This window comes from Nicotiana tabacum, chromosome 8 (assembly GCF_000715075.1).
Source record: "Nicotiana tabacum cultivar K326 chromosome 8, ASM71507v2, whole genome shotgun sequence".
NCBI classification, from domain to species: Eukaryota; Viridiplantae; Streptophyta; class Magnoliopsida; order Solanales; family Solanaceae; genus Nicotiana; species Nicotiana tabacum.
The window spans coordinates 10945146-11017234 of record NC_134087.1 but is presented as its reverse complement, the minus strand read 5'-3'; the positions used below and the strand labels follow the sequence as shown (position 1 = coordinate 11017234).

Genomic DNA, 72089 nt, shown 5'->3' with positions numbered 1-72089 from the left:
GTGGTTAATATGTTGTTTTTAGCTCTAATGGGATCCCCTGAAACAAGGATAAAGTTATATAAGGATAAAGTTGTATTTTGTGACGGATCGTGCCTTAGAAACGATTATTAATGCTTGTATTAGATTGTTTACTTTATACCCGCGGGGAAATGCAAAATATTTTACGTGGGGAAATGCAAAATATTTTGTGTACCAAACTTACTTTTGTAAAGCAAAAGAAGGCTTGGATTCTTGATAGTGTGGTTGTAAATTTTTATAGTGCTTCTAATCTATCCCTAATACTAATAAATAAAGTGGACCATTATTAAAAGCAGAGATTCAATGGATATAAAAATTTTATTCCGTAAACAAATACTTTAAGTAGGTATCAATCACTTCATCTTTGGATAATCTAATCTTGTAGGGAACCGTGAATATTTTTTAGGCAAAAAGTCCTTTTCACCTTTTGTTGAAAGTTGAGAAATACCAATTACATAATAATAATAATAAATTAATAATAATAATGTCACTATCCGTTTCAATTATTTATCATACGTACTAGAACTTGTCTGCGTAGGTCCCTTTTTAAACAATTTAAGAATTATTTTAACTTCTCCATTATTCAGAGTCTCCTTAATAGTACTAGTATTATTTTTCTAATGGGTAGGTTTTTTGGTGCAGGTTGTGATGAGTAACTTGAGAGGTGAAACGAAGAGGGCAGAGATGGAGATATACGAGGAATATGATGATGGTGATTCCATGAGAGGAGTGAACGATCCAGATTGGGACATGTGGGAAGAGTGGATGGGATGGGAAGGAGCTGGCATTCGTGACTATTCTTCTCACATCAACCCTTATATTTAATATAATCTTTAATCTCGACTATACTTACCTCGACGGGATCAATGGACGATCAAAAAGGTCCATGGCCTAGGCTGGAACCTAAAATTATCGTAAGTGATCGAGCTTACATCATAATTTATGGTTTAAAAAAGAATTTGGACTATAGTATTTCTGTTCAAAAAGCCCATCCATCTCTTTCAACTGAAGATGGTTCGTGGTTTCTGTATATTTTCAATGTAAAAAGTGTAATTATTTTGTACATAAATGGGAGTTTCTCCTATGTGATTATTAATTGTTAAGATGTGATGGACCGATGGTGATATCAATATGAACTTATATTACTGGCTGATTTTGTATCAATGGGGAAATAATTATGAAGATTATGGCTTTGAGATTTTTTTTAATTGGCAAAAAAGGTTTCAATTGAAGATAATCTACACTTAATATCACTCTTTCACGTCATCAAGAGACACTTATGTGTCAAACTTTTATGTGGTTATGACTATTCAATCGAACGATTTCATGGAACCAGGAATAACAAATTAGCCGAACTGAAACACCACAAAAAGTCTTTTTCGGCTTCGAAACGACAATAATAGTAGTAGTTCATCAGACTTTATAATATAGATGTCGTTTTCGACCAATAAACAAAATGCATTGCAACGAGCAATTATTGATTCACTTTGTAACACATTGACAACATCATTTATGACTTTTGGGGTTTATGATATATAGACTCTTTCGCCAAGTTGGAAAAATCAGCTTACTTTGAGATTATGTTTTTTTTTTAAAAATCGTTTTTTTAAAAGTACTTTTGGTAGAAAATAATTTGTGTTTGGCTAATTAATTTGAAAAGCATTTCTAAGCAGCAATTTGTGTTTGACCAAGCTTTTAAAAAGTGCTTCAAAGTGTATTTTCTTAAAAGTGTTTCTCAAAAAAGTATTTTTTGGAAGAAGCTATTTTTTCAGCTTCTCCAAAACTGTTTCTGCTTCTACTCAAAACCACTTTTTTTTCTTCTAAAAACTTAGCCAAACACTTCAACTTTGAAAAAAAATATTTTTTTGAAGGGAAAAAAAAGTGCTTCTCAACTAATGCTGCTCGGTGGGCCGGGCCTGAACCGGACCGGACCGGGCCCGCGGTCCTAACGGGCCTGGTGGGCCTGGTGGGCCGGTCCTGGGTGGGCCGGTCTTGGTGGGCCTCTGAGCCCGTCACGGGCTGGTCTCCATGGTTGAGCCCACGAGCCCGGGACCGTTTGGCCCGGGACCGGCAGGCGGGCCTGGGCCGGTCCTGGCGGGCCCAACGGCTATTTTTCAAAAAAAAAAAAAAAAAAAAAATCAAACGGCCATATTTAAAATCTAGCCGTTTGGGCTGAAAATATGACCGTTTTTTAAGTTAAAAAAATGGCCATTTGGCCCCCAAACTTTATTTTAACCCCAAACTTTATATAATTACACTTTTCCCCATTTCTCAACTATAAATACCCCCTCATTCTTTCATTTTTATTCACCAATTCATCAATATCTCTCAATATCTCTCAATCTCTCTCAATCTCTCTACTACAATTACTTAATTTATTGTTGAAATTTCGTGAAAAATTGTGAAGTTGTTGAATTGAAGTTTTCAAGTGTTCAACGATTTTCAATTTTCAAGAAGTTGTTCGGCAATCCGGTAAACTCGTTTCAACTCTTACGTTTTTATAATATATTTTTGTGTGGTTTAGTTTGCATAATTATAATTAATATGGCATTTACTTTGAAAAAAATGTTTGGTAAAGGAAAAGATAAAACCGGTGAAAGTAGTGGCCAACCAACTACCCTTCCCCCGGCTCCCCGACCTAGAAAAGATAAGCAAGTTGAAAGTAGTCGCCAACCTAGACGTCCTCCTCCTTCCGTAATTCTTGATAGTGATCACCCTTGTTTTCAATTTACCGATAGTGAATTTTATCATAATGTTGCACCAGGTGATAGATTAGATGATGAAATTATGAATGCTCTTTATCCTAATGAAACCATCTTAGAAAATAATGAGGAAAATGAGGATGATGATGAAACTCAAGCACCGGATTTAGATGATACACCTACTAGTCCTCTTAATAACCCAAGTGATGCACCGGTCGACCCACCTGTAGAAACTCCTACTTTTAATAGAGAACCTGCTAAACGCTTAGAAACATCATTAGTTTGGAATTTTTTTACTCAAGTAAGAGAAAAAAATAAGGCTAAGTGTAAAACTTGTGGGAAATTAATGTCGCATAAATATGTAGGAGACCGTAGCGGCACAGGTAGTTTGACTAGGCACATAAAAACACACCCTAGAGATAAGGCTAGATTTTTTCAAATGAAAGCGCATCTAGAGGGGACAAGTGTAGATTCTGCGATTAACCCTAGTACAGGTTCAAATCTAGTTCAACCAGGAATTAACACTGTCACTGGAGGTATTTTATATTACGATCCAAATAGAGATCGTGAAGAATTAGCAAAGATGATTACTGTTATGTGCTTACCTTATACTTTTGCTTCTAATCCTAATTGGGTTCATTATATTAGAAGAGTGTTTAATCCTACTTATAAAGGTTGGCCTCGCGCAACAGTTAAGAGTGATATTTATAAATTCAAACATGAATATGAACAATATTTGCGTTATTTATTTACTCATATACCTAATCGGATTTCTATTACTACTGATATTGGTAGAAGTGGTAATGATTGTGATTACCTAACTGTTACAAGTCATTGGATAGATGAAGAATGGATAATGCAAAAACGCATAATTGCATATAGAATAATTAATTCGCGTCACACAGGTAAATTTATAGCTAACACTGTTGCAGATATTTGTAGATATTTTTGCTTTAGCGATAAAATAATGGCAATTTCAATGGATAATGCTTCTAGTAACACCAGTGCTATAGGCATGCTTACAACAACACTAAATCCTGCATTTACTAATATTTTCCATGTTAGATGTATTTGTCATATTTATCATTTAATTGTCGGTGATGGTATGCGAATATTAAACATAGAAATTGAAAAGGTTAGAATGGCTCTTAATTGGCTTTTTTATTCAAACCGTAGAAGTAGACTTAGAGAGTATTTTAAAAAATGTGATGAATATGGCCTTAGAGAAAGAAAGGTTCCTAAACCTTGCCCGACTAGATGGAATTGTATGTACGAAAGTTTAGTAGTAGCATATGAATATAGAAACCCAATTAATGCAACGTTTAATTCTCGGGTAGGTGGTGAAGATGATGATGAAATGCTTACCACTCAAGATTGGACTAATGTTAAAATTCTTTTAGATTTTTTAGAACATTTTCAAATTGCAACAAATGCATTTTCTGGGCAATATTATCCTACTATTTCAAACTGTTTAGTTTATATTGCAGCACTATCTGATTTGTTTGTTGAATTTAGTGAGGGTGGGGATATTTATGAACTTGCTATAAATGAAATGAAACAAAAGTTTAAAAAATATTTTTTTCCTATCCCTCCTATTTATGGTCTTGCTGCAATGCTAAATCCTACAATGAAATTGGGAGGTCCTCATTTTTGGTATTCAAATATTTATAAGGCTTTAGATCTTTCAAATGAGGAAATTGCGACACTTGCAGATGCAAAAGCTTCAATTAAGATTAACGCTCAAACAGTTTATAATGCTTATCAACTTGCCTTAGAGCATGCTAGGCCAACTATTCCAACCCCTACTTCGTCTAGCTCACAATCCTCTAAAAGAGTTGCGGGCTTAAAAGCTCTTAAATCTTGGACGGAGTTCAGGGGTCTCAAGGTGAAAATTATGATGAAACTTCACATCTAAATGAGCTTCAAGTTTATTTGTCTCAGGGACTTGAAAAGGAGAATCCAGACGGCTCTTTTGATCTTTTGGAATGGTGGAAGGCAAGGGAAAAACATTTTCCTGTTCTTGCAAGGATGGCTCGGGATATTTTATCAATTCAAGCTTCAACTGTTGCATCAGAGAGCGCTTTCAGTCAAGCAAGACTGCAAATAGGTGATCATAGAGCGTCTATGAGGGATAGCTTGGAAAAATCAGTATTGTTTAGAGATTGGATCCGCTCGGAAAGAAGAAACTTTGGAATTGCAGAAGCACAACCGGCGATAGATGAAGCTTATGAAGAAATGATAGCGGAACTTACGGAGGATTCGGCTTCGCCCGGAAGTGGTGATGAACAAGCTTCTTTTCCACCACCACCAACGCAACCTCCTCCGAACCTTGAAGGATTTATGAGATTTGTTAGAGATAATACATAGAATAATATGTAACTTGTATTTTGGCACATCTTCCTTAGTTTTTTCCTTCTAATGGTGGTATTAGTACCTTGTTGTGCTCATTCCATTGGGGGAAGGATGACTAAGAAAGATATGTCATTTTTTGGTAATAAAATTTATTGCTTCTACCCATGAGCTTCTTTTCGCAATATTTCTTTGTCTATACTTAGAATTATTTATATGCTACAATATATACATAATATACAATATATATACTACAAGAAAATATATTTATAAGATACAATATATACATAAGATACAATATATATACTACAAGAAAATATATAAGAGAATATATATACATAAGATACAATATAATATACTACAAGAAAATATATTATGCTACAATATATACATAATATACAATATATATACTACAAGAAAATATATAAGAGAATATATATACATAAGATACAATATAATATACTACAAGAAAATATATTATGCTACAATATATACATAATATACAATATATATACTACAAGAAAATATATTTATAAGCTACAATATATACATAAGATACAATATATATACTACAAGAAAATATATAAGAGAATATATATACATAAGATACAATATAATATACTACAAGCAAATATATAAGAGAATATATATACATAAGATACAATATAATATACTACAAGCAAATATATTATGCTACAATATATACATAATATACAATATATATACTACAAGAAAATATATTTATAAGCTACAATATATACATAATATACAATATATATACTACAAGAAAATATATAAGAGAATATATATACATAAGATACAATATAATATACTACAAGAAAATATATTATGCTACAATATATACATAAGATACAATATATATACTACAAGAAAATATATTATGCGAATATATATACATAAGATACAATATATATACTACAAGAAAATATATAAGAGAATATATATACATAAGATACAATATAATATACTACAAGAAAATATATTATGCTACAATATATACATAATATACAATATATATACTACAAGAAAATATATTTATAAGCTACAATATATACATAAGATACAATATATATACTAAAAGAAAATATATAAGAGAATATATATACATAAGATACAATATAATATCAAGAAGTGATATTTATGCATGACAATTTAGTGTTTTACTATTGTTTTGTTATTTTCTTTTTCGTCAAGCACTTTAATAATTAGATATACATATATACTACATATTAATATAGCCATGATACTACAAGAAATTGTCTTAAAAAAAAAAAAAAAAAACCCGCTAGGCCCGCGAAGCCCACGAGCCCGGCCCGTTAAGCACAGGACCATGTGGGCTTAGGCCCGTCACGGGCCGGTTCCACCCATTAGGCCCACGAAGACCGGGACCGCCAGGCCCGGGACCGCCAGAGCCCGGGACCACGAAGCCCGGGACCGCGAGGCCCGGCCCGTTAGGCCCACTAAGGCCCGGGCCCGGGACAAAATACAGCATTATTCTCAACCAGGAGAAGCTTGGCTAAACATGCTAGTAGAAGACTAGAGGTGGCAAAATGGAAATTTGTAAGTGCCCGTTCATATTACTTGCTAAAAAATAGATTGGATATCCAATCCGCTAAAAGCAAGTCAAATATGGGTCAAGTCATATTATCCGCTTAAAAATAGATAAACTAGGGTTGAAAAATAACCTAGTTGGTACAGATTTGGTGGACTTTCTGGAATTATTTCTTTGTAGATTTTCCATCTTCGGCATCTCTGCTATTGAGATTGCAATTAGGGGTGGACATAAAATCCGAAAAATCGAATTCCAAACCAAATTAATTTGGTATTTCGGTTTCCAATTTTTTGATATTTCGATTTATTTCGGTACAGAAATTTCGATATTTCGATAATTCGGTATGATATACGGTGTTAGATTTTTGATATTTCGGTACCGAAATACCGAAATAGTTTAATGAGGTGAGATCAATATTTTGATGTCCCTATCATTATTAGTCTGATTAGTTTTATTTATAACTTGAGTTGTTGGCTAATCCATGAAACAAATTATAGTGTGTCCATGAATTGCTGGAGCAAGAAGTTAAAAATAGGTGGAATAGGCGGATGACTTTTCGAAGCACATTTACTTTTGAAGAATTCTAGTGTCTGTCTGTAGGCATGCAGTGAAGCTGGTTTAAATTCTTTTCATTATCCGATATGTCACAGATTGTATAGATATTGAAGTGGTTTAAGTGAACGTATATAAGCCGATGATTTGTATGGAGGTAAGCAGTCATGTCTCTTGCATTATACAACTTTCGTTTGCTTTTAGTATCACTTTTGGTTTGGATAATTTTCATTTCATACCAAATAGGGTTCTAGTTGCCCGTGGTTTCTTTTATGATTAGTTAAATCATGGAAGCTTTATGAGGCAGTTTAATACTTCTCATGTTTGTGTAATACTGCCCCGTGTATTAATAAAATGAAAGTTACAAATCACTCTATCTGTGGTCTCGGAGAAATGTGTACCCTTTTTCAAGTCTCATCTTAAAAATTGGACCATTAAACTAATGATCATTATTTAATATGAGGTGAGATCATTTAATGGAACCATTTTGCTAGCATAAACAAACTAAATTGATCTTTAGGTGGAATCTCAAACAACATGGATTACATCAGTTAATGGAGTGGAGTAGGGGAGACAGTTAAGATTTGGTTTAAACCGAAATCATACCGAACCAAAATAAGAAATACCGAACCATACCAAAATATTATGGTACGGTATTTGGTATATACAATTGATAAACCGAATACCGAAATACCGAACTGAAATCCCCTATTTGCAATTATTTCTTTCTTGTTGCCTTTCTCTTGTATTATTTCTTTTTATTTTTTCGTTTTTGTCATAAGCTAAAGTCTAGTTTTTAGATGGGTATAGTTTTTTATGATGGATCCTTTTTTCTATTTTTTCCCTTAAGCTAGTCTTTTTTTTTTAATTTTTTTTCATAATTGTTTAATTTAGTTAAATAAAAAAAGAAAGAAAACGTCCCGTACATTTCATCTGAATTTCAAAGGGAGCAATGTTGATTTGGCTGGCTGTTTATTAGGAAGGATACAAGAAAAAGAATGTGATAGAAGGGAAAAAAGGGAAAAGATGTTGATTGATTGAAGATAATCTAAACTTAGTGGCGTTTGGACATAAGAATCGTAAAATTCCGAAAAAGTATTTTTTTTTATTTCAAATAAAAATAATATTTGAAAATTAGAGTAGTGTTTGGACATGAATATAATTTTGGGTTGTTTTTGAATTTTTGTGAATGATATAATTGAAAATTTTGAAAAATAATTTTTTGGAGTTTTTTTAATTTTCGAAAACTTCTAAAATTAATCTTCAAATGAAAACTAAAAATTTTATCTGATTTCGAAAAAAAGTGAAAAAAAACTCATGCCAAACGGGCTCACTTTTGAAGATAATCTACACTTAATATCACTCACCCTAGCATTGGAGAGACTCACTTTTGTGTTAACTTTAGGTGGTTATGGCTATTCAGTCGAATTGCCTCTCTGCCTTTTATAGTGTAGGAGTAAGGATGGCGTAGATACTATCCTTTCCAGACTTCACGTATGGAATTAAATTGGATTTTGTTGTTGTTGTTGTTGGCTATTAACTTGATCTTAGCCAAAAGGCCGAGAAAGGTATGTTGTTGGCTATTAACGATTCCATGGAACATGGAATTACAAATTAGTCGAACTGAAACACCACAGAAAAGTCTATTTCGGACTTAAAACGACATTAATAGAAGTGTCTCTTTCTGGGTGTAACAGAGCCGGTGGGGAAGGATTCTTTTATACTAGTTTACCAGACTTTATAACATAGATGTCAATTTCGATCAATGAACAAAATTCATTGCAACGAGCAACTATTGATTCACTTTGTAACACGTTGACAACATCATTTATGACTTTTGGGGTTTGTGATGGAGAGGTGGTAAAATGAATAATATGTGTAAAGTGTATGGGTCCAAGTTTGAACAACCACGATTGTTGATGAGTACGACGAACGACGAGATTCTCGAAGCTTGACATCCTGCAGGGGACGACCTACATGCGAACAAGAGACTGTACGACTTTTGCAGCAGTGTAGGTCCATTTAGAGGACATTAGGAATATTCTTTCGAATATTCCCTATGACTTGTCTTTTAGGGCTTAGAAGGGATTTCATCCCTTAAATATAGAGCATAAAACAACCTTGTAAGGGGCTGGGCATTTTCCTAACTGATAATACTTGCTATAGCATTTGCTTACATAAACGATTGATACGATTATTGTTTAAGGTTTTGTCTTATCAGGATAACGAAACCTTATCCTTTGTTCTAGAAATTATTATACTTAGCTAAGATTTACTCCTTCATTTCTTTTGATTGATTTATTCAAAAAGGTTCCGATATCTTTTGAGTCAAACAATTTGGCGTCGTTTGTGGGGATTTCTATAGCTGAGATCTTAGTTTCGTCTAGATTCTTGAAAGAAATAATCACCTCTTCTTAGCCTCACAAAGGCCAACAATGGCGAGAAAGGGAGAAACAAGGCTAAAGGCGATAGTAGGTGTCACGAACAACCTCCTGAATTCCCTCAATGAAGCCGGTGGGGAAGACAACGAAAACGCAACGCCAAGTGCTACACCTGAGGGAGAGATCTCGCCCCCCCTCTCCCCGCACGAGGGCCTAACTGTCTCGCGCGAAAAAGAAACCTCAACATCCGCAGTAGGAGAAGCACCACCGGCCGTGAGAAGGCTATTAGAAGAATGGTTGACAAACACCTTGAGCAATATACTCGAGAAATCCGTTCAAAGGGATATCGAAGGCACGATACCTGCAGAAACTGCAACTGTTGCCGATGAGCCAGAAACTCCACAAACAGGTATCACTCATAATGTCATTAATGCAGGCAACGATGCACTTGCAGCCATCTTAAAGAAAGTGGAAGATATGGAAAATGAGAACAAAACACTCTGCGACTAGATGAAAGAGCATCAGGAAAGGGTTGATAAATACCAGGCACTGCGAAGTTGCAACCAAAACGTGATGTGGACCGATTTGTCAAATAGCTCTACAGCGAAGGGGTAGCACCCCACTCTATTCCGAAAACCTTCAGAATGCCGCTATATTTAAAAATATACAATGGCACCACGGACCCGAAGGATCACTTAATCCATTACGTTACCGTAGTAAAAGGTAACGATCTATCGAAAGAACATGTGCCGTCAGTGCTGCTGAAAAAGTTCAGCGAAACTCTGACAGGGGGAGCGTTGACATGGTATTCCCAACTACCAGCACGATCAATATCAACGTTCGAAGAAATGGCAGATAAGTTCGTCACCGCTCATGCGGAAGAGAAAAAGGCAGATGCTAGGGTAAATGATATCTTCGCCGTCAGACAAACGACGGGCGAGGGACTTCGGGATTTCCTAGCCCGATTCAACAGGGTAAGGATGAGCCTACCAAATGTGTCATAAGGGATGGCGGTAGCAGCCTTCCAAAATGGGTTAAACAGAAATGGGTCAAAAGCAACCAAAAAGCTGCTAAGTAGACTCATGAAGTACCCCCACCACCACCACGTGGGAAGAGATCCATAATGCCTATTACGCCAAAGTGAGGGCAGACGATGATGACCTGAACGGCTCGATCCAGCGACTAACATCGGTCCAAACCAAAGCAAGGAGAGATCACCGCAACGACGGCCGAAGGCACCAACTACCCTATTTCAATCGAGAAAGGCACCAGCCCTATATCCGAACATCCAACCTACCTCCTTTGTGACATACAGATTCTGCGCCTCGACACGCTGCACCACCCCGAAAAGAAAGAGGTATGCCTCCATTTTTATCTGCTCATAACTTTTGTGTTTCTCCTTTAGAAATAATGTACGCATTGGAAAAGCTCGGCACAAAGGTTCAGTGGCCGCAAAAGATGAAGTCGGATCCGAGCACCCGGACATCGAATGTTCTGTGTGAATTTCACCAGGAAATGGGGCACAAGACCGAGGATTGCATAGGTCTACGACAAGTAGTGGTAAGAATGCTAAATCGGGGACACCTGAAAGAACTGCTAAGCGACCGAGGACGAGTCAACTTCGCTCGTGGGCGCGATCAACCTCAGGGACCTCCAAAACCACCATCGCCAGCTCGTACCATACAAATGATCAATGGCGAAAGCGACGATACGATAATCAACCATGTGAAGTTCACCACCACACACAAACTCAAACGGACAGTCGCCCACAAATGGTATGACGACCTCGAAGATAGTATCATCTTCGATAAGTCGGATACCAACGGTTTGTCTTTCCCTCACTATGATGCTTTGGTTATAACTTTACGCATTGCGGATACCGACATAAAGAGAATAATGGTGGATGGCGGAAGCGGCGTGTATATTATTCACCCCATGAGTTCTCACGCAGATGAGGCTCGAGGATAAAATAATACCGCATTGCATAACACTAACGGGTTTTAATAATGCAGTAAAGCGGACCTCTGGAGAGATAGTGCTACCCGTTCTAGCAGGAGGAGTCACCCTGGAGATGACGTTCCATGTCATGAACCAGGAGACATCCTACAACGCCATCATAGGGCGTCCATGGATACATGCCATGCGAGCTGTCCCATCAAGTTTCTATCAAATAATCAAATTTTCTACCCCATGGGGGATATTCAGCATCCGAGGCGGCAACGCACCACCCAAGAATGCTACCGGATCGTCCAAGATTGCACACACACTAAACAACTAAAAAGGGCAAGTGTGGAAGCATAGCAATCAGCCATATCGGGAACCAAACCCGACATACAAATAGAGGCCATTAAAGACCCGGATGTCGTAGAAGCTTGCAAGGCAACCGTAGAAGATCTCGACCTCGTCCAACTAGACAACACCAATAGCGCAGAAAAAGGCCTATATCGGACACAACCTCTCGGATCCAGGTAAGTATCATGAGTTATTAACTAACAATGCTGATTTGTTTGCCTTTTACCATTTAGATATGCTAGGAATCCCAAGGCACATTGCCATACACAAGATGAATGTCGATCCCCTTTACCCGCCAGTACGACAAATAAGGAGAAAGTTCAATGCCACCATCAATGAGGCGGTCAGCGAAGAAGTTGATAAATTACTCGCTAATAGTTCTATCCGAGAATTGAAATATCCCCAATGGGTCGCTAATGTGGTCATGGTCAAAAAGAAGAACGGGAAATGGCGGATGCATGTCGACTTCACCAACCTGAACAAAGTATGCCCGAAATATTCCTTTCCATTACCACATATCGACCATCTCATTGACGCAACAGCAGGACACGAACTACTGAGCTTCTTAGACGCCTTCTCTGGTTACAACCAAATTCTAATGGCTGAAGAAGACCAAGAAAAGACCACTTTCATCACTCACCGAGGAACGTACTGCTACAAGGTAATGCCGTTCGGACTCAAGAATGCAGGGGCGATGTATCAAAGTTTAGTCACCAAGATGTTCAAAGAACAACTCGGTAAGACCATGGAGGTTTACATCAATGACATGCTAGTAAAGTTGAAAAAGAAATAGGATCACATTGGCCATCTGAAGGAAGCCTTTGAGATATTGAGGCAATACGGAATGAAACTAAATCCCGAAAAGTGCGCCTTCGGCGTAACTTCAGGAAAGTTCCTTTGCTTTCTGGTGTCACAAAGATCATATGGGTTATATGGAATTCCAAATATGTATGGACACTAAGATAAGCCAAGTATTCATATAACAAGTGGCAGAATGACCGGGAAAAGTAATTGCTTACATTTAAAGAAAGCTGAGAAAGAACAAAAAGAATTATTCAATCAATGATCCAGAGTTAGTTATGTTATGAACGCACTTACGATTTCGGAATATTATCCATGCAGCATATATATTATCAATCATACAGCTGTAGAAGACTCCAGTATAAGTTAAAAGAAAGAATTGAGCCTAGGTCATAAACAAAAAACAAAGGATTGAGTTGTTAGAAGATGGCATCATGGATATTCCATAGCATCCATGAAGGGCTAAATTAATAACTAATACCATGAGCCACAAAATAGAAGATAGCTTAAGCCTACATAAAGGTTGATCAGAGGGAAGAAGAAACTAAAGAGTTACGTCAACTAAGTAAATAAGGAGTTTGATTATTGGACCCAGGGGTATCGAAGTCAACCAGGATCAGATCAGGCCCATTGAAGGATTACCGGAGACATTGACCAGCAAGAAACAGGTGCAGAAATTAAAAGGATGAATAGCCGCCCTGTCGAGGTTCATTTCACGATCATCGGACAGATGCCATAAATTCTTCAATGTGCTAAGGAAAGACCACGGACTGCAGTAGAATTTAGAATGCGTCGATGCCCTGAGAAAGCTGAAAGCGCATCTATCTTCGCCACCACTACTTGTCAAGGCAGACCCAGGTAAATGCTTACTAGTGTACCTAGTAGTCTCCGAAGTCGCGGTAAGTGCAGTCCTGATCCGTGAAAACAAAGGTACGCAATCTCCGATTTACTATATTAGCAAAACCTTAATTGACGCCGAAACAAGGTACCCTCACCTTGAGAAACTAGCTTTGGAATTAGTCGTAGATTCACGAAATCTTAGACCATATTTTCAATCTCACCCCATAAAAGTGGTGATAATCTTCCCCCTCAAGGGCATTCTACACAAACCCGAACTATCAGGTAGATTGGCCAAATGAGCCATAGAATTAAGCGAGCACGACATAACATACCAACCACGAACTGCTATTAAGTCGCAGGTGCTCGTCGATTTCATTACTGATTTCAGCGCGGAAATATTGCCTGAAGTAGAGTAGGAGGTGCTCCGCGCTTTTGCTTATTCCGACCTCTGGGTCCTCTACACCGACGGTGCATCTAATGCATTGGGATCAGGACTGGGGCTCATCCTCGAGGTTTCTATATGCGAAGTAATTCGCCAGTCCATACGTTGTCCGGAGATGACTAACAACGAGGCCGAGTATGAAGCTGTGATTGCAGGATTGAAATTAGCCCTCAAATATGGCGCTCGACGACTCGTCCTCCATTGCGACTCTCAACTCACACCGGGACTTTCTAAATCAAAGAACAGAGACTAAAAAAGTATCAGTCAGAAATTCATAAACTACTGCTTAGAATTCGATGAATGCCACCTCGACCAAATACCCAGGGCGTAGAATATCGAAGTAGACGGTCTCGCCAAGCTAGCGACAGCCACCAAAAATATCAATAAGGAAAACATGGTCACTCTTCTCCATTCCGCAATAGACCAAGCCGATGTACACTCTGTAAACCTAACTTGGGACTGACGTAACCATCTCGTGACATATTTGTAGGATGGAACGCTCCCACAAGATAAGAAAGAAGCCAAAAAGCTTCGAATACAGGCAGCCAGATACAGCCTCGTAAACTGTGATCTCTACAAAAGAACGTTTGGCGGCCTCCTGGCCAAGTGTCTTTCAAATCAAACAAGGCGAGTGTAGACATGTGATTTTTGACCCTCCCCAAGATTTTTCATATTTTATCACGTAAATATTTAATTTAGGCCTAATATCGTTATTTCAACTAATTTTGACTCTTTTACTTTATTTTATTACAAGAAAATGAAAGTTACAAAAAATAGTTTCATTAATGTTTTGTAGTCATTTTTAATCTTGAAAAATACCAAAAATAATTTTGTTTTAACGGTCAGTCTTATATTAATAGTTATTTTACTTAAATAGGATTAATTAATAAATGAGATCGCATTTTAGTCTCGTTCGCGGGGAAAGGATAAAACTTGGGCTCGAGCAACCTATTTTTTGGCCTAATTTTTGGACCTAGCCCATAATTACCAAGCCCATAATTCTTAGTCTCATACCCCCTAACCTAAAAAAACCCTATAACAACAATACAAGACCAAGGACCTATTAGCGAAAAAAACACACAAAAAAAGATAGACCCTAGACTTACGCCTAAAACCTATACTCTAAGAGGACCCGCCGCAGAGACTAAGAAGGACCCCCCTCCCCCCGATCGAAGAAACCCTTTTTTCGATGGTCTCCTCTGAAGCAAAAAATAATGACCACCCAAGAGACCTAAGTTGCTGAACCAAAAAACAACATCTGAAGCCATAAGCAGCGCCGCAAGAACAAAAAACGACCTTCCCCCTGAATCCAGTCTTTTTCATTCCTCATCTCACAACAAGCAGCAAACCTAGCTGTAATCTGGCCGGTTCTAGGATTTTCCCGGCGAGGTTTCTAAATAAAAATGGAGTTCGATCAGCGGCTTTCGTTCGAGGTCGCCGACGAATGTTTCGCTTGAAAAATTATCTAGTTGTTGTAGTCTGAACTCAGATCCATCAACACAAAGGTCATTCTTCTTCCTATTTTATTGTTAGCTAATATTGTGCTTTGATTGACTTTCTAAAAATTGTAAAATGCTTCTTTACGTTTGAATTTTCAGAGATGTATTTTGGGTGATTGCTTTGTTTATTTTGAGAAGAAGAGATATTGAATTCCACCTTATTCATCGTCAATGCCTAAGTTTGGTTATGTTTGTGTATGTGAAAGTTGTAGTAACTTTCTCGTTTTGATGAACATGAAAAGCTAGTTGTAATTCCATTTTCGTGGGTTTATTAGCCATTGTAATGAACTAGTAGTGTTAAAAGATCAGTTTGGTTGTAGTTATAATTCCAGAACTATGGAAGACCGATAGATGCTTAGTTTCTTTTTTCAAACTTTTGGCAAGTTATGAGGTTTTAGTTTTTAAAGGTTGTAAGGTTTGGTATTACTAAAGGTATTGAAAATGGGTCATGAAATAGTAATTTTGAAATTAGGAAGTGTCGGCTTTAAATAAAGTATTTATTAAAACTAGTTTTGGGCTAAATAATTCAATCCTGCCAAGCCCAATAATAACACAATCATGTACCCCTTTTCCACAAATTTATTCCATAATTCTTGAGTTGCAATAATAACTAGTTTTAGGAAATACTAAAATAATACTCGTAGCTTGCTTTAGGTGCATTTAATATACTATCGTGATTGTGGACACGTTCGCATAACATGATTACGATTCTAAAAACAAAACCGGAGTATGCGTTCGCGCAACTTTGGTCAAATTTTTTTTAATATTAATAAAGCGTTATTAATTGTGGACACGTTCGCGTGACATGATTTTTGACGCACCAAACAAATGGGTATACGTGCGCGTGACCTGTTTAAAGATAATTTCTTAATTAAAAGAGGCAAAGGCACATAGGTTCTAAAAATGAGTAATTAGACAATTTAATAAGCCAAGTATGATCAAAGCGACCGTGCTAAAACCATGGAACTCGGGAATGCCTAACACCTTCTCCCGGGTTAACAAAATTCCTTACCCGAATTTCTGTGTTCGCAGATCAAGAGTCATCTTCCTCGATTCGGGATTATAAACCGGTGACTTGGGATGCCATAAATTATCCCAAGCAGCGACTCTGAATTTAATAAATAATCTCGTTTAGATTGTCACTTTAATTGGAAAAAACTCTCTTATACCCTTCCGAGATAGTAAAAAGGAGGTATGACAACGAGTACTAGAAGAAGTACATGAGGGGCATTGCGGCGCCCACACTGGAAACCGCGCCCTCATCTGATGCCTCATTCGTGCCGGATACTACTGGCTCACCATGAAAAAAGAAGTCGCAGACTACGTCACAAAGTGTGAACAGTGTCAAAAGTACGACCCTATTGTCATAAAGTGGGGGATGGATATTGTCGGACCCCTCCCGGCAGGACGAGGTAAGGTACACTTCCTTTTGGTTCTAACTGATTACTTTTCTAAATGGGTTAAAGCATGTGCGTACACTCAAATATGTGAGAAAGAGGTCATCACGTTCATATGGAAAAATATAATATGCCGCTTCGGCATCCCCAAAGAAATCAATTGTGACAACGGACCTTAGTTCGTCGGAAAGAAAACGACCGAGTTTTTCGAAAAATGGCACATCAAACAAATACTCTCCACACCATACCATCTCGCCGGCAATGTCCAAGCCAAATCCTCCAATAAAGTAATACTGAATATATTGAAAAAGAAGCTCGAGGACGCCAAAGTGCTATGGCCTGAACTACTACCAGAAGTACTATGGGCATACCAAACTACGCCAAAAACCAGCACAGGCGAGATGTCATATTCACTAGTCTACGAGACTGACGCAGTTATACCCGTCGAGGTCGGAGAGCCTAGATTGAGATACTCCAACGAAAGCGGACCAAACAACGACGAAAGTAGCCTACAGGATCTGGATGAAGTCGAAGAATGAAGAGACATGACCCACATAAGAATGGTAGCCCAAAAGCAACCAGTAAAAAGGTATTACAACAAGAAGGCCAAAGTACGACCGCTCAAAGTCGGAGAATACGTCCTCAAAGCTAAAACACAAGCAGCAAAAGACCCTAATGAAGGAAAACTGGGAACAAACTGGGACGGACCATACAAAATCACGGCGACAGCAAACAAAGGAGCATTCCAGTTGGAGACAATGGAGGGAAAACTACTCCAAAATAATTGGAATGTCGCCCATCTCAAGTACTTCGACTTCTGATAATAGGCACCACCTAAGTCGTACTCTTTTTTCCTCATCCGGGTTTTGTCCCAATCGGGTTTTCTTGGTGAGGTTTTTAATGAGCGGCAAGGGGTACGTCTCGAGGTTCGAAGTATTATTCATTACCCCGCCCGTCAACGTGTTCCCCGGGCCGAGTAATGAAGGGACTGGATATAGATAATCAAATCTCCATTGTATGTACAAAGTCGACATGTGTTCCTACAAGAGTATAGATAATCAAATCTCCATTGTATGTACAAAATCGACATGCGTTCTTACAAGAATATAATCAAACCTCCATTGTATATATAAAGTCGATGTGTATATGACCAAACCTCCGATGTGAGAGAGAATCCCAATGGCCAAGGCCATCGACAAAAATGTGAATTCGACCTCGTTCGAACTACGACGAGATTCTACTTCGACGACAGTTCGAACCAACATCCCAATGGCCAAGTGATAACTAGGAATTTTGATACATTTTATACTCCTTCTTGCTTATGTTTTGATTAGAAATTTGTACAAAATAGTCCCAAAAGGCTCACAAGTTGTGCTTGATTGCAGGTTTGATCAACAAAGTGACAAGCTGTCAAAGATCAGCTCAAAAGGAGTGAAACTTGCACAAGTACCAAGACAAGATAAAGCTCAGGCAAAACAGGCCCAATGCGGCCGCACACCATTCTGTGCGGTCCGCACAAGTGAGGTTCAGAGAGGTTGATTTCCAGGCCAACAAGCAATGCGACCGCATGAGATTTAATGTGGTCCGCATTAGAGTCACTGCGGACGCACTCGATTTAGTGCAGTCCGCAGAAGCAAGGATCATAGAAGTGCTAGTTTGGAGATTGAAGCCAATGCAGTCCGCACTCCATTTCATGCGAACCGCACTAGAAGCCACCGCGGCCGCACTCGATTCTGTGCGGTCCGCATTGCCCGAGTTCAGAGAGTTGGATTTTCAAGTTCAGAGCCCTAGTGCTGCCATACGTGATTTTGTGTGGTCCGCACTAGCCCCGCAGGGGTATTTTTGTCCAGATTTTTTAGCTTAGTATAAATAGCTTCTTTTCCTATTTTTAGGTCAGGAGATAGATTTTGTACTGAGCTGCGCTTGTGACTTCGATAGTTTTAGCTATTTTGAGATATTTTAGCTTCATTTCAACATTGAATCTTCTAGTTTATCTTAGCAATTAATTAATATGAGTTTGACTTCATCTATTTCTTTGTTTTCTTCTTCAATTATGAGTAGCTAGACCCATAACCTAGAGTTGTGGCTTAACTCTAGTGTGGGTAATTGATGGGTCTTGTATTTAGGGCTAGATTGACTATGGGTGTTTGATATTTGGGCCAATTTCATGTTTAATTACTGAATTGGTGGTTGCAAACACTAATTTATGTTTAGTTGACTTTGGCTTTTCTTGAGAAAGAGAGCCTAAGTCTCTAAAATTAGTCCAACAAGGAATTAGGGCTACTCAAGAGATTGATAGCCCCGATTAAAGGGTTAAACCTAGATATAGTAATACCCGACTTGAACCTTGATTACTTGTGCAAATTTGCATACCCAATTGGTCTTGAAAAAGTCAATTCGGGAAAAATCACTCGAACCACCGAGAGGTGTAGAGTGGGTAAAATCGTGCAACGGTTATATCATACTCCCCAAATATGTCAATCATGCCTTAGATTCAAGTATCCGTCAATTGACCACCTAAGAGAAAGTCACTACCCTAGTGCCTTTTAACCATTTGAACAACTCGCAATAGTTTACTCTTAGCTTTTTCTAGTTTAATTTAGCATTGTAGTTTGATAAAATTAGAAGTAAAACAAAAACCCAAAAATGTTTAGAAGTGTAATTTGGAACACATACACAACTTTCAATTAGATAGAAACTCAACTCCAACTTCTAGCTCCCTATGGAAATCGATCCCGACCTTAATCGGGTAAAAGCTGCTTCGACCCTCTCTCGCTACTTAATAGTAGTGCAGGGTTGGCCTCGATCACTTTTTGGCACCGTTACCAGGGAGCTAACGGTTTTGGCTATCTATCTAACTAGTTTTGTGTATTGTTCTTCCTTCCTTCTTTGTTACTAATTTGTTTGTGTCACAACTCAGGTACCAAATGGCAGCGAACAACGCCAATGACCCTCTTGGAAATGTGATTTGGGGGGGGGGGGAAGAGGTAGATGATGTCGGAGATGATGAGATGCCTCCTGTACCTCAAGGACAACGTAGAGGCCGACAGACTAATGCTAATGATAATGATAATATTCCATACCCTCCTCCGCCACCTCCAAGAGTGGCTCCTAGAGTGCTTCCGAACCAAGGCTATGCAAGTGCTATTGTCCCACCCTGAATTCCGGCGGGCAATTTTCAAATAACCAATGTGATGTTGACATTACTAGAGCAGCGTGGGTATTTCACGGGAGCTGTAAATCAAAATGCTTACAAATAACTCAAAGGGTTTGTGGATACATGTTAGGGGAGCAAGCAGACTAATGTGTCCGAGGATGCTCTTAGGTTGAGACTCTTCCCATTCTCACTCAGAGGGAAGGCATTGGATTGGCTCGAGTGACTTCCCAACCATTCCATCACTACTTGGGATGAGTTGACGGACAAGTTCATTGCCAAATATTTCTCACCGGGGCATATGGCGGCATTGCGAGATGAGATATTGGCTTTCAAGCAAGAGCCCACGAAACCTTTGCATGAGATTTGGGAGAATTATAGAACAATGGTGAAGGAATGCCCCAACAATAATATGACCAAGGCGATGATCCAACAGACTTTCTACCTGGGTATTAACACCACAAACCAATGCATAGTGAACCAACTTGATGGGGGCAACTTTATGAAGCTGTCGTATGATGAGGCATGTGATATTCTTGACAAGATGGCAAACACTTCTTCTGCGTGGAAAAGTAGAGCCAATATGCCCCAGGGTGGCCCCACGGTTACTCATTTGCACAAGGAGTTACATGATCATGGGCAGGCTATAGCTGAGTTGACAACTACGATGAACCAACTAGCATAGGCACAGTTTTAATAAGTTCAAAATCCTCGCCAGGTGAATTCCATGGAGGGTGTCAACATGCTTGTCAACAAAAGAAGACAAAGAGGGCAACAAAACCAAGGGAATTCTGAGCAATTTGATAATGACTGTGGTGTATTTCAAAGTGATGGTTATGATGAACAAAACGAAGAGGTACAATGTGTGAATAATTATCAAGGCCAAGTGGGCAACTCTTCTAATCTCCAACAATGGCAACCCCAAGGCAATTGGAGCAATCAACAACAAGGCAATGGTAATTGGGGGAACAACAACCAAAACAACAACTGGGGCAATCAGAACAACAATCAAAACAACCAAGAAATTTGGAATGGTAATAACAACAATTGGGGTGGTAATAACAATCAAGGTGGATGGAAGAATGGAAACTAAGAAAATCGGGGGCAAGACTTTCAAAGGCCCCCAATGTACCAACAACCGAACAATCCACCCCCATTTCCATCTCAAGGTCCTAGTTCTTCTAGCAATGATATGGGTTGAATTGAAATGATGTTCGAACAGATGATGATGAAGAATGCGGATTCTGATGCACAGTTGGCTTCCCACAATACCTCAATCAGAAATCTAGAGCTTCAATTAGGCTAAATCTCTCAATCCTTGAATACACGCCCTAAGGGTGTTCTACCAATTGATACGGTAGTGAACCTGAAGGGTGGGAACAATCATGTTATGGAAGTAACAACAAGAAGTAGGAGAGACGGTGATGTGAATGCCTCCAAACAAAAGCAAATTTTGAGTGATGATGTTGAGTTGCAAGAAGATGAAGTTCCTTTCGTGGTTGAAAATGTGAATGAAGAAGTGAGGATTGATATTCAAGATATCGAGGTGGAAACTCAAAATGATGTGAACTCGTCTAGGGAGCACATAATAGACATGTCAGAGCCGGTTGTGCCTAAAACCAAGGCTCCCTTGCCAAGGCCACCTCCATCTTATCCTCAAAGGCTCGCGAAGCAGAAAAATGAGAATCAGTTTAAAAAGTTCATTGACATGATGAAGAGCTTGTCCATTAATGTGCCTTTGGTGGAGGCTCTTGAACAAATGTCGGGCTATGCTAAATTCATAAAGGACTTGGTTACAAAGAAGCATTCTATGGATTGTGAAACTATAAAGATGACTCACTAAGTTAGTGCTATAGTGTATTCAATGGCCCCGAAGCTTGAAGATCCTGGTGCTTTCACCATTCCTTGCACCATTGGAAGTGCGGATTTTGCTAAGGCTCTATGCGATTTGGGGGATAGTATCAACTTGATGCCCTACTCAGTTTTCAAAACCTTGGATATTGGGCAACCTAGACCCACTTCCATGAGATTACAAATGGCGGATAGATCGATGAAGAGACTATTGGGTATTATTGATGATGTGCTTGTCTGGGTGGATAAATTTATCTTGCCAGCTGACTTTGTGATCCTGGACTGCGAGGTGGACTATGAAGTTCCTATAATATAGGAAGACCTTTCCTTGCCACAGGGAAGGCCTTAGTTGATGTGGAAGCAGGGGAACTCACCTTCCGGACGGGTGATGAAAAGGTGGTCTTTTATGTGTGTAAATCAATGAAGCAGCCCAACAGTACTGTGGTGTGCTCTTTTGTGGACCTCATCACAGCAGTGATAATTGATGACACCAGTGCAATGATCAATGTGGAGGACCCATTGGAGGCCGTATTATTGAATCTTGATGTCAATGAGGATGCAAGCCGAGTGGAGTGCATGAATGCTTTACATGGAATGAGCTCTTACTCTTATGAGCATAGGAAATTATCTTTGGACCTCGAGAGTAGAAAGACTCCACCAACAAAACCTTCAATTGAGGAGCCTCCGGGGTTGGAGTTGAAACCACTGCCTCCATACCTCAGGTATGAGTTCTTAGGCTCAAATTCTACTTTGCCAGTTATTCTTTCTTCTTGCCTTACTAACATGTAGGTTGATGCCACATTGGCGGTGCTTCAAAAGCGGAAAAAGGAAATTGGATGGACTTTAGCTGATATTTGGGGATAAGCCCCGCATTCTGTATGCACAATATTATTCTGGAAGACGATGCAAAGCCCTCCTTGGAGCATTATCGGAGGTTGAACGAGGCAATGCAAGAAGTGGTGAAAAAGGAGGTGATCAAGTGGTTGGATGCCGGGGTTATGTACCCCATCTCTGATAGCTCTTGGACTTCACCGGTGTAATGTGTACCGAAGAAGGGTGGCATGACTGTGGTTACAAATTCAAAAACGAGTTGATTCCTACAAGAACCATCACCGGTTGGAGGGTTTTCCTGGACTACCGCAAGTTGAATAAAGTGACCCGCACGGATCACTTTCCTTTGCCTTTTCTTGATCAGATGTTAGATCGACTTGCTGGGTGTGCCTTCTACTGTTTCTTGGATGGGTATTCTGGGTACAACCAAATCTTGATTGCTTCGGAAGATCAGGAGAAGACCACATTCACTTGTCCATATGGCACCTTTGCCTTTTCTAGGATGCCTTTTGGGTTGTGTAATGCATCGACTACATTTCAGCGGTGTATAATGGCCATTTTCACCGATATGGTGGAAGACATTTTGGAGGTATTCATGGACGACTTTAGTGTTGTGGGGGATTCATTTGATGAGTGCTTGAAAAACCTTGATAGGGTCTTGGCCCTTTGTGAAGAAACCAATCTTGTTCTCAATTAGGATAAATGCCACTTTATAGTGGAAGAGGGGATAGTTCTTGGGCATAAAATTTCAAAGCATGGTATTGAGGTAGTCAAAGCAAAAATTGATGTGATTTCAAGGCTCCCTCCCCCTACATCTGTCAATGGAGTTCAAAGTTTTCTTGGGCATGCGTGGTTCTACCGGAGATTTATCAAAGACTTTTCGAAGGTAGTGAATCCCTTGTGCAAGTTGTAGGAAAAAGATGCTAAGTTCGTGTTTGACAAAAAATGTATGCAAGCCTTTGAACTTCTCAAGCATAAGTTGACCACCACTCCTATCATTACCGCACCTAATTGGAGCTTGCCCTTTGAGCTTATGTGTGATGCGAGCGATGTTGCGGTTGGGGCAGTTTTGGGTCAAAGAGTGAGCAAAATGTTTCATCCAGTGTATTATGCGAGCAAGACAATAAATGATGCTCAAGTGAACTACACGGCGACCGAGAAAGAACTTTTGGCTATTGTGTTCGCAATGGAAAAATTCTGGCCGTATCTTATGGGTGCTAAGGTTATTATTCATACCGACCATGTCGCACTCCGGTACTTAATGACGAAGAAAGATTCCAAAGCTAGACTGATGCGATGGGTCTTGTTACTTCAAGAGTTTAATTTGGAGGTTGTGGACCAGAAAGGTAGTGAGAACCAAGTGGCGGACCACTTGTCCTGCTTGGAAGAGGAGGGGAGGCCTCGTGACGGCCTAGAGATCAATGATTCATTTCCCGACGAACAACTCCTTTCGGTGTCAATGAATGATATGCCATGGTTTGCCGATGTTGCTAATTTCTTTGAGACTGGTATAATCACGTGTGAGCTCTCTTCTAACCAAAAGAAGAAGCTCAAGCGGGATAGTTTGGATTTCTATTGGGATGAGCCATACTTGTTCAAGATTTGCACGGATGGTGTGATCAGAAGGTATGTCCCAGAGGAAGATCAATTGAGTATCTTGGAGGCTTATCATTCCTCTCCCTATGGTGGACTTCATGGCGGGGTGAGGACGGATTCCAAAGTTCTTAGTTGTGGGTTTTATTGGCCAACTTTGTTCAAAGATGCGAGTGATTTTGTGAAGAGATGCGATGAATGCCAAAGAGCGGGTGGAATTTCTAAGAAAGATGAGATGCCTCTCAATAACATCCTTGAGGTTGATATTTTTGATATATATGGCATTGATTTTATGGGCCCGTTTGTTAGCTCGTGTGGGAACACATACACTTTTGTGGTGGTGGACTATGTTTCAAAGTGGGTTGAAGCTGTGGCTTTGCCCAACAATGAGGCCCAGAGTGTTGTTGCATTTATTAAGAAGAGCATTTTTCAAGGTTTGGTACTCCTCGTGCAATCATAAGTGATGGGGGGGGGTCTCATTTTTGCAATAGAGCTTTCGACACTTTGCTTGCAAAGTATGGTGTCAATCACAAAGTTTCTACTCCCTATCATCCTTAAGCAAGTGGTCAAGTTGAAGTCTCTAACAGGAAAATCAAAAACATATTATCAAAGACGGTCAATGCAAATAGGATCGACTGGGCAAAGAAGTTGGATGACGCTCTATAGGCTTATAGGACTACTTATAAGACTCCAATTGGTGTGTATCCGTATCGGTTGGTGTTTGGGAAAGCTTTCCATCTACCGGTCGAGTTAGAACACAAGGCCATGTGGGCTTTGAGGAAGCTAAATCTTGAATGGGATGTTGCAGCCAATCTTTGTGTGGAGCAGCTCAATGAACTTGATGAATTCAGATTCCATACCTACTCCAGTTCATCCTTGTACAAGGACAAGATGAAGTACCTTCATGATAAATATGCTCGTAGCAAGGAGTTCAAAGTAGGTGATTTGGTTCCCTTGTTCAACTCTCGGTTACGTCTGTTTTCGGAAAAGCTTAAGTCAAAATGGAGTGAACCTTTTGAAGTGGTGTGTGTGACCCCGTTTGGTGCACTTGATTTAAAGAAGAAATCAAGTTTTTCAATGGTAACCTGCGTCGTGCTGCGACGTTAAATCAGGCGCTTCTTGGGAGGCAACCCATATGTTTTTCTTCTTGTTTTTATTTGATTTTCATTGTAGCATAGGATTTATTTTTGGACTAACTGGTTGTGAGATGCTACAGGATTGTATTGATGCAGTACAGGACATAGTGGAAAAAGTATTCAGGTCTCTGAAGTTTTCAATGCGGACGCACTGCATTTAGTGCGGACCGCATTGATGAAGGACGAAAAGTCCAGCTCTCTAAAGTTTGCCACCGCGGCCACATTACATTTTGTGCGATCCGCGGTGGACCACTACGGATGCACGGCATTTTATGCGGACCGCAGTGGGTTGCCTTCTCAAACTTGAAAAAATGTTGTGTGGTGCGGACTGCAGTCCATTTTGTGCGGTCCACATTGGGTTGGTAAGCTGGGCCCCAGGTCCTTTTTCTATAAATAGGGCCTAAGGTCCTCCTTTCACACTTTTCGACCCTTTACTCTCAAAACTCATAAAAGCACTATTCATCTTTCCTTTTGCTCGTAATTAACTGCTTGGACTCGTTTAACTTCAGTTCATCTCACATATTGTACCATTAACTTCTTTTTAATTGTTTAATTTTTTTAATTTTTCTTAATTTTTGTTTTGCTTGCTTTCCTTCTGTTCTTCCTGTACTTCTTTTAATTTGGTAAAATTGGGTTAGTTAATTTCTTGATTAAAGTTGAATTAGGTAGTTAGAAACATTAGGCAAACACATAGGAACCTTTCTTAGGTGTAAAATTGGACTTAAAATCAAAATACATTGAACCCTAAGTTACTGATGCTTCTAGGAACTCAGTGCGGATCGCGGTCGATTCTGTGCAGTCTGTGGTGCCTTAGTGCGGTCCGCAATGGCATTTTGTGCGGACCGCATTGATGAGTGTCTGTAATCTGATCTTTAGGGACTGCGGTCGCATTACATTTTGTGCAGTACGCATTGGTCCTTGTGCTGCCGCACTACATTTTATGCGGTCCACATTGCTTGGATACAGAGAGTGGGTAGTTTGAACCCCACCTCTGTGTGGACCGCATTGCCATTTTGTATGGTCTGCATTGGTCCCTGTGCGGCCACACTACATTTTGTGCGGTCCACACGGTGTTATATCTGCAACTGTCTACAACCTTTTCTTTTCTACAACTCTGATCTTAATTACTTCTACTTATACTAACAAGCCTAATGGATGTTATTTGCAGACAATGGTGAAACAAAAAGGCAATGGTTCTAAACAAGCTGGTCGAGGTGAATCCTCCCAGGGAGGGAAACAGAAAATGATAAGACAGACTCCTCAAGCCCGGCAAAGCATTAAAAACATAAGGAAGATGATTAAAGCTGTTGATAGGGCCATTGACCAGTTTGGGAGCAAATATGAACCCTCCATGGATATATCTTTAGACTCAATCCCAGAGTACATCCCTGACTGGTCGGAGAGAAACACACTAAGAGACACTCCTCCACCTTCCCTCGCTGCCCAAGCATCAGTAAAATGTATTTTCTAGGTCGTCTAAGGGCTCAGCTGAAGGCAATGGGGGTGAATACTCTACCTCTCCCACAGTTTCATTATCCGAAAAGGGTGCAGTAGGAGAAGAAGAGGTAGTAGGAGAAGGGGGTGAGCCCCAGGTTGGCGGGGTAGAACGAACTAGAAACCCGAAGGTGTGGCAAGACCGCTTTATGAGCGAGGTGGCCTACCATAAATTCAGAGAATGGTGGCCTATGAGGAAATTAATTCTGGAGTGAAATTTTGTAGATAGAGACCTTTTGCCTCACAACCCCAATGTGAGATAGCAGTTTAGAGAGAGAGTGGGCTGGGAGTATTTCTTAAACAATTGTGAGGATACAAACGAGCACCTAGTCAAGGAATTCTATACCAATATTGCCCACATCAAGAAGGGTACCAAAGTGACCAAGGTGCGCAATTTGAAAGTGATGTTTGATGGAAAAACCATAAATGACTACTTGGGCTTTGATGAGAAGGATGAGTCGTTGTATTTGGCAAAGATGGAATTAGGTGAGGAGGTTCATCCCTGGTTGGCACAGTATCTGGCAATCCCAGGTACCACCCCCGATTGGTTGAATGCGGGCATAAAGATTTTGAGAAGAAGTTTGAACTTCGAGGCCAAGGGGTGGGAAACATTTGTATGCAGCAGATTGGACCCCACTGCTCATGACAACTCCCTCCCTCTTCACCGGGCAGTTTTGGTGGCATCGATCGTGGCGGGTACTCGATTAATGTCGGGAAGGTAATATCTCGGGTAATTACGCAGGTAGTCAGTGAGGGTGACAGAAACTACCCCTTCCCCAGCTTCTTGACTGTGTACTTCAGGGACCTAAAAGTTGAAAAGAGGTCGTTTGATATCAAAGTGAAAGCAAAGGCCCCATTCTCATGGTACAGCATGCAGGGGGATGACAACCCAAAAAGCAAGAATTTCAAGGGAACAACTACTGCTTCACTTGGCTAGTTTGAAGAGCTAGTTGTGGCAGTGGCTCCTACTCAGCCTGCCTCCACGTCTGCGGACATTACCCCTGGACCATCCACTTCAGCAGATCCAGATATACCCTCTTCCCGAGCCCACCCAGTGACTGCATACCGACTGAGCCAGGTCTTTCTCAGCATCAACAACTGGATGTAGACAACTTCCTCTAAGTTGTCCGTCCTCACTACTACAGTAGCAGCTCAGTCAGCACCTCCACCTCCATAGGTCCCACAGTCTATTGAAGACGCCCTCAAGGATATTCTGGACAATCAGAAGAAAATCCTTGACACTCAGAAAGTTCTTACGGACGCTGTGGAGTCTCATGGAATAGCTCTCAAGGAGCTTGCAAGGGAGGCCAAGAAGATGAGAAAGACACGGGCTTCCAAGAAGTCTGTAAAGGAGTTGAGGGTTGAGGTTTACAGGATGAAGGCAAATCATCCGCCTTTGGACTTATTGCTACAAGACCCGGTGCTAATAGCTCACCCCCAGCCAAAGCAGTCCTAGAGTCCTCCCAAGAGGAAGAGGATGATTCCCCGAGCAGATGATGCAGTCATCCAGTTGGCAGACCCACCGGAGACCTCCTCCAGTCAGCCATAGGATGCAACCCAGGAGCCTGTCCAGGCCTAGGTCCCAACAGTAGAGCAGCAGGACATAGGGAACCAATCTGAGGTTCCCGATCATATTGAGGACCCAGGGACCACTCAGGATCCCATGCAGACAGACGGGCCATAAGGAGTCTCTATATCCTTTTTCTTTTTTTTTTCTTTTTTTTATTTTTTATTTTTGGTGCTTATTTGGTTTAGTTGGCATTGAGGACAATACCAGCTTTCATTTGAAAGGATAGGCCCTACATTGATTTGTTGGATGATTGTATATATTTGACAGTTTTTATGCTTTCTTTATTTTTCATCTTTGGTATGTATATAATTTAGCACTTCTTTACATTTTTCGTGCTTTTTACTTTGGGCATGTATATAAAGTATGTTACATTGTATATATTCATCCCCTCTATTGTATATTCGATTAAATCCCCTTTTGTAAATATTCATTTTACTTTCTGCATTTTTCCTTTCCGTAGCTCCTTATTTATGTTCGTAGCTTCTTATTTTGAACGTTTGCAATAAGCCTTTGGTTTCCTTAATGTCACGGTTCTTTCCAAAGGTGGAGTTTGTGTGAACCGGGTGGCTCTTCCAAATGATGGATGGCATGACAACCTTCTTAAGGGTTTGAGTCCATCTTTATTTTCGCTTTTAGTAGTTAGTGGTTAAGGGTGCCTCGAGCAAAGCTTCACTTGGGCCTAACACATTTGCCTTTGATCTCATGGTCAAAAACAATTGTGTTTAGGATGGTGAAAGTCATAACCTTGAGACTCTTGTGTTGACCGATAATCATCAAGTGATTTTTCGGGACCATTGTATGCTCAAATCTTATCTAAGGTAGTTGTGGGCCCCCGACTCTGTGTCTTTAGCAATCCCATAGCTTGTGTGGTGAGAAATTGCATTGCAAGTCCAAGTCCCAAGTCATTGGTCTAGAACTTGCCGTGAATGTTTGTTGAGGCAAAACCCTAAGTGAATTTTGACTTGAGACATGATTATAGGCTCTCCTTGGTCCAAATGATAGCTTGAACACTTCCATAACCTACCAATGATAAGATCCTTAGTCAACCTTTTTGAGCTTTAGACCTTTTTTCCTCAAAAATCATGATACAAGCCTTTACCCGTTCTAAAAGATACCCTCTCTTGGCACCCGATCTTCCCTTTAGCACATGGAAAAAGTATAAGTTTGGGGGGAGAGACGAGGATTGCAACAAAGTGGTAAAAAGATGCAAAAAATGAAGAAAAGGAAAGGCAATGAAAAAGAAAGAAATGCAAAAAGAAAAAGAATGTTCAATGTGTAATAGAATAAAAAGGGATTCAAGAAAAGCAAAGATTGAAAAGTTGAGAAAGGAGAAAAGATTTGAAATGTATAAGAAAGAGTGGTAGTGTGTCTCTCTAACCCCTTAGAAAGAAGTGAAAAGACTCAAAAAGTTAAGTGAATGTGTGCCAAATGAAACAAACGAAGTGCTTAAGGGAAGATGGAACCTACTTAGACCAAACATTGCCTACCCGGAACTAAAAACCTTCACTATGTCTCCACAAAATCCCTATATGATCTCTAATTGAATGAAACTTACATTAGTGGTGACTCACATAAAGGGAAAGCATATGGTACTTAGAGTTGGACTTGTGACTTTTCCTTGAGAGAGATGAGTGATTTTACATTAACCTTGTTTTGAGTGCTACTATTCTAAATGTGAGGTTTGCTTAAGGAGAGTTGAAGATGTGTGAGTTTGGGTTCCATAATGACCAAAGCAATAGAAAAAGTTCTTTGATGTGTTGAGTCAACTCTTGATGCTCTTTTGTCGCACTTAATCCATGGTGTTTTAAAGAGTAAATGTTGTTAATGGTTCATTTGTATTGAGGGCAATTGTTAGTCCCAATTGATGAGGGAAATTTAGGACAACTGAATTTTCTTGGAATTTTCCTTAAGGGGTGGGTCTTATTTTGTTTGCTTGAGGACAATCAAAAGCTTAAGTTTGGGGGAGTTGATAACTAGGGATTTTGATGCATTTTATACTACTTCTTGCTTATGTTTAGATTAGAAATTTGTACAAAATAGTCCCAAAGACTCACAAGTTGTGCTTGATTGCAAGTTTGATCAACAAAGTGACAAGATGTCAAAGATTAACTCAAAAAGGAGTGAAACTTGCACAAGTAACAAGACAAGACAAAGCTCAGGCAAAATAGGCCCAATGCGGCCGCACACCATTCTGTGTGGTCCGCACAAGTGAGGTTCATAGAGGTTGATTTCCAGGCCCACAGGCAATGCGGCCGCATGAGATTTAATGCGGTCTGCATTGGAGTCACTGCGGCCGCACTCGATTTAGTGCGGTTCACAGAATTAAGGATCAGAGAAGTTCCAGTTTGGAGATTGAAGCCAGTGCGGTCCGCGCTCCATTTCATGCGAACCGCACTAGAAGCCACCGCAGCCGCACTCGATTCTGTGTGGTCCGCATTGTGCGAGTTCAGAGAGTTGAATTTTCAAGTTCAGAGCCCTAGTGCGGCCGCACGTGATTTTGTGCGGTCCGCACTAGCCCCGTAGGGGTATTTTTGTCCAGATTTTTCAGCTTAGTATAAATAGCTTTTTTCCCTATTTTTAGGTTAGGAGATAGATTTTGTACTGAGTTGCGCTCGTGACTTCGATAGTTTTAGCTATTTTGAGCAATTTTAGCTTCATTTCAACATTGAATCTTCTAGTTTATCTTAGCAATTAATTAATATGAGTTTGTCTTCGTCTATTTCTTTGTTTTCTTCTTCAATTATGAGTAGCTAGACCCATAAGCTAGGGTTGTGGCTCAACCCTAGTGTGGGTAATTGATGGGTCTTGTGTTTTAGGGCTAGATTGACTATGGGTGTTTGATATTTGGGCCAATTTCATGTTTAATTGTTGAATTGGTGGTTGCAAACACTAATTTGTATTTAGTTGACTTTGGCTCTTCTTGAGAAAGAGAGCCTAAGTCTCTTAAATTGGTCCAACAAGGAATTGGGGCGTACTCAAGAGATTGATAGCCCCAATTAAAGGGTTAAACCTAGAGATAGTAATACCCGACTTGAACCTTGATTACTTGTGCAAATTTGCATACCCAATTGGTCTTGAGAAAGTCAATTCGGGCAAAATCACTCGAACCACCGAGAGGTGTAGAGCGAGTAAAATCGTGAAACGGTTATATCATACTCCCCAAATATGTCAATCATGCCTTAGACTCAAGTATCCGTCAATTGACCACCTAGGCGAAAGTCACTACCCTAGTGCCTTTTAACCATTTGAACAACTCGCAATAGTTTACTCTTAGCTTATTCTAGTTTAATTTAGCATTGTAGTTTGATAAAATTTAAAACAAAAACCCAAAAATGTTTAAAAGTGTAATTTGGAACACATACACAACTCTCAATTAGATAGAAACTCAACTCCAACTTCTAGCTCCCTGTGGAAATCGATCCCGACCTTAATCGGGTAAAAGAAGCTTCGACCCAATCTCGCTAGTCAATATTCAAAGTAACATCCCAATGGCCAAGGCCATCGACGAAAATATGAGTTTGACCTCGTTCGAACTACGACGGGATCCTACTTCGACGACAGTTCGAAGCAACATCCTTATGGCCAAAGCCATCGACAAAAATATGAGTTCGAGCTCGTTCAAACTGCGACGGGATCCTACTTCGATGATAGTTCGAAGCAATATCCCAATGGCCAAGGCCATCGACAAAAATGTGAGTTCGACCTCGTTCGAACTACGATGGGATCTTATTTTGATGACAGTTCGAAGCAACATCCCAATGGCCAAGGCCATCGATAAAAATGTGAGTTCGACCTCGTTCGAACTACGACGGGATTCTACTTCGACGATAGTTCGAAGCAACATCCCAATGGCCAAGGCTATCGATGAAAATGTGAGTTCAACCTTGTTTAAACTACGACGGGATCCTACTTCGATGACAGTTCGAAGCAACATCCCAGTGGCCAAGACCATCGACAAAAATGTGAGTTCAACCTTGTTCGAACTACAACAGGATCCTACTTCGACGACAGTTCAAAGCAACATCCCAATGGCCAAGGACATCGACGAAAATATGAGTTCGACCTCGTTCGAACTATGACGGGATCCTACTTCGACGACAGTTCGAAGCAACATCCCAATGGCCAAGGCCATCGACGAGTTCGACCTCGTTCGAACTACGACTGGATCCTACTTCGACAATAGTTTGAAGAAACATCCCAATGGACAAGGTCATCGATGAATTTGTGAGTCTGACCTCGTTCGAACTACGACGGGATCTTACTTCGACGATAGTTCGAAGCAACATCCCAATGGCCAAGGCCATCGACGAAAATGTGAGTTCGACCTCACTCGAACTACGATGGGATCCCACTTCGAAGATCGTTCAAAAGTAGCACCCCAAAGGCTAAAGCCACTGCCAAAAGAAAAAAGGAATCTACCTCATCCAAAAGTTAAATCGACTTAACAATTTGACAGGTATCTCGGATACTATAGATATGCAAAGATCACCACCTAATCGACAAAACAAATTCTACATTGCATCAAAATGTTACTTACACCTATCTTTACAATGGGCTCAAATCATGCCCCCTACAAAAGTCCCAAAACAAAAAGTAAGTACAAACAAAAGATTACACATCATCCCCGATTGGGTATGCATCTTCGTATCGAGACTCTGAAGAAAGACGGTTTGTATCATCAGAGTTAATATCATCCCCATCAGGTGTAAGAGGGTTGTATACGCATGCCTCACGAGCTTCACGAGCTTCGGTATGCACGACCTGAAGTTTCGCTTCAGTTGCCCTCCACTTGGCGTGAAGATCCTTGTACACGTCAAGTCGGGCCTCAGCATGGACCCACAGCTCATATAAGCGACGAGGCATGACCGGATCGACCGAAGCACAAGACATAGAAGGTTGTGAGCGTCGACTTGCATCCTTCAGTCTTAGTGAGTCCACTTGTCCATTCAACACAGATAGCTCTGCCTCTAACTCCTTAACACGCCCATCAAGCCCCGCGACCTTAAGCTTAGAGGCCTCATTCTCCTCGGCCAGCTCCAACCTACAAATACAAAGGGTATTCTCCAAGGCCGCTAATTCAGAAATAGTCGTCGCCAGCTTATCAACACCGACACTCAGTTTGCCTTTAAGCCCCTCAATCTCCACCGTCTTCGTACCTAATTCAGCGGTCAAACTGGACACCTTTGCTTGTAAGTCGACATTCTCGGGCATCACCCCCCTACTTAACTCAAGCTCATCCGCCTTCACCTTAAGGGAGGCCTCAAGTTCACTATTATGGGCGACAACCTTCATAAGCTCCTCATCTCGCTCCCTCAGCTCCTCGACCTTGCGCACCAGTTGCCTCCCTCTATTTGAGTCCTTCGCGGAACAACTAAAAATCAGGGTCTTGATTATAAATATCGGCCATTGCACGATGTTTAGCGCGATACTGTTGATACTTGGAAAACATCTTCCCGTAGATGGCCATCATCTTCCTTTCCCGGCGCTCACGCTCGGTCTCCATGATAAGGGTCTTGCACAAAAAAAGAAGTTTAAAACAAAAACACAGTTCGACAATCACAACGCAAGTCCAACGACAAAAAGGAAAAGAAAGGCACCTACCCGTAAGGCTATACCGACAACATTCTGGGACAACTCCATGTCGCTCATCACCTGCACCTCGCTTTCAGGAGCAGCACATAGAGGGGCTAAAATGGACGCCACTTGATCGCAGTTCAACAACAAGTTATAGTCCCCTAGGATAACTATGTGACGATCAGATCCTTCTGCTCTGACCTCCACGTGAGTATGGAGACTTATGAACTCACAAACGTCCTCTGGGTCGACATTCGAACCTGAGCCTTCGCCCTCAATACGACGGCCTCCTCCAACATTGGACAACGCACCACCCTCAGCGGAGCAGACGGAGCCGGCCCCTAGGTAAATTTCTTCTGCTTGGGGAGATCTCCCCCGCTAAAATGGTGTCGGCCATAAATATGGGTACAAGTGTCGTCTGTGACGCCCTACTTCTACCAGCGTCCACAACCACATCCTTCCCAAGCTCCATTCTCCTCCTTTTTCTCGACAATGACTCGTCCCCGTTAGAGGATTCGTCCAAGAAGTGCGGGGTCGATATTGAAAAAGCCCCCTCCCTCACAATCATGACTTGAGAGGGACCTTCTACTTGAATCGGTTGAGGATGACCCCCTCAAATAGACTCATTCAAAGTAAACTGCATTCCCACGGCAGCGACGGCCTGTCGGAATGCAGGGACTGGCGCCCTCCACCTGGAAGCTCCTCAACCTATCATCATGAAGAGTCATATCAATAGACGATGACAAATAACCAACAAAGTGATAAGGGGAAACATTTACCGAATGGAACTCTCGGGTCATAACGTTTTATAAAGGTGGGCCAATCTCGGGTTTTCACTGCATGGGGCAACAGAGGGGCTACCTAATCCCTTATGCCAGCAATAGGGCGGGGCGGACGTCCCATAGTTGCAAACAAGAAGCAAACAAACACTATAATGAATATAGATGAAGGAAGAGTAAAATGAGTGGCGACACATACGAGTCTCGTTCCACCGCTCAACCTGGCGGAGTCAGAAAAAATATGTTCAGTTTTGACGAAGAAATACTTATGCCAAAACTTGCGACTTGCTCGGTCGTCAGTCCCAACCACCAGCCCTTTTGTGCCACGGTGCCTCAAATGCACCATATTACCCCTGGTAAATCTAGGCGAGAACATGTGCAAAAGACGGTGGATAGAAATATCGCATTCCGCCAACTCCGCATACTTGGTCAACAACAGAAGTATCTTGAGCGTATATGGTGAAAGTTGTGCCGGGCAAACTTGGTAGAACCTACAGAACTCTTCCGCTAATGGAAGAAGGGGAAAATAATAGCCAATCACGAAAGGGTACTCGTAGAAAGCGTAGTACCCAGGTCTGTGGACCTCTACAAAATCCCTTCCCGCTGGAACCATTTCAACATGAGCGGGAATGCCATACTTTGCACGAAGAGCGTCAATGTGAACTTGCTCCGTCTCAGAGAGTATGGGGGTAGGAGTAGAAGAGGGATCTTTGAGAAAGTCACTTTGAGACATGGGGTGTCTCGGCAGTAACTCCTCCACCGTAGGAAGGCTATCACATTTTTCTTCCACCATATCCTCACCGCCTGAAGGGGGTGCCATGGACAATGGAGCGGCCTCAGAAATACCTTCACGAGATCAATGTGATCTTGGCATGCTTTCGTTAAAAGAGGTAATGACACAACCAAAAAAAAGAGAAGAAGAAGAAGTTGTGAACAAAGAGTGTGAGAAGAAGAAGTAGAAGGCAGTCAAGAAAAACTCAGAGAAATCAGGAGGGGTAATCAGAAATGAAATGGCCAAGAATTTTCGAAAAAACAAACCCTCCACCTATTTATAGGATTGGGTGGCGCCAGAATTGAAGCGGAAGGTCACAAAGTGACACCAAAATCGAAGCAATAAGCCATCAACCCCTTCCTTGAAAACACGCGTTATGATGATGCACGTGAAGATGACATCATTTCCCGGTAAAATGCATTACCTAGTGTCTTGCTAAGCACACTGACCACCCACCATTGGTCAGGCCGTAACGCCTCGTAGGTTCAAACTTCTCCGTAAGAACGCATGGTGTCCGCTGATCGAGGACGCACCAAGTTGCAACCTCGACAAGTGGAGGGACTAACTGTATGAGTCCAAGTTTGAACAACCACGACTGTTGATGAGTACGACGAATGACGAGATCCTCGAAGCTAGACATCCTGCAGGGGACGACCTACATGCGAACAAGAGACTGTACGACTTTTGCAGCAGTGCAGGCCCATTTAGGGGGCATTAGGAATATTCTTTCGAATATTCCCTATGACTTATCTTTTAGGGCTTAGAAGGGGTTTGTCCCTTATATGTAGAGCATAAAACAACCTTGTAAGAGGCTGGGCATTTTTCTAACTGATAACACTTGCTATAGCATTTGCTTACATAAACAATTGATACGATTATTGTTTAAGGTTTTGTCTTAACGGGATAACAAAACCTTATCCTCTATATTCTCTTGGTCTATATTTTGTTCTAGAGATTATTATACTTAGCTAAGATTTACCCCTTCATTTCTTTTGATTGATTTATTCAAAAAGGTTCCGATATCTTTTGAGTCAAACATAAGTATCCATTTATATTATTTGCTAAAAATTAAGTTGAATACTCGATCTACTAAAAACGGGTCAATTATGGATCAACCCATATTATAGCTAAAAAAATAGATAACCCCCGAGTCGAAAATAAGTTTCACTAATTGATGACCCAATTGATATACTTGGTGGATTTTCTGGAATTGTTTCTTTGAAGATTTGTCATCCTCTTCTATTGAGATCTTAGATTAAAAGGCAGTTTCTCTTTCTTGTTTCCTTTCTCTTCTATTATTTCCTTTTTATTTTCTCGTTTTTGTTATAAACTAAAGTCTAGCTTGTAGCTGGGTATAACTTTTTTATGACAGATTTTTTCTTCGATTTTTCCCCTTAAGATAATTTATTTTCTTCTCTTTTTTTCCACCATAATTGTTTGATTTATTTAGATTTAAAAAAAATTAAAATAAGAAAACGTCCTCGTACATTTCTGAATTTCAAAGGGAGCAATGTTAATTTGGCTGGCTCTTTATCAAGGGGGAAAATGATATAAGAAAAAGAATGTGATAGAAGCACCGTGGGTGCACTAACTAGAAGTAGCAGCAACAACACCAACATAGTAAAATTCCATTAGTGGGGTATGGAGAGGGTAGTGTGTACGCAGATCTCACCGCTACCCCGAAGGAGTAGAGAGGCCGTTTCTAGAAGACCCTCGGTTCAAGAAAACAAAAAGACAAAAAGGAGATAATATTAGTATCACCACAAAAATCTTAGGAAAAACATGAACAATATGAAATCTAGAAGAAAGATGCAAAGCAAAAGGGAAAGCTAATAAAAAGGTCTTGCATTGAAAAGAGAAATAGTAAGACACAACATTGCCACTAACTATCTTAGACAAAAAATCCTGCCAGACTAGTATTACAAAGGTACGAAGTAAGGCAAGACTCAACTACCTCCTAACCTACAACCCTAATACTCGACCTCCACATCTTTCTATCAAGTGTCATGTCCTCGAAAATCTAAAGCCTCGTCATCTCCTGCCTGATCACCTCTCCCCATTATTTTTTAGGCCGCCCTCTACTTCTTCTCATTCCCTCCATAACCAGCTGCTTACACCTCCTTACCGGAGCATATGATCTTCTCCTTTTAACATGCCTGAACCATATTAGCCCCGCTTCCCGCATCTTGGCATCAATGGGAGCTACGGGCACCTACTCTCGAATAACATCATTCTTAATCTTATCCATCCTAGTGTGCCCGCACATCCACCTCAACATCCTCATTTCTGCTACTTTCATCTTCTGGATATGTGAGTTCTTAACAGACCAACACTCAGCCCCATACATTATGGCCGGTCTAACCACCGCTTTATAGAACTTACCTTTGAGTATCGGTGGAACTCTCGTGTCACACAAGACTCCAGATGTAATGACCCGACTGGTCGTTTTTCCTTTTAGAACCCTGTTCCCTTAAATAAAACTTTCCACGTTTGCTTTAGCTAATTTACAACTTGCGAGGATGGTTGGTTCGGAATTTGGAAGAGTTTTGAGTGAAATATGACCATTTAATTTCTTAGGATTTTCTTAAAAAACTAAGTTTGACTTTAGTCAATAGTTTGAGCAAATGGACCCGGATTTGTGATTTCACGGTCCCGGAGGGTCCGTGGGAAATATGGGACCTGGGCGTATGCCCGGAATCGAATTCCGAGATCCCTAGCCCGAGTAATGAATTTTTATTAAAAATTGTTAATCTGAAGTTTTAAGGATTTAAAGAAACTAATTAATAATTGATTTCACGGGTATCGGGCTCGTATATTGGTTTCGAAGCCCGGTACAAGTCCGATATATCAAGACTTGCCCGTAAAATTTAGTGTCAATCTGAGTAGTTTAAGGGGGTTTTGGCCCGTTAGAGGAAAATTAAGAACTTGAAGTTCATAAGTTTGATTCAATTGGTTTTAGGGGTGATTCTTAGATTTAACGTTGTTTCGGGCGTTCCGAAGATTCGATTAGGTCCGTTTCGTGATTTCAGACTTGTCGGTATATTCGGGCGGGGCTCGGGAGCCCCGAGCGTCAATCAGACGAGGCTCGAGTGAAGTTGAAATTTTTGAGAAGTGCTGAAGCTGCTGCTTTTGTCATAACCGCACCTGCGGTTGGTGGGACCGCATGTGCGAGACCGCAGATGTGGTCCATCTATCGCAGATGCAGCCCAGGGAAGGCCAGGCCAAACCGCAGAAGCAGTCTCAGCCCTTTTATCCCCTTTCGTAGATGCGGTCCTTTCTCGCAGATGCGGTCCCCTGACCGCAGATGTGGAAATCGCTGAAGCAGTGAGCTTCATTTAATGCGGGTTCTAAGTCAATTTTTACCACTTTTCACTCTTCCATTGGCGAATTTGGGAGCTTTTGAGAGAAGACTTCCACTTAGCATCTTGAGGTAAGTTTATCCCACCTATTCTTAGTTTAATACTTGTGTATTAGGTAGATTAAACATAAGAATTTGGGCAAAATCGAGGGGTTAGAGCAAAACCTAGGGTTTTAATAAAAGTCAGATTTAACCACGAAATTTGTTATGGAATGAATTAGAAATCATATATTTTTGATCCTTAGGTTATAGAGAACAATTTCCTTCAAAAAATTTCGGAATCCAGGCACGTGGGCCCGAGGTTGGATTTTAGGAAACTTGTGTTAAATAATGGGAAATTGCTTAAATAGCTAGAATTCGATCTAGTGAGTCTATATTGACTAGTTCCTACCTCATTTAACTAGTTTGGGATCGTTCGGCTCCGAATTGAGGGCTTGGACTCGTTCTTGGGATTGGAAGTGCAATTTGGAGTGAGGTGAGTCTCCTTTCTAACCTTGTAAGAGGGAATTGTCCCCATAGATGCAATAATTGAGTAATTTGTTGCAAAATGCGGGGGCTACGTACGCACTAGGTGACAAGAGTCGGTGCGTAGCTACTATTATGTTAATTGTCCGGGTAGTCTAGGACTCGTATCTTGTTATATTTGTGAACGTCTCTATATTTTCTTGCTAATGTGACCACTTAGGGCATGCTAGAGACTTGGAAAGGAATATAAGCAAATGTATACACTTGTTGGACACTTATATGAATTTACTTGGAATTGAATGCGCATTCATGTATTTTCTTGATATTAATTGATATTTGTGGATCAGACCGATCGCCTCGGTAGAAATAGATGCATCTATGGTTCGCGTCATTCGACCCTCTGGCAGTGCACAATTTATTTTCTGTTGGATCGGGCCGTCAACTTCGGCATAGTGTGCGCATGATATCTATATGAAATCCTATCCATGACCTGACCGGCTAAATATTTGAAATGTAAATGGCTAATTGTAAAATTGTCAAGAACATGACATATTACCTCTTGCTACAAACTGTTGATTATTTGTGACTTCCGTGCTTAGTGTAACACTTCATTGTATTATTTGACCTTAGTGAGTATCAAGTCGACCTCTCGTCTCTACTTCTTCGAGATTAGACGGGATACTTACGAGGTACATATTGTGTATGTACTCATACTACACTTCTGTACTTAATTGTACAGGATCTGAGGCAGGTATATCTGGCTATCAGACTGGTGCGCGCCCCTGATTCATAGACCGAGACTTCCACGGTGAGCTGCTCCCTTCCTGTGCCGTTCAGCAGCTTGATGGGGTCTTTCTTTACTTTTGCTGTCTATTCTATCCCGGACAGTAGGATAGTATTATTCTTTTGTACATTCTACTAGTTGCCCACTACTTGTGACACCAGGTCTTTACTTTAGTAGACAGTTCTTTTGGGTTGTATAATTATTATTCCATATTGCTTATCATCACCTGTTTTAGTTGCAAATTAAGAAGTATTGTAACCGATTCGGGTAAGTAAAATAAGAATTTACTAATATTTCTGCGTTGGCTTGTCTGAGAATGGTGTTGGGCGCCATCACGACCCTTGGTGGATTTTGGGTCGTGACACCAGATGCTAATCTCCACTTCATCCATCCTACCCCAATACGGTGTGTGGCATCATCGTCGATCTCCCTCCCCCTAGATAACCGACCCAAAGTACTTGAAGCTGCCTCTACTAGGGATGACCTATGATTCAAGCCTCACATCCACGCCGACTTCCCCTGGCTCAGCACTGAACTTACATCTCCGGCTGAAGCATGTGATGAATAGCTAGGCTACGTTGGACATTTTTCCTCTATATTTTTTTTTTCAATTGTTCTCTCTTTAAAAAAAAATGTAGAAGAACTTCGAAGAGGTGGGTTTTTAAAAAACAAAATGATACTCAATTGATTGTTGATAAATCAACGGATGAAAATACATTTCTTCATTTTACATTTTGCAAAATGTATCCCACAAAAGAAAAAGTACTAAAAATTATGACCAACCGAGAAGTGCAACAACAATATACTCAATATAATTTTACGAGTGAGGTCTGAAAATTTTAGCAAATGTATTTGCCGGGAGTTGAACCCAAGTCTATTACTTGCAAGGCAATTATCCTAACCGTTGGACTACAAACACTATTGTTGACCTACCGATAAGTAAAAGATGGAAATAAAGGTATACGATTAGGTAATTTCGGGTGAAATTCAAAAATTGACATATTTACAAGTGGTGATTGAAAAATAACCATAGTTTCAAAAGTAGTTGAAATTTAGTCACTTTGCATGTAAAAATAAATCTGAACGAAAATATTATTTAAAATCTGAAAAATATTCCACCATAATATACTGGAGTTCGACTTTTTTACATGTGAACTTCCAGCATAATATACTGGAGTCAGCATAATATGTTGGAAGTTTATACATATGTGCTCCAATCTCCAATATATTATGCTTGTGTGCTGGAGTTCCAACATAATTATACTGGAAGTTCATACATAGGTGCACCGGCCTCCAGTATATTATGCTGGAACTTTCGTATTTGCAGCAAAATAGTGGCTATTTTTTAATGACTTTGCAAACGCCGTCTATTTTTCAATTAGTAGTTCGAAAACTAGCTAGCTCTTGCTATTTTCACAGTAATTTCTCAAACTTGTTTAAACTTTGGTGACAAATTACTTGATACTTATACTATCATATAAAATAATTGAGATACACAAAACGTAATTTCAATATCATCATTGTTTAAGAAAAGGAAAAATATCTTTTATATCATATGGTATAAAGAAATATAAGGACACTACGGTGGTTATCTGTCACAATTGAAATTGTAATTATAGTGTCATAATTTCAATTCTAGACTATCAAATTGACATTCTCAGATTTACTGTTAATTATGTGAAAAGGAAAAAGAAAACCAGTAGAAAATGAATCCATACTAAACAAATAAATACAAATCTGTGACAGTTAGAAGTAAGAAATATTCTTCAGCCACAAATAAATAAAGGAGTAAGAAATAAAATTTTGTCCATTAAGAACAGAATTTATTTTCTTTTTCTACAAATAAATTTCGTAAATTACAGTTTCTGTACTCTCCTAGGGCTGAGAAGAAATACTTACACTCTCATTTGCTGTCTAGTCTCAGCTAAGGTCAGGTGACTTTTGCATCTTTCTCGGTCGGTGATTTTCCGGTGTCCCACGTGGCGGTGGAGCTATAACGGCAGTTCCAACCGAAACCCTAACTAAACTCATCTCGGGCCGAACCTTGGACCGATTTAGGCCCGCCAATTTCAAATGACGGCCCGGTTAATTGAATGATCACCGCTCTTCCTCGGTTGCCATCGATCTACAGTTGAAGGTTCACTCTTTCTACTTTCCTTTTATCCGATGATAATATATTTTCAATTTTAATTCAAATGTTTTCCGTAGTAAATAGTTTTGGGTATTAAAGTAGCTGACATGCAGTAATTGTACAGGTATAGGACATGGTATGAGAATAGTGTTTTATTGACATATTGGAATATTAAATGTTGACAACAATTTCTGAGGTTTGGTTGAAACTAGTAAAGATTGTTGCTTATTAGAGACTGGGCTAGTCTAATAGGCTGAAGCAAAATGATACATTGATATTTTAGTGCTGATGCTGAATGTAGATTTAACTGTCTTTTTTGAAATCATTGGATGATGTGTATACAGTTAGTGTTTAGGTCCAGTAGGCAACTTCAGCCATTGAAGCTTCACGTAAGTTGTGCCTGGTTTAATGGACCAACTTATCTGAATTCCTACATGGTCCAACAGACCTGGTTAAAGTTAATGAGGGGCTTATAGAGCATAATGGCTGGGAATGGAGGTTTCTTCTGTTTTTTGTTTGGTTTTTCCGATTTTTTCTTCTTGGAGCTCATTAATTTTTTTCATTTTTTCCAGCATCTAAAAGTCTTCATTGATGGCTGATCTCAAAGAACGACTGCTTCCACCAAAACCTGCATCAGCAGCAAATCTTAGAGAAGTAGCTTTTAGGCCCCCTGCCTCTGGTCGTCAACCTTTTCAAGGTATAGATGTCTTGGGCCTTAAGAAGCGAGGCCAAGGACTTCGATCATGGATTCGGGTTGATACATCTGGCAACTCCCAGGTCATTGAGGTTGACAAGTTCACTATGATGCGTCGTTGTGACCTTCCAGCTCGTGATCTACGTTTATTAGATCCATTGTTTGTTTATCCATCAACAATCCTTGGCAGGGAGAAGGCAATTGTTGTAAATCTTGAGCAGATTCGATGCATCATTACAGCTGATGAGGTTCTCCTATTAAATTCTCTTGACAGCTATGTCCTGCAGTATGTGGTGGAGTTGCAGCGGCGATTGCAAGCTGCAGGAGCTGGTGATGTTTGGCAGCCAGAAGGTGACTTGAGCAGAAGAAGAGGAAGCAGGAATCTTGAGAATATGTTTGGTACTCCATCGCCAGATTATTTGCCCTTTGAGTTCCGTGCTCTTGAAGTTGCGCTGGAGGCAGCTTGTACTTTTCTTGATTCTCAGGTATGTAGCAGAAAACACCATCTTTGCAGACTTTGTTTTCATCTACATATAGTATGAGTATATGGTACAAGTTTTGCAATAAAAATCTAGTGAGAACTTATGTCTGAGTAGCCTCAAGTAAATAGACGAGGTGAAATAAAATGGAACACTAGTAGGCGAGAGATAGTCTGGTGAATTAACATGTTACATGTTTGAAAAGATGGTGGGCGATCTTGAAGCTTGTCTATTGAATATGGTCCACTTTTTGTTGTTTCGTATAAGATAGCAGCACTGGATACTAACATCCCTTGCTAAGAGACCAAAGTTATGTCAGTTAACATAAAATAGGATGGTAGGAATAATTTGGTAAAGAGTGATATTGACAGCTCAGGATCCAGTCAAAGATGGATTGCCTTTACTGGCAAGCTGTGTACTTAGTTATCCAGAACATTTAAAAAATATACTATCCTTATAGGAAAGCAGCATCATAAACTTCTGTCTTTCATGCTATTGATGTCTCTTTTTTGCAGCTTTTTATCTTGATTTGCAACTTGTGTTAGTTCTGTTAAGAAACTCTTTTGTGGTTTGAGTTTTTCCAATATTTTCCCTTGATTATCAAGTGGCACTACAATTTCAGAAAGCCATTTATTTAGTGAAATTTAGCAGAAAGCTTCACAGGAAAAATGGACCAAAACATTGTCTTTCTAAAGAAGGATGGTGAGAACAATTCTCAATTATGGCTCATTAATTTTGTTGCGGAAGCCAAATGTATAGAGTGTGAATAAGTCACAACTACTATACCAAAAATTATGACAGCCACCAAATAATAAATAAGACAATAAAGCAACAATAAAGGGAACACCAGAATTTACGAGGTTCGGCTAATTTTGCCTACTCCTCGGAGACAACCAAATATTTTATTCCACTCCAAAAATACAAGTGAAATAATACTAAAGAGAGAAGATACAAATGCCTTAAACAGATGAGAAGGCAAATGAGAGGTGTGTTTAAATCCTAAACATTAAGCCTTCTTTTATAGGGGGAATATCCCCCCAAAATTCAAGAGCCCACCGATGTGGGACAAATTTGCCAAACTTCAACAAATCTCCACCTTGGCAAAATTCCACATCTTCAATTTTCTCTCAATAACAAATTTTGATTGTGTCTTCATCTTTAATCTTCAGTTTTCAACAATGTTGATCAAATCCAAACAATGTTGAAACTTGACCGCAGTCACCACCTTTGTCAGCATATCAGCAGGATTCTCTGTAGTATGAATTTTCTTCACCGTGACTCCACCTTCTTCTATGATTTCTCGTACGAAATGATACCGAACATCAATGTGCTTCGTCCTTGCATGATACACTTGGTTCTTCGCTAATTGAATAGCACTTTGACTATCACAAAAAATTGTGATACCTTTTTGTTCAACACCAAGCTCCTTTAGCAATCCTTCAAGCCAAATTGCCTCTTTCACAGCCTCTGTAATAGCCATGTACTCTGCCTCTGTTGTAGACAAAGCCACTGTTGACTGCAAAGTAGACTTCCAACTAACTGGTGCCTTTGCAAAAGTAAACACATAACCAGTAGTTGATCTTCGTTTGTCCAGATCACCCGCAAAATCTGAGTCACAATATCCAACGACAGACTGATTGTCTTCCTGCTCAAAAACTAACCCGACATCTACAGTATTATGAATATACCGTAGAATCCACTTCACAGCTTGCCAATGCTCCTTCCCTGGATTGTGCATATATCTGCTAATAACTCCAACAGCTTGTGAAATGTCAGGCCTTGTGCAAACCATTGCATACATCAAGCTACCAACAGCATTTGCGTATGGTACCTTTGACATATACTTTCGTTCAGCTTCATCCATTGGCGACATAGTAGTACTTAGCTTAAAATGGGAAGCAAGTGGAGTACTAACTGGCTTAGTCTTGTCATCTATGCCAAAACGTTGAAGTACTCTCTTCAAATATTCCTTTTGAGATAAACAGAGTTTCTTTGAACGTCTATCTCTAATTATCTCCATGCCAAGAATTTTCTTTGCCTCACCCAAATCCTTTATCTCGAACTCCTTCTTCAGTTGAATTTTCAACTTATCAATTTCTTCCAAATTCTTGGAAGCTATCAACATATCATCAACATATAGGAGAAGATATACAAAGGAACCATCTTTAAGCTTGTGCAAATACACACAATGATCGTATTTGCTTCTCTTGTACCCTTGCCGCAACATAAACTCGTCAAATCGCTTGTACCATTGTCTAGAAGATTGTTTCAATCTGTACAACGATTTTTCAAGTTTGCACACCATATTTTCTTTTCCAGCAACTTTGAATCCTTCTGGCTGAGTCATGTAGATTTCCTCCTCCAAGTTTCCATGTAAAAACGCAGTTTTTACATCCATCTGAACTAGTTCCAAATCCAATTGTGCTACCAAAGCCAACATAATTCTAATGGAGGAATGTTTTACAACTGGAGAAAACACTTCATTGTAATCAATTCCCTCCTTTTGAGCATATCCTTTGGCCACCAATCTTGCTTTGTAGCGAACATCTACTTGGTTAGGAAACCCTTCTTTCTTTGCAAATACCCATTTGCACCCAATTGCTTTCTTTCCCTTCGGGAGATTGGCCAATCTCCATGTATGATTCTGATGAAGGGACTGTATTTCATCATTCATGGCAATCCTCCACTTATCTTCTTCTGAACTTTGGACAACATCTTTATAAGTGGTAGGAACATCATCAGCTACAATTGAGGTTGCACAAGCAACCGTCTCTATGAGACGAACAGGTTTCGTTATTGTTCTTTTTGGCCTGCTGGTTGCTATTGATTCAAGTTGTTGAGGTTCCTGAGTTGGAATCTCCTCTACTGGCTCTCCTTCCAGAGGGTAATCTTCATTTGTTTCCTCCTCTGCTTCTTGTGTAGGAAAAATAAATTTTCCCTCAAGCTCCACCTGCTTAGAAGCACCTTCATTTTGTTTGGTATCTTCTGTTACCTTATTTACCATAGCAGATTCATCAAAGGTAACATCCCTGCTGAATATTACTTTCTTTGTCATAGGACACCATAAACGATATCCTTTGACTCCAGAAGTAATTCCCATAAAAATAGCCTTCTTTGCCCTTGGATCCAATTTTGACTCCGTCACATGATAATATGCAGTTGAGCCAAACACGTGCAAAGAGTTATAATCTATGGCAGGTTTTCCATACCATTTTTCAAATGGTGTCTTGCCATCAATAGCAGCAGATGGTAAGCGATTAATGAGGTGGCATGCATATGTAACTGCCTCAGCCCAAAATTCTTTGCCCAAGCCAGCATTGGACAACATACACTGTACCTTCTCCAGCAAGGTCCGGTTCATACGTTCTGCCACTCCATTTTGTTGTGGTGTATGTCTAACAGTGAAGTGTCGGACGATGCCATCATTTTCACAGACCTTATTGAAATGATCACTTTTGTATTCACCTCCATTGTCTGTGCGAATACACTTGATCCTCTTGCCTGTTTGATTCTCCACCATCGTCTTCCATTTGAGAAAAATTCCCAACACTTCATCTTTGCTCTTCATTGTATACACCCATACTCTTCGGGAAAAATCATCAACAAAGGTTACAAAATAGTGCTTCCCACCCAATGAAGGTGTTTTGGAAGGACCCCAAACATCAGAGTGTACATAATCCAAAATGCCTTTAGTATTATGGATCGCTGTACCAAATTTAACCCTTGTCTGTTTCCCTTTGATACAATGCTCACAAAACTCCAAGTTGCAAGCCTTTACTCCTTTTAACAATCCTTGATCTGATAGAGTTTTCAAGGATTTTCCTCCAGCATGTCCCAAGCGCATGTGCCATAGCTTGGTTGCTTCTGCTTCTTTGTCATCACTGGATGTCACTGTCGCTGTCCCAATAACTGTACTGCCACGATAGCGGTACATATTATTATTCTTCCGATTAGCCTTCATTACCACTAGTGCACTGGAGCATACTCTCATCACTCCATTTTCTGCAATGATTTTGAACCCTTTTGATTCTAGGGCTCCCACAGAGATGAGATTCTTCTTCAAATCCGGTACATATCGAACATCTGTCAATGTTTTGATCATTCCATCATGGTTCCTTAATCGTATTGAACCAATGCCATATGAGGTAAGAGGGCTGTTATCCGCTGTGTGGACGACTCCATATTCTCCTTCTTGAAATTCCACGAACCAGTCCCTGTTGGGACACATATGATAGCTACAAGCCGAGTCCATCAACCATATGTCTGATGATGTTGATGACTCTGTTGTAACTAATGAGAAGTCTGAATCATCACAATCAGCTACATTTGAATCCATAATAGCCTTTCCATTGTTATGTTTGGCCTTATTCTTCAACTTCGGACAGTCTTTCTTCTAGTGCCCTTTTTCTCGACAAAAGGCACATTCATCTTTGCTGGGTCTGGATCTTGACTTGGATCTTCCCTTCTTTGTCCTCGTTTGATTTTGAGGACGACCCCTCACAAACAGTGCTTCTCCTTCTCCGTCCTTCTGTTTTTCTCGCTTTCTTTGTTCATAGCTGTACAAAGCCGAACAAACTTCTCTGAGAGAAATTTCGTCATTTCCATGGAGTAGAGTAGTTTCAAGGTGCTCGTACTCATCAGGAAGTGACGCCAACAACATTAAGGCCAAGTCACCATTATCATAAGTTGTATCCATATTTTGCAAATCTGTGACCAACTTATTGAAACTGGTGATATGTTCATTCATCGTGGTACCAGGAACATAGGTGAAGTGAAACAGTCTCTTCTTCATGTACAATTTATTTTGACTGTTTTTCTTCAAAAATTTATCATCCAGTGCTTTTTATAATTTACTTGCAGAAGTTTCCTTTGTGTATGGATATTTCTGCTCTCTAGCAAGGTAGGATCGAATAGTACCGCAAGCAACACGGTTGATAATTCTCCAATCTTCTTCTCCAATAACATCTGGTTTCTTTTCTTCAATGGCCAGATCTAGCCCTTGTTGAAAAAGGACATCTAGAACCTCGCCTTGCCACATCCCAAAATGTCCGGACCCGTCAAATATTTCGACCGCAAATTTCGCATTTGACACAATTCTTGTCATAAGCGAAGATGCCAATGATGACGTGTTGTTGACACTTGATGTAGATTCTTCTTGTTTATTGTCTCACATATTTGACACAAATATTATTTAATAGCTGACGACACAAATCAAGATTATTTCCTTTCTGATGTAGAAGATCAGACTAAGCTGCAACTACAGAGCATACTCAGACAGAACCTTGACTCAGTTACCAAGATAAATCTTTTCTGATGTGGAAGATCAGACTATGCTGCAACCACAGAGCATACTTAGACAGTACCTTGGCTCTGATACCAATTGTTGCGGAAGCCAAATGTATAGAGTGTGAATAAGTCACAACTACTATACCAAAAATTATGACAGCCACCAAATAATAAATAAGACAATAAAGCAACAATAAAGGGAACACCAGAATTTACGAGGTTCGGCTAATTTTGCCTACTCCTCGGAGACAACCAAATATTTTATTCCACTCCAAAAATACAAGTAAAATAATACTAAAGAGAGAAGATACAAATGCCTTAAACAGATGAGAAGGCAAATGAGAGGTGTGTTTAAATCCTAAACATTAGGCCTTCTTTTATAGAGGGAAAATCCCCCCAAAATTCAAGAGCCCACCGATGTGGGACAAATTTGCCAAACTTCAACAAATTTCTTTGGTCATATTCTTATGTGGAGCTTCTGTGTAGTACTGACTGGACCTACATATCCTGACTTGATAAGAGAATTTTTGTTGGTTGACGTTATCCTTGAACTACTACACCATCCATGCGATGAGATATGCATGATCCAAGTATCCTTAGTTGACAAAGTAAACTTCTCGATAGCCCATATGAAAGATCTTGCCTTTGATGGCCAAAAAACAATAGTTGACTGAGTTCCAATAAATAACAGCGGCAAGCTTTGCGGAAATTTCCTAGTTTCATGTAAATCTTGCAAGAAAGAACTTGGTCTTAGTAGCTTGAAGAGAGAAGGAACTTGCAAACAAAACGGAATTAGTGCTGCTTTCAGAATAATGTCTCAGTTTCTTGAATACTCTTAACAAAATGCAAATACAGGTACCAACTTGAGCGCCAACAGAACCACTAAAATGACAAACTGTGAACTAAGTGTGTCTTTAACGTTGAATATATATGGCCGTGATGTAGAACAAGTTAAAACAAACAATTGCTTATTATTGTCCAACAGGATATTCACAAGGTAGACACATTTAAGGCTCACTTTCAGATCCTTCTTCTTTAGGGACAAATAGTTTTCTTGGTAGTTCTGTATTATATGTAAGTGTCCACCCAGTTATTTTGATTTTGTTTTCTTTTCAATTGATCAGGCAGCAGAACTAGAGATTGAAGCATATCCATTGTTGGATGAACTTACATCTAAAATCAGTACCTTGAATTTGGAACGAGTTCGTAGACTGAAAAGCAGGCTTGTTGCTTTGACTCGTAGAGTTCAGAAGGTCTCTTAGCTATTTAACATTTTTAGTATTTGACTATTTTCAGGCACAAGTTACTGCTTATATATCATCTTAACTTCTCACCATCTATTATCTAGGTTAGAGATGAGATAGAGCAACTTATGGATGATGATGGGGACATGGCTGAGATGTATCTTACTGAGAAGAAAAGGCGGATGGAATTGTCTTGCTATGGAGATCAATCTTTGCTTGGCTACAGGTCAACAGATGGTGCGTTATCTGTGTCTGCTCCAGTTTCTCCTGTTTCTTCACCTCCGGAGAGCAGGAGGCTTGAAAAAAGCTTGAGTATAGCAAGAAGCAGGCATGAGAGCATGCGAAGTTCGGAAAGTGGCGCTGAAACTCAGAGTATAGAAGAGCTGGAGATGCTCTTGGAGGCTTACTTTGTCGTCATTGACAGCACTCTCAACAAGTTGACATCGGTATCTTACTATCTTCTAGAGTCTCATTTTTTGTCCTTGCATCTTGTATACGTTTTCTTAATCAAGCATTTGTTTTTTCTGTTGCAGTTGAAGGAGTATATTGATGATACAGAAGATTTCATTAACATTCAGCTGGTATGCATTATATATCCACGTTGGTTTTAAATGGATTTACTTCTCATTACAACAATCATGACTTGTTAAACATGAAAGTTGTAAGACTGGATTAGTTATAACACGCAGTTTGGTATAAGTTGAGTGATTGGTTTTCTGGTATCATAGGCAATTCTTGTTACAGTAACTGTGTGCATATCAGATGAACTTGATTTGAATATATTTTATTTGCAGGATAATGTCCGGAATCAGCTTATACAATTTGAGTTGCTACTTACCACTGCAACTTTTGTGGTTGCCATCTTCGGGGTTGTGGCAGGAATTTTTGGGATGAATTTTGAAATTCCAATGTTTAATCAACCGGATGCATTTAAATGGGTCCTAATAATTACAGGTGTGACTGGAGCTGTTATATTCTTTGCATTTTTATGGTTCTTCAAATATCGAAGATTGATGCCACTATAGATGCTCGAGAGCACAGGCAATTGAGACTACTACAGTGCAAGTAAAGAGGACAGCATGCTGGTAATATTGGAAGGCATTTGAGAGTGGATCCTAGTTGTGGAATAAATACAAGCGCTTCAGTAAAGGCCAGTATCTGTCGATGCTATCTGCCAGAACTGATAGATGTACTGAAAATACAAGCGCTTCAGTAAATCATGTGATTTTCTTACTACTAGCTCTTGTAGCCTAATGGTAGCTTCAAAGTTGTAGTAGTACATTACTCATTATATTGTATTTTTGGAGTTCAAAAGAATGAAGAATGGCTCATTCTTGTCAAAAATTCAAGGTCAGCACAATGGCGAGTGACTTTGATCTTGCATCTCAACTGTTTCAGTGTCTGTAAAGTGCAAGTTAAATACGAAGAGGAAATAAAAATACACAATTGAAGTAGTTGGTTTCCCAAATAAAATGAATCGTATGGATTAGCATGTTTTCCCCATTACCTTTTTCTCAGAACAAAATATACCTTTCTCGTACTAGTTCTATATTCTACTGGTAGAGCGCCATATTCAATATCAGAATTGTGTGATATTATTTCCTAATATTCTCTATAGAACACGCATCCCAAAAAGAAAAATGGAATGAAAAATAGGTGTTCACATAACAGTTTAAATGCGACAGAGCAAGGAGTCAAATGAACCCTTACTGAACACCATATCAGGCCTTCACACGTAAGTTTATTCTTTTTGCTTTTAGAATTATTGCGTCAAAACATTTCTTCAGATTTTACTATTTCAAGTTGTAAAACCGCATAAATATCACCTTGGTTCGTATATGCAGACTCGAGACTCCGTTTTACTAAATGAGAATTGCTCTCTAGTCTCTTCTATGATTTATTTTTTGGTCATCCTCCATCTAAAAGTTCTTAAATAACTTTGTATACGGTTAAAATCGGGGATAGAGTTACCCTCGATTTTCCGTCGTGGAAAGAGAGACGACGTTACTCGTTACTGGCTCAAATGAGACCGAAGGTACCCACAAATCGAAACCAGGGACAGACGAAGCCAAACCCGGAAAGAATCAAGCTCCCGAAATATTGGCTACAGATCATATTTTCGTGGGAGAAAGCGAAGACAAGATTTTTACCTTATTTAGACTTGTATTAGGGTTAAAACTACTCTACTATATAAAAGGAGGACCCCTTTACTATTTGTCAAGCATATCAAGGCAATAAATTTTACTTTGGCTCTCAACAATTGCTCTAAGTGTTCTTAAATTGTTCATTCGCTTATTCGTATCCAAGCTCTATTTTGAGGGCTCAATCGAGACCAACCGTTGGTATTTAGGCTAAACACAAGGCTTAATTAGTGCGTCACTTTGGTTTGATCGTTTCTCATTTTAACTCAACTATTTGCTGTTATTTGATCATTTGTATTAAATTAAACCACGAATACTTTAAACTGTGTGTAAATTTAATTGTTGTCTAATTTATGTGTGTTTTTTGGGGGGGGGGGGGAATTTATTAAATAGTACACCATTTCTAAAGTTTATTTTTGAGTTGAATAAAGTTATTCCAATAAAACACCTTATCACCAAATCCAATGGTTCGTTATATTTCCCTCCACTAACACCAGCTAACCAACCATTGCCATTGCCATGGCCGTAACCACGGCCTTACAGACCCTCCCTTCTTCCCCCGCTCTTCTTCGCTCTCACCCATCTCATCCCTTTATCTCTTTTTCCTTTTCCCATTTCCCCATTCGCCCACTTCTCCACTCTCCCATAAGTTCAGTATTCCCCAGCTTCAAGGGGGGAATTCAATGCGTCAAGAAAGAAGCTGATCCGAAGCTCGGCGTCAGTGTTTACAAGCCTAAATCATACCAAATCCTTGTTTCTGATGCCGCCAATTCTCTCGCTTTTGCACTTAATGATGGGAAGACCCGACTCGAAATTGACTTCCCGTAATTCTCCTAATTCTTCCCTCTAATTAACTGTCTCTTTACTTTGTGCTATAGCTGTTTGATAATTTTCTTCTTGTTACTTTCTAGAACCTTCCATAATTTGTGAATAAAAGACAAATTAATGAGTATTCGAACGGAATGGAATGGATGTTGGGGGTTCATATAGCTGACTCTAACTAGTTTGGGATTGAGGCGCAGTAATAGTATGAATGGATATTGGGGGTTCATATAGCTGACTCTAACTAGTTTGGGATTGAGGCGCAGTAATAGTATGTAGTTGCTTGAGCTGCATATTTACTGCTGTGCACAGTTTCCGTATTTTTGTTATGCAATGGGAGTGGTTTTTTACTACTAGTAGTTATGTAGCAACCTTGTGAAAGAAGTTTGTATAGGTAATTGAAATTATTCTGAGTCTAAATCACACGAATGGAACAAAGTTGAAATCTTTTGAATCGAAATCACTGTCAGAGCAGTAGAAAATCAGCGTATTTTACCTTTATATACCAATATAAGTGGTGAGTTGGACATAATTGCCTGCTTTTTATGTGGAACAAAAGACCCAAAATCACACCGTTCCGCCCCCAGGGATGTGTTCCAATATAAGGACATTCGTCTAGAAGTCTCTACTTATGGATTAGGTATTTAACACATTTTGTGCATATGAATAGGTGACCTAGATTCTGTTGCAACTCCTGATTGTTGTTTACTTAAATAACTTTTTTCCAGCTGATGAGTATGGTTCCTGTCATAAAAAATGACAAAAGGTAAAAGGAAGTGAAGTATTTATACATGGAGTAATTTTTTCAAAGCTGAAATTTGTGCTAAAAGTTTAGGTGTTGAAAACTAAAATTGATGGATATGTACCTTAGTCTAATATGTCTCGATTTTAAAATTAGTAACAGATCTTGATCCCATCAGATCTTAGAGTGATGACTTAGTGTTTTAAAGTTAAATATATTTTTCTCCAACAATTTTCAGCTGCATTCATTGTATTGGAAAATTTGTTATGCCCTGCATCTGGACGAATCCGCTTAGTATTACTGAATATCTTCATCATATAAAATGAACATTTTTTTTTATTACCAAACTTCAAGTCAGGTCATTTTCCAAATCAGAACACTTCAAGGACTTTTTAAGATGGTGTCAGCAGTACATTACCTTTGCCTTTGAATTTTAAATATGTTCATGAAGTTCAATTGGAATATACCCTTTTTGGGTACATGCTTATTCTTTCAATACTAATTTTGTCGTTGCTTCTTTCCTGACAACTTTTCCTGTTTGTTCAACTCTCCATTGGTTTACATCTTCAGGCCCTTGCCCACCAGCATTTCTTCTTACAAGGTATCATGTTAACTGTCTTACATTAGTTCTGTGCTAATGACGTATTGTTGTCAGGAGTCATTCTATTTTTCTGGATAATTATGATCTCTCATAGTTTGCATATGATTTGCTATGCAACCATGCAATGACTCAACTCTTAAATTCCTGAAAATGTAAAGGGATCTTCGGATGAGTTCAGTGATGCCAATATCCAACTTGTACTAGCTGTAGTTCAGAAGCTTCAGGAAAAGAAGGAAACTAGAGCTTGTGTGGTGAGAAGAAACTTTGTCATTCTATTTGTGTAGAAGTTATAATTCACTTGAATGCACAGAAGCAGATATGACAAGATCTCTCTATTTGTAGGTGTTTCCTGACAAACCTGAAATGCGAAGGGCCTCTGAGCTTTTCAAAGCAGCTCTTGACTCGGTACTGAATAACTCGTTCTCGATTTCAATTTTCATTTCTGATACTGTGAAATATAGCACTTAGTTCTAGTAAGGAACGCCTTCATGTGTAAGTCGGCTGCTTTCATCAGTGTAGTAGGTTTTGCGTCATCTAAACCCCTTCTTGAACTAGAGGTTAATGATTAAATACTGAAAAACCTTTTTAGCTGTTTATGAGATGGAGTCAATTCATCTTCTTCTTTTTGCACTTTGGAGTTGCAGTTCATACTGTAGTGTCTCAAAAATATCATTGAAATCTGATCATACCTTCTTTAACTCTTTCAGATAGATGGTATTACCATTGGGTCCTTGGATGATATTCCTGGTGGCGCTGTGACCTCATTCTTCAGATCTGTAAGGAATACACTGGACTTCGATTTTGACGATGATAATGAAGGTTAATTGCACATATTTAACTGTTCTTATGATTCCAACTCTTTCATCAACTTAGCCACTGTTGTTCAATAACCAGTTCTCAATAAATCCATTACGGTATCCACATAAGCTTTCTTTCTTGTTCTTTTCTGGGAGGGGAGAGGGAAGAGGGAAGACGGGAGAGGGGAAGGGTGATGAAATCCTGTTTTGTCCTTCAAAGAAAAGCTGATAGGAAATAGTCTTTTGAATCTTGTTTGGTGTTTAAGGCTTTTAAGTCTTTATGATATAAATTAGAAATCCTGCAAATGTTAGGTTCCCATGGTGCATTTAACACGAAAGGAACTCAAGAACATCAACAACATGAGTACATAAATGCGTCTTGTGCTGATGCTATCCTATCCTGCCTCAAAATCAGCTGGAGTTTTTTCTCCTTTAGCGATATTTCATCATACAGTTTGTTTTTGTCATTGATAGCATTTACACCCTTAGGTTTAATGGGTCTAGCTGTCTTTTTATTATGTTGATTTTGATTTTCTTGAAACTTTTGAAGGAAATTGATGGTTCCTTTTAACTCTTGTTTTACTAACACCTAAACCTCCAGGATTTACAAGGGCCTAGTTACTCAAAGGAACAGCTTGGTTCCGGGTTCTTGCAATGATCATCAATTTCTTGCTTATACGATGTGTACTGTTCTTTAAAGCTTCATGCATCTTTATTGGCTCAGGTCGTTGGAAGTCTGACAAGCCTCCTACACTTTATATATTTATCAACTGCAGCACTCGTGACCTTGCGTACATTGAGAAGTATGTGGTAAGATCTGTTGGTATTAGAAAGTCAAAGTCATCTTATTTTTCACTTCCATATTTGCAAGACATCTCCAGTAAATCAAGCTCACTAGTGTATCAATGTGTGGTCATCCTTACTTACAAGTGTCACTTGTTCTTTGGGAGAAAGTCTATCAAACGTTTGTGTCATCAGCCAAGCTTCTCTTGGATAGTGTTGACTACATTTATTTCACCACTTCCCCTGGATAGGAAAAAGATAAAGAAAAGAAAGTAAATGAAGAAGCAACTTCGAGATGGTGAAAAAGACACAACTGTCATTTAGAAGTGCCTTGCATGAAGCTTTTTCTGGGAGTCCTGTCCCTTTGATTTTCGTTAGTTTAATTTTTTTCTAGAAATACCATGAACTGTCTCGTACATGGGATATTTGCTCTTCCACGTACTATAGCTTATTACTTTTAGCTTATTATTATCGTGACCTTAGTATTTACCTTTTACTTTATTTATCTATTTTATTGTGGGATAATACTGGGTATGTTGTTATTGTTGTTATCTATTTTATTATATATTCAAATAAATATTTCTTTTATGCATTTATTTAAGGGTTGATGATATTGACATCTATTGCATTGGCAATGTGCAGGAAAAAATTGCTATGTCAACCCCTAGCCTCCTTTTCAATCTAGAACTTGACACCTTGCGGTATTAAATAGTGATCCCTGCCTTTGATTGATATTTCTTATTAGTTTTTTTTTTCCTCGATGGTATTCTGATTAACCAATAAGTTTATTTACAATGGCAGTGCTGACCTGGGTATTTTTGGCTTTCCACCAAAGGAATTGCATTACCAATTTCTTTCTCAATTCACCCCAGTTTTTTATATTCGAACAAGAGAGTACTCAAAGGTGACAAGTTTGCAATCTTGGTTTTATGTTCATCTGTCTTTTGTCCACCTTGTAATTCCGTAAGAATAATTTTTTTTTTCTTTTTCTAATGGAAGACAGTTGCAGTGGCACCTTATATTGTGAACTATAGTGGAGCTCTCTTCCGTCAATATCCTGGTAAGATTTCGTTCATCTGGTTATACACTAATTTAGGGATTCTGTTACTTCTATTTCATCATTTCCCTATTTTTTATCGACTTCTCTTCTTGTTTGTCAATTATATATCCTTCTCTCTGATACTAAACATGAGTGCATATTATTTTCTTGGTGTTTACTCCAGTGGAACAATAAGATATAAGAGGATACTTGTAAATATTTCCAACCACTGGTGTTTACTCCAGCGGAACAAGGTTACTGTAGTCCAGGTCATATTATGAGTGTAAAATTAAATCTGATCCTAGGAGCTGTTTTCTCACTTGAAAGTGAGATGAGAGAAGAAAATGAAACCCCTTATTCAAATTCTTGTCTTTGTTTGTGAACATTAGGACGGCATTCTGTCAAATGTAAACGCTTTGCCTGTTATAGTTATTTGTGGAACTCTACAAAATCAAGACTGGTTTCCTTTTATAGAAAATTAAATGCTGTAAATGAAGTTAAAGTATTTGAAATGAGAAAATTAGCATCTGGTCAGAGTAAAAGATTTCCAGCACTTTTTGTTTCATATTATAATCATCAATGTTGTTCTCTGATATTCAGTCTGAGGTACAGGTAATATATCTGCTAATCACTCATCATTCAGATTTCAGGGCATTGACTTGCTCCATCTTTTAGTTGGTAAACAGAGAATATGTCAAATAGCAATATTAACCCCACCTTGCAAACTAAACAAATAAACAAAAGACAAAAGAACAGCACCTGCAGCTAACTTGTAAGATTGTGTATGTGGTGTCTCTGCACCAATATGGAAATACCAACAACCTTTAACTTTGTTTTAAATTTTGCAGGGCCTTGGCAGGTGATGCTGAAACAGACAGATGGTTCTTTTGTTTGTGTGGCAGAGAGCGCAACTCGCTTCACTCTTGGCGAAGTAACTATAAATCTGATTCTTGTGCTTCTTAATTAACTTTTAAGGTAAATAAGTTGCTCATTACGTGTTATGGCAGACCAAGGAAGAACTATTGAGAGTCCTCGGACTGCAAGAGGAGAAAGGAAGCTCACTTGAATTTCTCAGAAGAGGCTACAAGGTCTCTTTATAGTAACTTCATCCTTTCATAGTTTTTGTGTTTATTTGTGTTTTCTCCCATTACCCAAATAAACTTCTCGTTGCTTATCCTAAGATGCTTAGTAAATTACGCGATGGATTTGAGAATCTGTTTGAATGCTGGTTAACTGTCTTGCTGCAGACTGCAACTTGGTGGGAAGAAGATGTTGATTTAGAAGCGTCCTCCGCATGGCGTAGCTGAACAGAAGATTGCCAGAGAAGATAATGGCGGGTGGACCGGTGGAGAGTTAAAACATAAAACTTGGGTGGTGGAGGAACAAGTTACTTAATATTCCAGATTTGTTGATCCAGCATTTCCTTCAGAGATATGTTCTTTGTATTTAAATTACTTGTATATTTCCACTAAAAAGAAGGTTGTCTTTTAAAGAAGTGACAAGTCCTTGAAATCTCTTTGCTCTAAACCACATCTCTATAAGATTAAACTTTGTCATGTATTACTGTAATCCGAATTAGTGATTTATTGAGAGTGACGATCGAGAAATGTAAAAATCTAGCATTAATTCAGTGTTTGGTTATTTGCTTTGATACTTGCATAAAATCTAGGGACATTACTATATGAATGAGACTTCATCCTTATTACATTACACGCGATACCTCAAATTCCAAAAATACTCCTCTAGTCGGAATCTATGTATTATTATATGGGGGATAGAAGGTGGAATAACAACATTAAGATTAGTATTACATGGATTGGTAGTTCCAATTTGGAACAACTAAAATGTTCCGGGGTAAAACCCCTCATGTATACAACTTATTTAATAATAAGTAAATAAAAATATATTTTAATCCTCACATTAAAATTAATGTATTAATAATTGATACATTACAATCCTTGCGTAGCTAATCATTATATTACAATTCATATATTTTGAGTCCTTTTATTATAATTTTTGCATTACTAATCTCTGGAAAACCTATCTCTAAACCAAACAACTCTTATTATTTTAAGATGGTGGACATTATCCACAATTGGGCCCAACAGTAGCCAATATCAAGTTTGGGATCCTTACACAAATCGGCCCAAAACCTATTGTGCAACCATAGGACATGGCACTGGAGGTCGGAGCCAGCTTTGTTTGGGAGTAGAGATTCCAAAAAGGGAACGAGGCAATAGGAACAAAAACAGAAGCAAAAAGAAATGGGGTTATGGGCATGCATGGGAGTGATATCACCATTTCCATTCTACTACTTTCTCTGGACAAACCCTCAAACATGGGTCGATCTGTGCGGAAGAGGACGTGACCCTTGCAAAAGAATGGCTATGGTCTCTCACGTTATAAAGTTGATACAGTTCATCTCCCTTTTATCCGTTTCCACATTTTCATGGCCGCCTCCACTTTATTTTTGGCCCCTTTTCATTTTTGGCCAGTTCCTTAATTTCAGGTCAGTTTCCTCGAGCTTCAAATCCCTTGACCCTTTTCTTTATATACGTAATTCATCTTCTTTCTTTCTATGTTTATTGTCATTGGACAACATTGTACCGATATTCTTTTAATGAAGATCGTGTTAATTTTGTTTAGCATATTCTTTGGTCTAGTGCTGTTTGCTAGAAATTAAATTCTTGAATTTACTAAAATAAAAATGACATATCTAGGATTTGAATGTAATTGGCCTAAACAAGCTGAATAGAAACAAAGGATTGATTGTCTCCAGGGCTTTGATTCAATGACAAAAAAGTATAGTGTGGAATGTGTAGCAGATCACACGAGTTCGATTCGAATACAAGCTAGTGAACCAAGTATGTAAGTGGAGAAATGGTAGAGGAGTTGGCCCATTATCCATAGATTTTTAGAGCTAAATATCAAAGACTGATATAGCCGACACCAACTAGTTTGAAATTTACAGGTAGTTTTTTCGATGCGTTGATTGACAAATGAGATAGCTAGGATTTTGTCAATTGTTAGAAATTTTTAATGCGTGGAGGAAAGGGATTGCCTCTCCTCCCCCACTGTCTTCAATTCACTGGGAGCCGGTTTAATCATTCTTCACTGAGGGGAAGCATTTATGACATGGTTTCTCCTATTCAGTGGAATAATATAAGCCCTGCATCAATAGACGACCAATGACATTTCTTAGTCTAACTCCTAACTAGCTAGTCTCACTCTATTGTGCTGTAGAAATATTCACAACTTTCCCCTAACCTACAACCTTAATGCTCGACCTCCATAATTCCCTGTCAAGGGCCATGTCCTCAGTAATCCTAAGTCACGCCATGTCCTGTCTGATCACCTCTCCCCAATACTTCTTAGGTAGCCCTTTTTGTTCCGGAAGACTATATAAATCAAGGATAATTTGATGAAGTCCACTTGGGATGGGATACAGATTAAATTTTGGATATTTAGCTCTGGCTTGATTTCCGACCAATCTTATTTAATATTATGTAGATTATTTTGGGTCATAGAAGAGTAATGTGTATGATGTAAACTACCTAACCTAAAACGTAATTGTTAAGTATAGGTTTCTTTTGATCATACATTTAAGTACCTTTGTACAAGCATTGATCTAAAGACTAAAGTCCACTGAAATAGAGTGTGAAAGGCTTATAGTAGTCAAATAAAAGATAATGGGAATCATTTATCAAAGTAGAAAAGGATTATAAGAATCACGCCTCCTTATATAAATCACGTTCTTTACACTTTCTGGTTTCATGGGTGTAATAATTTACAAAACTGCAGGGTATACCAACTGTTGGGAGAATCAGGCACTTATTATGGTGTACGCTTTGGAAAGAATATCCCTTGGGTAACAGAGTTTCCTTTTGGAGTAATAAGAGATCCTCAGTACGTGGGCAGCATTTTGAGTCTGCTAGCTTGCCTCTCTTGGGTTCCTTTCTTGTATATTTTCTTATGGGTCCTCGGCTATGTATTTATGATACAAGTAGAATCCAAGGAAGATCCAGCTACTCGTGCAAAGCCACTCTCTTGAGTGTATAGAAGATGCAGCAGCTCCAAACATCAAGGAACTGATGCTGCTTGCTTTTGCATTCCTGAGGAAGAGTCTGTTTGATAAAGTTCTAGTATTAAGGGTAGTTCTTGATTGCTTTTTTAAATCAGACTTATCTATATTTTGAACGATTGTTTAAGTTTCATTTTCTTTTTGTTTGAAATTTTGAATCAGCCAACATAATTTTAGCCATAAGCTATGTCTTTTAGGATTAAAACAATTTCTTGGCAATAAAGAGCAATTTCCTTCTTATTTTTAGTGAGATTTTACTGGGTTGTTGTTGTTCCTTCTTATTTTTTCCCCGTGAATGGATCTTGAGAACACTGTATGTCCTCTCTGGATGGAGCAAACCGAATGATTTGTCAGTAAATAGTGCAAAAATTTTCGAAGTAGGAGCCTTCGGATACAATGAGTAGAGGTGAGAAACTGCAGATATGATGTGATTATGATTGATAATGGAATATAAGGTATCAAAGACGGATATTTTGAACAGCCAATTGCTTGAGTTGTAAAAGTCTGCGTTTACTGGAAGAATAGAGAAAAATGAAAGAAAAAAATCAAGAACTCTTTAAGTAGCTGGTGGACTTGAGCATGACTTTGATTTCATTGCCTTGTTCTCCTCCCTATGGTGCACATAATCAACGAAGACAGGTCCTTTGACATATACATGCGGGATTTTGTGAACCACAAGCCTATAGATAGTTTGTACTTTGTAGTGGTGTTTTGGCGTGACTGGTAAAGTTGTTGTCATATGACCAGGAGATAAAAGGGTTCGAACGGTGGAAACAGCCTCTTGCAGAAATACAGGGTAACATTGCGTACAATGGACTCTTATGATCCGACTTTTTCTCGGACCCCGCACATAGCGGGAGCATAATGCATCGGGTTGCCAAGCCTATAGTTAGTTTGGATACCAACTGGCGCCAACTAAGACATCAAAAACTAAAAGAATAAGACCAGACCTTGTTAGGGAGTTGAACCAACTGAGATGTACTTTTTCATGCAAGTGGCTTGAATCAGAGACGACTATCTCATTGGTTACTTCAGAATCATAATAGTATACTATAAGGGGTCGTTTGGTATGAGGTATAAGAAGGTATAAGGGTGGCTAAAAGTTTAATATCACCTTAATACTTTGTTTGGTTAGCAAATCAGGTATAAGTTATCCCGGTGTTAATTTTAACACTAGGATAACTTATACCTTATAGAAAGTGGGGTAATTAGCACCGGTATAACTTATACATTCTTCTTAGAAATTATGCAATTGTCATTCTATATACAACATACCAAACAATGAATAAACAACAATCCCAGTATAACTAATCACAGCATAACTTATCCCAATATAACTTATACCGGATAACTTATACCGGTATAAATCATATTCCAACCAAACGACCCCTAACAGGTTACATACCATAGTTTTCAGATTACTAGATCATGCTTGTTATCCCAAATTATTATATGTAACTTAATTTGATATTGTAATAGAATTGTACTATGTCACTGTACATTAACTTGAACTCATAGACAATTAGCTGAGCATCCAGAAGCAAATCAAATTGAATATTTCTTAATCTCATTTCAGTATTGTCCAACGTTGTCAAATTCAACAACTTAAATGTTAAGGACCATGCAGTCTCAATCTAGCAAAAACTCAGAGCAAATTTGGTCCATAGGCAGGACCCAATATGGCTGCTGTTGAAAATTAGCCCATGGCAAGATCCCATTCTCACGTGCACTTTCAAGTCCAACTTTGCGTCTTGAAAGCTACAGTTTTTCTGTATTTACATTGAACAATGAACAACTTGTTTCTTTTTGTCTAGAACTTTTCAAATGAGTCTTAAGTTGGAAAACATTGAACAATTGTCTAGCCTATCCATAAATAGAAATTGACTGGTGTGCAGGACTTTTGTTTACCATCTACTTGTTTGATTATTATGTTGGAGAATTTTTCCTGAAATGGCGGCAGCAAGTGCTGCTTTGAAACTTGGATCTTTAGTCAATGAAGAAGCCATTTGCTCTATCAAGAACTGTTGAAACTCTGGCCTACTATAGTGATCACCTTCTGTTGTTCTTTGGCTACTGCCACCTGTAGGACTAATACTGCTACTCATCTTCATGATATCGCCTTTTGCTACTGTTGTAGGTTCAGTAAGATCGAGAGTAATGGTTGGTCCTGATGAATTGAGAGTGGTAGAGCAAGGGACTGAAGCTGTAGTACCCCCAATAGTTCTCACATTTAAACGGCTGCCGGTGGAAGTAGCAGTACCAGCAGCAGCCTCTGGTTTTGAAGGGTTTACTGGATGGTTATGCTCTCCTTCATATGTTGCCACCACAACTGACTGATCTTCTATGCTTCTTTGCACCTGAAAAATGCCGCACAGCTTAACATATCTAGCCACAATAGTAGTAGAATTGTGAAATAGTAGTAGGATTTAACTTATCTACACTGACCATGTAAAGAACTTCGACACTATTTGTGTTTCTAGTCTGTTGTAGCAAGAAACCTGTCTTATTATCAATGTAACTAATCTCATTTTTCATGGACGATTATATGATAACCAAACAGTGTAATTATACTATCTTTAGCTGTGAGGAATAATGAAATCAGGGTTGCATACTAAAACTATATAGTGAGCTCATTTTTGCTTCATTGTTTTACATGTTACAATACTCCTAATTGACTCTTTTCGGTTGCTGGACTCCGAAAACATATTATGCGTCCTAATTAAGTACATTCATGTTCTCCTCAGGCCTAAGCCGAGGGTCAAAGAAAACAACCTCTCTACCTTAGGGATAAGGCTGCGTATGCACTACCCTCCCAGACCCAACTTGATCTATGGAGTATATTACCTTTTTCTTGACGGGGCAGCCAGGAGCAAAAGAGCACCTGAAGTAAGCTCTTGGAGAAGGATTGTCTCTAGTTACTTTCTGACCATATTTCCTCCATTGATAACCATCCTTTACAATCTGCAAATATGTTAGCTTTACCTCATTAGAAGTTGCGTGCTGAAGATATAATTAGGTTCGTTTAAGCTTTTAGGTGAGATGATTACACATTTCAAGATTACGAATTCTAAATATTTTCACTTGTCACATAAAATATTGTATGAAGAGTATATGATGGACTTACAAGAGAGGTATCAGATGCTTCTGTCCTCATAGAAACGACAGAAACCTTAGTTTTTATGTGCTCTTCTCTAGGTTTCTTGCAACAAGACTCTTCATCACTTGAACTGCTTTCTGATAAACGTCCACAAACAATATCCAAGTTGTTGTTTTTGTTGTTGTTGTTGTTGTTGGGATTGGAGATATTTTCAGCTTTTCTTTTCCTTGATCCAGCACTATCATCTACTACACCATTATTCTGGTTGTTCATATACTCCATTAGTTGGTTTCTTAATGCATTGTAATTTTCACACACCACTGTGAGCATCTCTGTTAGTTTCTTGTTTTCACTGCTCACTCTGTTCAGTTCCTCCAACAAATCACCTGCCTGAATGAACACAAGACAAAATAAAACAAATTAAGAAACTTATAAACAGCCAATCTTCACAATTATTCCAATATAATCGAGCCTGGTACACTAAACTCCAGCTATGTGCAGGTTCCGGGAAGGGTCGGACCACAAGGGTATGTTGTATGCAGCCTTATCCTATCCCGTATTTTGCAAAAGGCTGTTTCCATGGCTCGAATCCGTGAACTTTATCAGTTATGCCAAGGCTACCCTTCTCCAATATAATCTAGTGAACAAGAATAAAAGTTACAAACCTCATCTTTCACCAGCATATTGTCTCTGCTCAATCCAGTGAAATTACTCTGAACTTCTTGTTTCTGAAAGCAAAAAAAGAACATCTATATTAAGCAAAATACAACCACAAAAGCATATATTCATTTGAGCTGAGCCATAGAATCCAAAAATCTCCACATACCAGCACTTTATCAAGAACTGGAAGAGGTCTAAAACTCAAATCCAAGGAAGTATCAACCAAACTTGTGAATTCCATTGCTTTAATTTCTTCTTAATAAAATTCCAACAAATCCAAAAAGCTTAAAATCCTTCTTCAGGTGTAATTAATTTAACACTTATTCTCAAATCTGATGAAAGCACAATGAAAATAGAGGCTTAAATACAATACTAAGAATTGACCAAGTTGTAGGAAGGTGAGGAGAAAATATAGGATTTTTTCATTCTTTCTTTTTCTAAACAGCTTACTTATAGTTGTTAAATTGGTACTAGTAACACAAGTGGTTGGTTCAGTAGGACATGTATATTCAATAAAGTAAGTTAAATTGCCTTATGTCGGCCCATCATATTTTGACTTTCTTTACACTAGTCAAGGTCAAGCCAACCCTAGGGAAACTAGAAAGAAACATGTATATATGGATAAAAGAAAAGAAAAATTAAAAAGGGTGCTAGATTTTGGATATATAGCATATAATACAAGTTGAATATTGAGTCTTGTTTTGACCAATTTGCCAACCTACTTGCTCGTGTTGTATCATTTGGTATGTCAGCACCATAGGAAAGTGCATTATTTGTTTGATATTAAGTTACTACGTATTTACAAACATTTTCCACGTTATCTCTATCTTTTATTATTTCACCTGTGCTGAATTCTGAAAAGCAGAAATGGATTTTAAAAAAATAGTTATTCATCTATATTATTTATTAAAAATAGGTTGAATTTTTTTTTTAAAAAAAAAGTCAAATATGGATTCATATTATTCACTTAACTAATGGATTTAACTTTTTATATTTGCAAGGACTCAAATTAGGAGTAAAAATAGCACGGGCTAGCCAGTTTTCGGACTGGTCATTCAAAAATAGCCAGCGTTTGCAAAGTCATTGAAAAACAGCCACTATTTTGCTGCAATACGGAAAGTTCCAGTATAATATACTGGAGATCGGTGCACCTGTATATGAACTTCCAGCTTATTATGCTGGAACTCCAACACCTGTGTATGAACTTCCAGTATAATGTACTGGAGAATATACCGGAGATTGGAGCACCAGTGCTCCAGTATATTATGTTGGAACGATATAATTTATATCAAGTATAATATACTCGAATTTTGAACAGCGTTTTCGTTCAGAATGAAAAATTAGGATTCCTCAAATTTGGGAGATTAGGAATTTTCCATTTTCAAGAAGTCATATTCTTGTTGGTTAACTCATTTTTTATATGTATTAAATATGAATCAGATCGAACAATTTATCCGTTTTCAATATGCTCATATCCGATCTGACCTACCCGTTTGCCACCTCAATCTTGAATATTGGATTAAAAAGGCCAGCCCGGTAACCTGTATTTCTGTAAGAGGTTGTTTTCGCGGCTCGAACTCGTGACCACTTGGTCACATGACAGCAACTTTACCAGTTAAGCCAAGTCTTCCGATATTGAATTAGAATTAGCTATTAAAGTGCATTAAGAAAATACGCGCACACAGCTCACAAACTTAGGTGTCCAACACGCGGGTCTCCATGTGTATTCCACGACATTATTGGAGGAAAGGATATTATCTTAGTATTTTCTATTAGCAGAAACTGATAGAACTAGATATAAACAGATAGGTCCAATATGTATTTAATTCTAACATATTTGAACAAAATAATGCATGTTTTTTTGAAAATGGGAAGTCCAAAATCTTCTTAATTAGTCTGCACGTAATAGACAATCATCTGTTTCTTTCGAATTAATTAATTTCATCCTATTTCATGTCCAAAATTATTATACTAAATCAAGAAAATAGATGATTGTAACTAGAAGATGTTAGGAAAACTAGATTGTTTGAACATTTCCAAAACAACAAAAGTTGAAATTGTATAACTTCATTTTCTAGATAAGGAAAATTCAAATTGCATCGAAATTATGGAGTTGAATACGACAAAATGTTTGGAATTCAATTAATTAAGAACCTTGAGATTAAGATTCCAAAAAAATTTCAATGTATTTCACATGACAAAGTCTTTTTTTTTTCCACTAGTCAAGTATGAGAGATTAACTTTAGTCTCTACGCCAGAAATGAAATGAACAGTAAACTAGGTGTCAAAGTTGGCTGCCCCCCAGCCATAGAATAAACAGAGATCACTGGTAAGTTATTTAACACATATATGCTTCATCTCCTCAAGTATATATATACATATACGTCGCTCTTATATTTTTGTTTGTTTTAAAAAAATGATAGTATATTTTTATAATTGAAGTGTTTAACTTTAAGCGTCTCATATTATTTTCAATGACATGCTTTTATATTTTGTAAAAATATCATAACATATTTAAAAGTTAAAAGTATACACTATGTGCTAAAAATCTTGTAAACTAGATGTCCAATCAAACAATGGTCATTCACAATAAACTTGTCACGACCCGAATTTTTTCATCGTCGTGATCGTGATGGCGCTTAATATTGTATTCGCTAGGCAAACCAAGTTACAGAATATTTTATCTTTTTCCTTTATCTTTTAACAATTTACAAGTTAACAGAAGTAAATCAGCGGAATAAATGCGGAAGAACAAAATTTAATAGATTATCTTAATACAAATAACAAAACTGTAATAAAACTCCACCCAGAACTGGTGTCACGACTCACGGACAGTCTATAAATACTACAAACAATGGTCTGAACAAAGAAATATACATCTATCTCGAAAGTAGATAAAACAGAAAAGAAATAGGATAGAAGGGGACTCTAGGGTCTGCGAACGCCTGCAGGACTACCTTGGGTCTCCAATAGACTGAAGGCAGCCGCCCAAACTCTACTCACAAGGTCTGGCACCGAGATCTGCACAGAAAGTGCAAAGTACAGTATCAGTACAACCGACCCCATCTACTGGTAAGTGTCGAGCCTAACCTCGGCGAAGTAGTGACGAGGCTAGGACACGACAACCAACGACATAAACTTGTGTAGTTAAACAATATACTAGCAGAATAACAATAATAGAAGCTAAACAGAAATTAAGGGAAGGGGCAACATGCTATGGGGGTACTAGAATAAGGAATCACAGTAGTAATAGAAATTAAACATTTAGAACACTTGAACCGATAACTGCAATTAATCACAGCAAATAGAAAATGCACGACATCACCCTTCATGCTTTTACTCTCAATCCTCACCATGCAATCAATTATGGGAATGTGCACGACATCACCCTTCGTGCTTTATCACTCTTCCCCACCATATGAATAATAGAAATGTTCACGGCATCACCTTTCGTGTTTATCCCTCTTCCTCACCATATGCATTAATATAAATGTAAATGTGCACGGCATCACCCTTCGTGCTTTATCACTCTTCATCACCATATGCATAAGTATGAATGTGCACGGCATCACCCTTCGTGCTTTACCACTCTTTCCTCACCCAAACAATAGAAATAATAATATCCCGGCAAGGGAATTAGCTATAACTAATCTCATTTTAACAGTTAGATTCACAATGTAAGTCTCAACTTGAGTCAACACTCAACAATTACCCAATAACAAGAAAATATAACCAAACTTGTTCAACATGAAGAGTAACCATCTTGAGCACGAACAATACATGATAAGAGACTCAACGGTTACAAGTATAAGGCTCAGTTGCATGCTATGACCCAACAACAACGTATAGATACTCATCACTACACCTATATGCCATACTCAACAATTAAACACGTAGCAAGTAAGACAACAACACTTATTCCCTCAAGCTAAGGTTAGACCAAATACTTACCTCGATTCCACGACCAAAATCAAGCCTCAACTACCGATTTCCCTCTAGATTCCACCTCCAATCCGCTTGTATCTAGTCATTATTAACCTTGCAACATCAATAAATACTAAAGAATTCAACTCCAATACTTAATTATAGGTTTTCCAATATTTTTTCCAAAAAGTCAAAACCCGACCCCGGGCCCGCTTGGTCAAAACTCGAAGTTCGAACCAAAATTCCATTATCCATTCACCCCCAAGCCCGGATATACAATTGGTTTTGAAATCCGACCTCAATTTGAGGTCTAAATCCCCAAATTTTGAAATTCCTAAATTCTACCCAAAAACACCCAACTCCACCATGAAAATCCCTAGATTTTGTGAAGAAATCTTGTAAAAAGATGAATTAGATTGAAGGAAATGAGTTATAAGTTGTTTACATATGATTTGGGGAAGAAATCTCCTTTAGAAAATCGCCTATGAGAGCTTAGGGTTTGAAAATTTGAGAAGTGAAGTGAAAATCCCGTCAAAACCTATTTTTGAACAGTTGCAGGTATCACATTTGTGATCACAGGTTCACAATTGCGAACTCGCAAATGCGACCAATGCTTCGCAAATGCGAAGCTTGGCCTGACCTGCTGCCTTCGCAAATGCGAACAAATGTTCGCAATTGCAGCCTTTGTTCTTGTCGCATTTGCGACTATGAACTTCGCAAATGCGAAGGTCCCCTGCCCACCCCAGTCATCTCAAATGCGATGGCCCTTCGCAATTGCGGTGCTCACATTTGCGATCCTGACTTTGCAAATGCGAAGTCTACAGACCTGCAATACCGGCAATTTTCCTTAAGGTTCAAAACACTCTATGGCCTATCTAAAACTCACCTGAGCCCTCGGGGCTCCAAACCAAACATGCACATAAGTCTAAAAATATGATACAGACTTGTTCGTGCGATCAAATCGGTAAAATAACATCTTAAACAACGAATTTAACACCAAAACTCATAAAAAATTTAAAATAGTTCAAACTTCCTATTTTCTCAACCAAAGGTCCAAATCACGTCAAATTACTTCCGTTTCTCACCAAATTTTACAGATAAGGTTTAAATATTATAATGGACATGTACCAGACTCCAGAACTAAAATACGAGCCCGATACCATCAAGTTCAAACATTATTCAATTTCTAAAACTCCTTATATTTTCCAGCAAACAATTTTCTTCAAAAATTCATTTCTCGGGTTAGGGATATCGGAATTCGATTTCGAGCATACGTACAAGTCCCATATTTTACTACAGATCCTTCGGAATGGTCGGAACATAGGTCCAGGTTCATTTACCCAAATGTTGACCGAAGTCAACAAAAATCATCTTTTAAGCCAAAATTCATTATTTCTTAAAAAAATTCACATAAGGGCTTTCCGGGTATACGATCAGACTGTGCACACAAATTAAGGAGAATGAAAATAAGGTTTTTAAGCCTCAAAACACAAATTTGACTTCTAAAACAACCGTTCGTCCTCGAACAGACATAAAAAAGTACCTGAGTCGGTGAAAAGATGGGGATATCGGCTCCGCGTATCAGACTCGGACTCCCAGGTAGCTGCCTCAACAGAGTAACCTCTCCACTACACGCGAACTGACGGAAAACTCTTCGATCTCAACTGTCAAACCTGCCGGTTTAGAATAGCTACCGGCTCCTCCTCGTAGGTCAAATCCTCGTGCAACTGAATGGTGCTGAAGTCTAACATGTGGGATGGATCGTTGTGATACTTCCAAAGCATGGCCACATGAACCATTGGATGCACAGTTGATAAACCCAGCGGTAACGCAAGTCTGTAAGCCACCTCTCCCACTTGATCAAGGATCTCAAAAGGCCCGATGAACCTAGGGCTTAGTTTGCCCTTCTTTCCAAATCTCATCACGCCCTTCATGGGCGACACCCTAAGCAACAATCGCTCCCCAACCATGAATGCCACATCACGAACCTTACGATCGGCATAACTCTTCTGCCTGGACTGAGCTGTACGAAGCCTATCCTGAATAATCTTAACCTTTTCCAAAGCATCCTGAACTAAATCTGTACCCAACAACCAAGCCTTTCCCAGCTCAAACCACCCAACCAGCGACCGACACTGCCTACCATATAATGCCTTATAGGGAGCCATCTAGATGCTCGATTGATAATTGTTGTTATAGGGAAACTCTGCTAATGGCAAGAATTGATCCCAAGAGCCTCCAAAGTCAATAGCATACGCTTGGAGCATATCCTCCAAAATCTGAATAGTGCGCTCGGACTGTCCGTCCGTCTTGGGATGAAATGATGAGCTCAACTCAACCCGCTTACCCAACTCACGATGTACTGCCCTCCAGAAATGCGAGGTAAATTGCGTACCTCGGTCAGAAATGATAGACACGAGCACACCATGAAGGCGAACGATCTCACAGATATTTATCTCTTCCAACCGCTCAGAAGAATAGGAAACTGCCACATGAATAAAATACACTGACTTAGTCAGCCTATCCACAATAACCCATACTGCGTCAAACTTCCTCTAAGTTTGTGGGAGTCCAAAAACGAAGTCCATAGTGATACGTTCCCACTTCCACTCAGGAATCTCAATCTTCTGAAGCAAACCACCCGGTCTTTGATGCTCGTACTTTACCTGCTGACAATTCAAACACTGAGCTACATACGCAACAATATCCTTCTTCATCCTCCTCCACCAATAATACTCCCACAAGTATTGATACATCTTAGCGGCGCCCGGATGAATAGAATACTGGGAACTATGGGCCTCCTCTAGAATCAACTTACGATGTCCATCTATTAGGCACAGAAACTCGACTCTGCATCCTCAAAACTCCGTCATCTCCAACTATGACCTTCTTGGCACCTCCATGTCGCTCTATGTCTCTAAGGAAAAGCAAATGAGGATCATCATACCGCCGATCTCTGATACGCTTAAATAATGAAGAACGAGCGACTGTGCAAGCTAAAACACAGCTGGGCTCAGAAATATCCAACCTCACGAACTGGTTGGCTAAAGCCTGAACATCCAAAGCAAGTGGTCTCTCACCGACTGGAATATACGCAAGGTTGTCCATACTGGCTGACTTCCTACTCAAAGTATCGGCCACTACATTGGCCTTCCCAAGATGATACAAGATGGTGATATCATAGTCTTTCAATAGCTCCAACCACCTCCTTTGCCTCAAATTTAGCTCCTTCTGCTTGAACAAGTATTGCAAACTCTTGTGATCCGTGAACAACTCGCATGACACACCGTATAAATAGTGCCTCCAAATCTTCAGCGCATGAACAATGGTTGTAAGCTCCAAATCATGAACTGGATAATTC

The 72089-nt window shown here is 39.2% G+C and overlaps 5 protein-coding genes and 1 non-coding gene across 6 annotated transcripts in view; 4 read left to right on the top strand and 2 right to left on the bottom strand.

The window, feature by feature from the left end:
- Positions 1-1121, top strand: part of LOC107798623 (chaperone protein dnaJ 8, chloroplastic) — a 2128-nt gene extending 1007 nt beyond the window's left edge. The window contains exon 3 of the mRNA XM_016621643.2: positions 661-1121. Within this exon, the coding sequence (XP_016477129.1) occupies positions 661-843 (183 nt within the window). The 3' untranslated portion in view covers positions 844-1121. The remainder of the gene's footprint in view (positions 1-660) is intronic.
- Positions 1122-41054: 39933 nt separating this feature from the next.
- TRNAA-UGC (transfer RNA alanine (anticodon UGC)) lies at positions 41055-41126 on the bottom strand. Its single transcript has one exon. It is a non-coding gene; the product is annotated as a tRNA-Ala (tRNA).
- An 800-nt stretch (positions 41127-41926) lies between these two features.
- On the top strand, positions 41927-51514 carry LOC107798620 (magnesium transporter MRS2-1). Its single transcript, XM_016621640.2, has 6 exons — positions 41927-42344; positions 42911-43517; positions 49922-50050; positions 50146-50487; positions 50575-50622; positions 50836-51514. Exons 2-6 carry the CDS (start codon positions 42930-42932, stop codon positions 51064-51066), a joined length of 1338 nt encoding a protein of 445 aa, XP_016477126.1. The 5' UTR covers positions 41927-42344; positions 42911-42929; the 3' UTR covers positions 51067-51514.
- Positions 51515-52586: 1072 nt separating this feature from the next.
- On the top strand, positions 52587-58614 carry LOC107798621 (protein LPA3). Its single transcript, XM_016621641.2, has 12 exons — positions 52587-53006; positions 54317-54347; positions 54506-54598; positions 54690-54752; positions 55055-55166; positions 55869-55954; positions 56570-56628; positions 56729-56831; positions 56927-56987; positions 57815-57897; positions 57974-58054; positions 58214-58614. The coding sequence occupies exons 1-12, from the start codon at positions 52702-52704 to the stop codon at positions 58271-58273; spliced, it is 1137 nt and encodes a 378-aa protein (XP_016477127.1). The 5' UTR covers positions 52587-52701; the 3' UTR covers positions 58274-58614.
- A 495-nt stretch (positions 58615-59109) lies between these two features.
- Positions 59110-61155, top strand: LOC107798619 (phosphatidyl-N-methylethanolamine N-methyltransferase-like). Its single transcript, XM_016621639.2, has 2 exons — positions 59110-59475; positions 60768-61155. The coding sequence occupies exons 1-2, from the start codon at positions 59231-59233 to the stop codon at positions 61015-61017; spliced, it is 495 nt and encodes a 164-aa protein (XP_016477125.1). The 5' UTR covers positions 59110-59230; the 3' UTR covers positions 61018-61155.
- A 1705-nt stretch (positions 61156-62860) lies between these two features.
- On the bottom strand, positions 62861-65117 carry LOC107798622 (probable WRKY transcription factor 40). Its single transcript, NM_001325650.1, is given in 5 exon segments — positions 62861-63404; positions 63892-64008; positions 64172-64534; positions 64810-64872; positions 64971-65117. Coding segments are annotated over 5 exon segments (1071 nt in total). The 5' UTR covers positions 65046-65117; the 3' UTR covers positions 62861-62951.
- Positions 65118-72089: the final 6972 nt, after the last annotated feature.

Bases quoted from the DNA above. Each gene is read 5' to 3' on its own strand.
- LOC107798620 (XM_016621640.2), top strand. From the start codon at position 42,930: ATGGCTGATCTCAAAGAACGACTGCTTCCACCAAAACCTGCATCAGCA. The intron at 50,051-50,145 runs GTCTCTTAGCTA...TCTATTATCTAG, and splicing joins TGACTCGTAGAGTTCAGAAG to GTTAGAGATGAGATAGAGCA. The intron at 50,623-50,835 runs GTATGCATTATA...TTTTATTTGCAG, and splicing joins ATTTCATTAACATTCAGCTG to GATAATGTCCGGAATCAGCT.
- LOC107798621 (XM_016621641.2), top strand. From the start codon at position 52,702: ATGGCCGTAACCACGGCCTTACAGACCCTCCCTTCTTCCCCCGCTCTT. The intron at 54,753-55,054 runs GTACTGAATAAC...TAACTCTTTCAG, and splicing joins TCAAAGCAGCTCTTGACTCG to ATAGATGGTATTACCATTGG. The intron at 55,167-55,868 runs GTTAATTGCACA...TTATTGGCTCAG, and splicing joins TTTTGACGATGATAATGAAG to GTCGTTGGAAGTCTGACAAG.
- LOC107798619 (XM_016621639.2), top strand. From the start codon at position 59,231: ATGGGGTTATGGGCATGCATGGGAGTGATATCACCATTTCCATTCTAC. The intron at 59,476-60,767 runs GTCAGTTTCCTC...ACAAAACTGCAG, and splicing joins GGCCAGTTCCTTAATTTCAG to GGTATACCAACTGTTGGGAG.